The sequence below is a fragment of the Cibotium barometz genome, chromosome 59 (genome assembly GCF_041138505.1).
Source record: "Cibotium barometz isolate CiBa-2024 chromosome 59, ASM4113850v1, whole genome shotgun sequence".
NCBI classification, from domain to species: Eukaryota; Viridiplantae; Streptophyta; class Polypodiopsida; order Cyatheales; family Cibotiaceae; genus Cibotium; species Cibotium barometz.
The window spans coordinates 30,920,799-30,992,887 of NC_141104.1; the positions used below are offsets into that span (position 1 = coordinate 30,920,799).

Consider the following 72,089-nt stretch of genomic DNA (forward strand, 5'->3'; position numbering starts at 1 on the left):
GATTTTTTTTTTGCTCTCTGTTTGCGTGTATAAACGCGTCAGAACTGCAAATAGTCGCGTGTATATATGCGGATAATCTGTAAAACACGCGTGTATAAAAGCATCAAATCTGAGAAATACACGTGTATAAGTGCATCTAAAGTCACAAAACGCGTGTATAGAGGCTTGTATCAGCGCGTCTAAATGTAGCCGAACTAACAAAACGCATGTATATGCCCGTGTATCAGCGCGTCTGAACAGTCCTATACACGCGCTTTTACACGCATGTCTCTGGCCGCGATTATACACGCGTTGATACACGGGCCCGCTACTTTTTTTCACAAGTCATTTTTAGCAGCTAGGAGTGCGGGTATGAGCGCGATCCCTTGTAGTGTATACAATAAGGAGAACTTTAAAAATATATCTATTATGTGTATACCTTATGCATGTATAGAGCTTTATGCATAAGCTTAAATCTTGCATTAAGCTTTATGTATAAGATTTAAGCTTAAATCTTTATTTATGCATAAGATCTATGCTTTATGTAGTATAAGCTTAATCATGCATAAATCTTCACGCATAAGATCTAAGCTTAAAGTTTTATGCATACATAAGCTCTATACTTTATGTATAAGCTTAGGCATGCATGCACTAAGCTTAGGAATAAACTAGATGCATATAAAAATTTAAACCCCGGAACCCAAGGGTGCAATAAATATAAATCAAAAGAATTGGATTTTACCTCAAGAGATGGAATGATTCTCGGGGTACTCGAGTCACCGTATGTAGATAGGATATGTAGATAGGATGTAGACCTTTGTCACCTAAATAACACAAAAATGCTTAGAGCTTAAATAACATAAGGCTCTACGCTTTATGCATGCCTAAACCCGACACCCAAGGGTGCAATAAACAGAAATCTTTAATTAACAATTGCAAGAGAAAGAGGGCTTACCACTTTATTTTCAAGTCAAAGGAGAGGATTAGTGCAATATCTAAAAAACTTAATGAGCTCTATCTACCAAAAATAAGAGACATACAAAAGACCAACACACATTAAGAATTCTCACAAAAAGGAGAAGAAGCTAAAAGGAGATTAGTACTCTAAACTTTAACCCTAATCTCATTATATAGTCTATAAATCATTAGGATTAAGCATAATTTAAAAAAACCTTCATTAGGTCACACCATAGCCATAGAGTGATGAAGAGGAGGAGAAAGAGGAAGAGGAAGAGGAAGGAAGTACAAACGCATTAGGGTTCAGCATAATATAAGAATACCTTCATTAGCTCACATCGTAGCCATTTAGTGATGAATAAGGACAAAGAGAAAGAGGAAGAGGAAGAGTACAAACGCATGTCATAGAGTATTGATGGAGTAGAAGGAGGCGGTGTAGTCCTTTTAGGAGAAAGGAGAAAGGAGTGGAGGGATGGTTTTTGGGGGGGGAAATAGCATTAGTGGCGCTGTGGGTTTGAAAACTAATTTTCCCAGTGTCGCTGAAAGTGTCGATATAAACGACGACCAGAGGTACTTTAGTGACAATTATAGAGTTGCTAGGAAACATCTAGAGAGAAAACCATTCCATATACCATTGACACTGATAGATATAATTCATGTATTTATATGTAGTTTTAATTTTGCACACGGTGTTTTCCCTATACAAATGTCTTCTACTAGTTTGGATAGTGATGGGTCACCATCCATTGGGAGTCTAGATTGGTTGCGGCGAAGAAGAATCCCTTGTTCATGTGCAAGATGGAAGAATGCTTTTATGCATTAATGTCAAGTCACATTGGAGCATATTAGAAAATGGGGATCATTTGAACCAATGCCAGTCAACATGATTCCTCGAGCCAATTCATCAGCTACTAGTATACAGACTTATGAGATGATATATATACTCATGGTTTGACATATGTAATGTTGATTGCTATTTTTAAATATGGTTCATTAGAATGAGGAGGCTATGGACATTCATGCATAAATACTACACAATATGGCTCATTATTTTATCATTGGGGAAAAACTTGAGGAAGGAGTAAAAGCATCATAAGGTGCACTTGGAAAGTGGAGCATGTTTAGTACACTTGGAGGACCCAGGATTTTATCCACATAAGATAGAGGAAGAGGATGTCATGGAGAATATGATCACTAACGTTTTTCAAAAAAAGGGTGAGGAAGACACACCTAACTTTCAAACTTCTAATAGAGAGGATGTGTAAGAATAAATCATCTTTTGGATTCAATGCACATTTTTAATAATGTGGTATCAATGATTTGGGACCATATTATTGGTAAAAAAGACACCAATGCAATAAGGGATGACCTAAAGAATATCAGACGCATGGAAAGGGCATGGCCAAGGGTAGTCAATGAAAAGGTAGTTTTACCAAAGGTGCCATGGAGGTTGAGAAAGGAAGAGGAAAAGAATGTCAATTGCAAGAATTAGATTCCATATTTTTGTATACAACCGGTTTAATGCACTCATTAAAGGATGCATTTACAATAACAAAGAAGAAGGGTGAGCATTAATTTTATGGTCTCAAATCACATGATTGGCACAAGATGATACAGGTACGGCATAACTATATCTATTTTTTGGTCACTTTGATGTTTATATTGTGTGGACTCTATATTGATATTTTATTGTTTTCAGAAATTGATTATACTAGTTCTCATACTTTCAATATCACTTTTCGTATACATATTAAAATATTTGAAATAAAATTGATCCATATATCCCTAGATTCATGCATAATGAGATGAGGATGAACGAATGGTGTCACATTTGCCACATGGAAAAGGACCCATTCGAAAGATGGATGAGTCCATGCACAAAAACATCATTACATTTTATCTTCTTAACACTTCTGTGATGGAAAAGTGGATTGAGAAATATGAAGATTCAAGAAAGTGAACGATATAGGAGAAAAGAGCATTTAAGAGATCAACACAAAGTCACATGGCATACTTACCCAACTAAAAGGCTCTTGCAAAAAGGATTGCAATATTGAATGTCTTAGAGTTTACTTGGAGCAAGTGGAAAGGATGGGAGAGGAAATTACACGAATAGAATTAGAGTATGCAAGGAGATGCAACTACCATGTAAGTGAATATGTTTTAATATTTAACGAATTACAAGAGAAGAATGGGAGTATGCAAGGAGATGCAACTACCATGTAAGTGAATATGTTTTAATATTTAACAAACATATATTGTATTTTTCTAAGACATGTATGTTGACAATTAAATGTCTTACATATAAGCTATATTTAAGATTTTAAATTGGGTTTCGTTATAAAGTGCATAATGCAATGTGGTCAAAAGGTTGACATTTTTACACTCAATGTAGGGACTCGAAGAGAACCACATATGATTGTGGTGTAATTGGACGATGCAACTAACAATCAATATGATGAGCACCACGAGGACCAAAAAAAGGAACAAACCCATTCAGAATTTGAGGAATGCAATTCAAATGAAGATCTACTACCTTTGGTTTCATAAAATGAAATCAACGAGCCTATGTGTTATAACCATGATAATACCTCTACATCTTCTTCAAGTAGTGGAATAGGACTTTTGATATAGGAGCCATTTAAATGATGGATTTAGAGATATACAAATTAGCATGCATAGATTTATTAGAAGATGGAGTTGATGATAGTAGTAATTAAATATATATATCATCATAACATATGTAATAATTTCATGATTTTATTGTTTTATTTCAAAAATATTTGGATGTGTGTCAAGTTTTTTGGCCTTTAATTAATTTAAGGTTTTAATTGCCACTCAAGTTTAATATTTGGATGTGTGTCAAGTTTTTTGGCCTTTAATTAATTTAAGGTTTCAATTGCCACTCAAGTTTAATATTGTGTTTTAAAAACAAATCAGCGCTATTGAGCAATGTTTATATTGGTGTTTATCCTGGCGTTTATACAAAAATTTTATATTAGTGGTTATTCTAGTGTTTATATCGGTGGTTATATGGAAGTTTATATAGCACCGCTTAGTGGCGGTTACATTGCTGATTTTTGAGAGCCACTCAACGGCACTTAGAATGGCGCTTACAGTGGTGTAACGTAAAATGCCACAAATCAATGCCACTAGTGCTTGCTTCTCTTGTAGTGTAAAGAAGAATAGTATTCAATGAGTTAATCATCAAAAATGTACTCCAATTAAAGGAAGTAGAGGCTTAGTGAGAGTACACTTTTACTTACCCCACCATTGGTGGAAGCCTCACCATCGACACCTTCCAAGTATATCTCTGGATGGGGGGACTATAGCGGATGTATGCTTGACCCATATGGTATGATCCATCACTTGGAATTCCTTAAATTTGAGCCTCTAACCCTTTATAGTAAAAGGCACGATAACCTTGCAAGTCGACAAAATTCTTTCTATCTTCTAAATGTTCAAACTGCAATAGCTCTCACATGATTTTAAGGACTCACATTTTGTACTTCATTGTGTATTAGCGTGACCAATGGTCAAATGGAATCTAATTATTCTTAATTGTGATAAAAACTCACATGGGAAGTAAAGCAGGTTAGGTCACTACACAGTCATGTGATAGTCTGCAAAGGGACACATTAACCAAAAAGATGTGCTCATAGTGATTTCTTGTCAATTCTCCTCTAGACCTCCACCCCTGTTCTTCCATTTCCATAGAATCCCCACTAACCTCAATAAATATTGTAACCTTGCATGTGATTACCAAAAAATAAGAAGCAATCACATGCATTGGCATCAACCCCAAGTAGGATTTTATTTCCTATTAACATTTTCATTTACTAACAAGGTTCTTTATCCTTCTAAAGGATCAAAGAAATGTAATGTATGTACTTATCAACACCAAGCATACATCTACTCCTCATGATTGTTGATCATGATTGTTGATATTAAAAAGAGGGGATGTTAGCCCATTTTAGGGTTAACATGATTTGCCACCACACCCAATAATATGCTGAATGGTGAGTAATCATCTACATTGAATGTAGAGGATGGATACACTAAGCTCATATACAAATAAGACATAAAGAAATGGTGTCCAAATATCAAACCTGGACAACCATCGTGTCCATAAAGGTCTAATAGATAATTAACAATGTTTCCTACTCCAAGGGCATGTTGTAGTGAGCTAGGATGTTCTCCTTGTGTTGTAATGCATCAGTGTATTATGAGAGATGAAGCAATGTACAAGTAATAGGCCAAATAGAAGCTTTGGGAGGCCTATCACAATTTAAGCGTGCGTGAATACTTATTATAGCCATATATATAAGACAATTTCTCTTATAATGTAAGTGGACTCTCTCCATTGTGGCAATTGAGCTTTCCCTCTTTCTAAATCTCTCTCTAATCTTCTCTCGAATGCATGCTAGTTAATGTGTGTGAGTGATTTCAGGTGAGGAGGGAGTAGTGTCTGTACTATAACATGTGACAACACTCATGTGGGAGAAGATAAATGGTAAGATACCCATAGAGATGTTGATATAAGTGGACTCTCTCCATTGTGGCAATTGAGCTTTCCCTCTTTCTAAATCTCTCTCTAATCTTCTCTCGAATGCATGCTAGTTAATGTGTGTGAGTGATTTCAGGTGAGGAGGGAGTAGTGTCTGTACTATAACATGTGACAACACTCACATCAAGTGAGCTCAACAAAGCCTATGAATGAAGCATGGCTTAGGCTCAAGTCCCCATCTTTGGGCAAACCAATGTAGCTGCTAAGTTCTTCTTAAGGAAGAAACTTTATAGGATGGAAAAAGATGACAAAGTCAGTGTTTCTTCTATGTCAGTGACATTCATTGTATGATTGATCAACTCAGTGGTGTAGGTGTTACCATTGATGAATACAAAGCCATCTATGTGTTGCTCTCCATCATGCCTCCTTGTTATGAACAATGTGTCTCGATGATATCCAATCAACCCGCATGGAGGATTCCAAATCTTCACCTTCTTCAGCATTAGTTCCAGTGGAGCATTCCACTACAATCAAGGACAAGAAGACCAAGGCTCCTAGATTGATTCAAAAGGAATAATGATGAAGGGGATAAAGTGAAGGAAAAGGCAAAGCACCCAGAGAAGGAGGAGGAAAACTTCTCCAACTCATTATTCTAGCAGTTCTTATGTATGACATTCTATAGCCTGTGGGGCATTTATCATCTTAGTGGTAGATCTAATCCAAGAACACCCTACATGATGGTATGGATTCTTGATAAAGGGAGGGTGTTAGAAAATATTTGATTTAGCATCCATTCTTAGTGTGATTTCCTTAGTGATAACTTATAGTGTCTTGTTCTAAAGTTAGAAGGCTCATTTACTAGAGTAAGTAAGTGTAGGTCTAGTAGATATTTTCCTATGTGTTAATCCCATTTGGATTAACACCATGATCCTCAATTGAGGACATTAATAAGTGTTATGTAAAGGCACTATAAAGGTTGTAAATTATGAGACATTGGCCATCCAAGGCCTAGTTAGTAAGTTTTGGGTGCCCAAGTGTGAATAAGGGCCAATTGTATATAAGGTGTTTTCTCATAATGAAAGGACACAATCCCCTTTGTGCTATTGATAGCTCTTCCTTTGTACTTTTGGGAGAGTGAGGAGTGAGAGCATTCTAGCATTGGGACTCTCTCATGCTTGTGTGTTTATGCTTTTATGAGAGAGTGAGAGAGAGTGTGATTGGCCTATGTGATGGTGTGAGCAACTCCATGGTGAAAGTGAGGAGGTGGAGCTTGGAGTTTGGGGCATATATGCGAGCTTGGAGGCTTCAAGAGACACAAGATCAAAGCATTGGTAAGTACCCCATGATGGTTTTGTTTCATTGCTCATCCATTAGGTGAATGTGTAGAGTTCCCTCTTGGAGGTGTGGTTTAGCATAACATTTTTGGCACCGCTGACGGGAAAACACCTTTGTTTCTTCCATACTCTTTGAGATTCAGCTCCCATTGCATAGTATTCATTGTTGCCTTTGCATTTTGGTGATGCATTGTGTGGAAAATGGAAGGATAAGGTGTGTGTGGTTGAGAAAAAAAAAATATAGTTTTGATGCTGTGAATATTGTGGAAAGTAGTTTAGAAAGGATTCATTGGTTATTCTTGATAAGTTTGATGTTAGCACCACAAAAAAAATTGTGTGTTGTTTTCTTCTTTTTTTTAAAAATTCAACAAAATCAAAAACATAAGGGACCATTGATTGAGCCAAGAAACTTGCATTCCATTCCCTAGCATTGGCACAATCTAATTTTCATCAATTGGATAAGTATTATACACCCAAGACTACAAATTATCGACGTGAAAAACTTCACGTGAAAGTGCAGGAAATTGTTCACAACGTGAACCGTTTTCTTGCAATTTCACACCGTGAGTCGCTCACAAAATCAGCGCCAGAATTTTAGACAAAAATCACAGGATTACATTCCAAAAAAAGAAACCCTTATCCTAACACCTCTGACTTGACACGATTTAGTCCGCCAAAAATTGGATCACGTGAAAGTGCAGTAGACTTTCAGGATCTGAACCATTTTTGAAGTAGATCACGACATCGTGAAACACCTTCCAAGTAGTTCACGGTGTGAAACACTTTTTTTTCCTCACAATGTGAACTTAATCTTGCTGTTTCATGAGATAATCAAAACCAACAAATTGACAAAACTAAGGCTGTGAGGTTTGGATAAAGAAGGAATTTAATCTTAAAGGAGAAAGATTGGATCACGTGAAAGTGCAATGGACTTTCATGATGTGAAACACCTTTTGAGTAGTTCATGACGTGAAACACTTTCGAAGTAGTTCTCAGTCATGAAACACTTTTTGTTTCATGACGTGAACCATTTGTTCTGCAGTTTCACGATGTGAGCTAAGTCCTACTATTTCACGGTGTGAAATATTCTCTGTTAATTCACTCCTCCTGAATAGAGCAATAGAACAAGGAATTGAATTAATTGGGTTGGATACTATCTTATCAAATCATACATACATGCACTTAAGATCTAGAAAACTCATCGGAGACGATCTCACGCCTAACAATAGTGCATCAAATCATCCAAGAACTTCCTATCAAAGAAGTGTGGGATCAAGATAGTCTGCAAGCACACACACACTTAAGTGTCTTAAGAAACCTAACCACCGCAGAAACGAGTAGTGAGGAATCCATGGAAGAAGGGCTGAGATACACTGGGTTTGGGGAAGGTGACAAACCACACTCTCCAACTAAGTCTAGTGGGATCATTGATATAGCTCGGGGATTTTTTGGTCTCCAAACCATCTAAACATTGAATTCTAGGGTGTCAAATACTGGCACACCTTGAATTAGGCGAGATATGGAAAGTGCAGTTAGGATGGGTCAAATATTCTTTCCCACCACTGAGGAAATGTAATTGGACTTTCAACGAAGTGAGGTGGAATGACAACTTCGAGAATTGAGCTAAAGAAAACAAGAGCTTGATACTTGTAGAAAAAGAGTTGTAGAAGTTGAGGACCAGCTCTATACCAAGAAGAACATAGAGCTAATGATCAATCACCCTACACTCCTACAAGATATGGAGCTCTTAATTACACAAAGACGCACATAAGCTACTATTGGGGAATCCCACCAGGATACCAAAATCGGACAAGTCCATGAGCGTGAGATACCAAGAAGGGCCAATATGGGTAGGGGAGGAGATCTAGGAAGGGGGGGGGGGAATTCCGGAGAGAGCTAGAAACGATCCGGCCATGGACCTTAATGGAGCCACAAGGAAAGACTTGTTAAATATTGCTGCTGAGATGGGTAGGGGGATGGTCAGGGAGTTGGGTTCTACTTTAGAACCTCGACCTTCCTAGATGAAGCCCCATATCATCTTAAAACTTGTCCAAAAATTCTATGGGGATGGATATCCTATCTAGCATGTAGAGGTTTTTGAATTTACATGTGAAACCTGTGGACCAGTCAGTGATGTGACCATGATACATGCTTTTTTGCTGACCTTAGAAGGAAAAGCTCATTAGTGGTTCTCAGAACCCTTAAGCCTTCACTAGGTTAAAAAATATTTTTGTGCCTAGCTTTGCACGTAGTGGTGTATAGGTGGAGCCCAACTACATAACATCGAACAGAAGGAAGATGAGTCTATGATGAGAGACTATGTTTCTTGCCTCAAACACTTGAATTCAAGATGCAAAATTTAGGAAAGATTGATAGATGATCAATTGTTGCCTTGTTTCAGGAGAGGGGTTAGGGACCATAAAATTCATGATTACTTGGTACTAGCCCACCAACTACCCTTGATGCATGTTGCAAATTGGCAATCAAATACGAAGTTAACATGTTAGAATTGCCACAACCAGAGGATGTTAGAACATTGACAGCAACAACTGCTTCGCGTGTCTTGAGTCATCAAGAAATTGGAACTCGAAGGAAACAAGTCGGACATATGACTATGGATGAGCTCGGCAATGCTATATTTGAGAAACTAAAGGTAAGGGAAGGAAGAGTGATGTCTGGACATCGGCATAGTCACCTTTACCCCTGAAGGGAACTGGTGTGGTGCTCCATGTGCAAACTAAACCATACCACCACTGAATGTCCGCAATTAAGGGAAAGACATGACCAATTAGTGGCAATGGGTACTGCCCTGACCTCTTCTCAAATAGCTCCTCTCCTCCTCATCAGGCTTCCTGCAGATTATGACATGGTTTCCCGAGCTTTGTCTAGAGTTTGATGATCTGTGTACTCTTCTCTTGGAAGAGGAATCCATCTTGGTTTTACAGGGGAAATTGAAAGTTTCATCGTCTATTGGACTTGATCAGGCACTCGTGAGCGACACTGCAGAAGAAAGTCCAGAGCCCGTGTTACAAGTGTGGGAAGAAAGGCCACCTGAAGGATTGTCAGTAAAAGGACAAAGGCAAAGCCAAGGACAAGAGCAAGTCTTCAAAGAAGGGCAAAGACAAGTCCGAGGACACTAACACAAACTCGTCCAGTGATAACCCCAGCTCTCCCAAGGCCTTACAGACTGGAGAGAATATGACTTGTGTCTTGCTCTGATACTAAGGGCATCCCCCCCGCGTGCTATCTTCCAAAAATGGCTTGTGGGTGGGAGAGAGGGCTTTCAAAAGCTCTCTTATATTAAATCTGGAGCATGGTACCCGTATGTCGGAGTTCCAAGTATAAAGACAAGCAAGTTCACTTGATGGTCCGGATGAGTTCCAGGATCAACCAAGTTTCCTTCATGGTTCGGATGAGTTCCATAACTATTGGTCAGCGAGACTATGGACAAGATGTGTTCCATGTTCATTTGTTTGAGGAGGTTATTAGATGTGATGTGTTCAGAGTTCTACTTTGAGTTTGGAGCTAAGCAGATTTTCTTTTGCTCTTTATAGTGGCATTATGTTTTCTAAAGACAACAAGCTGACATGTGCATTTTCTGAGGTGTACTCCATGGTGACACCTTTGTCACATCAGTTTTCTCTAGACTTTTTTGCACACTTCAAGATGCAGAGGGGGTGTTAAAATATTGCATCTTCTTAATGCTATCGTGGAGGTCTTGTCGGCTTGTTTTCTACAGCCGACTTGCTTCATGCACAAGTATATAAGAGCTGCTCTCTTTTATTCATTCAATCATCTTACATTGCCCTATTTGCTTGCTCTTTTACTCTATAACCTCAAGCTAATAAAGCTCTTATTCTTGCTTGCAATCTTTCTCTCTCTCATGTTTATTTGCTTCCACTTGTGCATATTCTTTCACCAATGACATGCCAGTGCTAACTTTCACGACTAAGTGTGGAATTAATCATCTAATCGAAGATTGTCCTCAGCTTCTACTGCTATTCAGGCCACCATTCGTACCATTAGTGTATAGTTTGGGAAGATCACACCGCTCAATGTCCTAACACGAGCTCAAGCTCAGTTGGGTGACAAAGGGAGGAACGAGATGGATGTTACTATTTCCAAATCTGGTTGTAGGAGAAGAGTGAAGAAATTAGGAAAGGGGGACACAAGGGTTACAATCCAAGATGGAATCAAAGAAGACATAATTGATACCGGATCCACGCGATCAAAGGAAGAGGGGGGTCAAGGGATCAATCTGGAAGGGTTAGATCGACGAAAAACAAGGAGAACAACCAGCAATCCCAACGGGGGTTGCTGAATATCCTAATGCTAATGAAGAATTAAGGAAGTAAGAAGGTGCAAAGGCCCTAGTTGAAAAATACCAACAAGTTTATAAAGTTGAGTCTAGGGCGAGTTGACTAGGGCGAGTTGAGTAAGGGATACCATCTATGCACTGGATGTACCACCCCACAATAGGGCCTTGAACCTACCCACCCTGATTCCAGAAGAAACTGAAGCATACTCCCAAACAAACACAATGACTAGACTGTTCGAGGAAAATGAGTTGGGGGGATCCATTCATTCTTTCCCTGTGTGTGGAGGAATACAAGACACCTTGATGGGAAGAACACTCTATATCTAAGGAACCCAGGGATATAGGAAGCCTATCAATGGTGTTATCCATGCCTCTCTAGATGCCCTTGGGTCAGTTATTATGCAATTCACCCACCCTATGGACTGATGTAAAAGAATGGGTTGAAGGAGGTCTAAGGCCAGCGCACAATATGGATGAGGCACTGCCACCCTTGGAAGAAAGACCTTTGAGGTATGCAAAGGAAACGCAAGTGGTTAAGATACCAGTTAACCAATTGGGACGCTACTATGAGAGTGACGGCACGAATTCTTCCATTTCGATTTATCATAATGGATACCAGGCATTAGCCATCCTTGATGGTGGGGCAAGTGTCAGTATCATTACCAAACATTGATGGAAAAATTAGGGTAAGCCGGATCTAAAAAGAGAAGATCTAATCATTAAGATGGCTGATCGGACATCTTCAAGACCCATTGGGCTCTTGGAAAATGTAAAGTTCGTGCATGATTGGGCTTTAGATCATGTATATGTATGCAGGGACTCACAAACATTAAAGTTTGATCTAAGAGCATGGAAGGCAAACCCCATGGAAGGGCAATTGTTTGGTAACGACTCGGTCACAATGGAGAAAACCACATCCCTACAGATATGCCAGCTCACAGAGGGGGAAACCAAGGATGAGGAGGAAATGGAGATGTATGCATCACTCCCTCGGATTTCTATGAGAATTGCATACATGTGTTGGTCACAACAATTGATGTGATGCGACAACCTAAGGGAACCTAGTATTTGGATTCTGGAAACATCCCTATGACTTCCATCTGCATTGTTGATTGGCAAACCGTGGATGGAGAGTCAATGGAGGAGAAATAAAGTACAAAAGGTATCATGGCATGAGTTTGAACCAATAGTCAGCGCATCATGCAATGGCAGAAACAAAAATGGTACCTAGCCCGCCGAAATGCATTACTGCAAAGCAAACCAACGGGATGCCCAATGGTTGAAATATCTTGAGGCTACAAGGGTACATGAGGAATTCTCTAAGGATTGCGGTGAAGAGTTGAGTTTTAAGATTTCTCCCCAGCCTCTCAAGATGTCCAGTATCTTCCCCTGTAATCAAATCCCTCTTCAGAAATATAAAAGATCTTGTTTCTACCTATTTTAGCTTAGAGACAGAAAATATTCTAGAGAGAGGTTATTCAGATTTTAGATATTTTTGGATGGAAAAATATATTATCTTATTAAAATAAATCCCCCCGAAACAGAAGTTCAAAAAGATTTTCAGAAGGTGCATTAGAAATCAATTATAATCTGTTTAAAAGGCCTTATCCTAGGGGTCCAGATTTTTTAAAAAATTTAAATTAAGGTTTTGAGGGACCAAGAATCATCCAAATGTGTGGAGGAGATAATAGAAGAAATAAAGAAAATTCTCCCAAAAATGAGTAAATACTCACATAAGAAGAGTGGACTAAGGACCAAAGGAAATACTAAAAAAATGAATTTTTGACACCTCTAAGAGTGGGGATTCTAAGGAGGCACCTATTTCACGTGTGGTGGAGTTTTAAATTCCTAAAAATTGATATATTTCATCTCTCCTCTCTCCTAATTCAAGTCTAGTTCCAAAAAGTAAGCTAAACTGACCCAAAAATGAATTGACCAAACTGATCTAGAAAATTCTAGAATCAATTTTCTTGGTTAGAAGCTAACTTTTTCCTATAAATAGAAGCCTCCCCCTTTGTTGAAGCTTAATAGTGTTTCATGCACTGTTACTCTACTCCCCCCTAGAGCCAAAAACTATGAATTTATTAATAATTCATTAGTTTTTGACCATTCTCTCTTCTAAAGAATTGGTGGCCACTCTTGTTGCAAAAAAGAGTAGATTCTTCAAACCATCAAGCCAAAGGAAAGCTCCCAGAAATCCCTGTGAGTTAGAAATCCTACTTTTTCTTTACTGTTCTTTTTTAAAATGATAAATTGATGCTATGCCTTGTTGGAAAGGCTTTTCCCCTCTCTTCATTCTTAAATTCAGCCTTTCTTTATCCTAGTTAAGTAATCAAATTGTTAGAATTAAACTTTTAATATTGTTTCTCTTTTAAAAGTGGAATTTGATTAGTTTAGAATGCTTTAAACCATTTGGGGATAATTTTTAAGTAATTTAAGGTTAGGAAAATTTGAAAAATGGTTAGCCTCACAAAGGAGGTTATGGTAAATTTTTCTTAAATTTTGTGAAATAAGTTTTATCTTTTATTATTTAAAAAGTGTAATCCCCATCGTTTGTGTATTCTAAAAGTGTTATTTCATTCTAGGCATAGAAAAATGCATAGTATAAATATTTTTATTATAAAAGTGTTATTTTCATTAAAATTAAATTCTATGCATAGAAGGATGCATATTGATTATTTTTTAAATTATACAAGAGTGATTTTTCAATATTGATTTTTATGCATAAAATGATGTATAAAAGAAAATTTTTATTATAAAAGTGTTACTTTCATCAATATTGATTTTTATGCATAAATAGATGCATAAAATATTTTTTTATATAAAAAAGTTGCTTTCACCAATATTGATTTCTATGCATAAATGAATTTTTTATTATAAAAGTGTTACTTTCATCAAAATTGATTTTTTTATGCATAAAAGGATTTTTATTTCATATAAAAGTGTTATTTCCATAGAAGTTGGATTTTAGGCATAAAAAGATGCCTACAAAATTTTTTATATCAAAATAAGAGTTCTCTTTAATCCTATGTTTAAATCCCATGAATATTGGAAAATAATTAACGCTCCAAGTATTTTCAAACTCAAATTTTACCAAATGATGCATGCCTGCTATAAGATGAGTCCCCTTACTATTAGGCATTTTGGATTAACCACTTGACGTTCCTACACATCCTCTAATGGGGAATTGTATATAGATCTATTACTAACTTGGCTCTCTCAAATGTTATCAAAACCATCTTTAACATGTGTTTCTCCTTGTTCTTAATGCATATCAATTAACATTTGGTATAAATAAAGGTTTTTCATTTCTAGCATGTGTTTCCCTTGCACTTAATGCATATCAATCATCATTTGTTGTAAATAAAGGTTTTTTATTACCATGATTCTTTAACAATGACAGTTGTGATTTCTACAACCTATAAAATCAGAGAAGCTAAAACTTACTCAAATGCGCAAACACATGTCCATAGTGATTCTTCATCATATTTCCAATCCAAGAAACCATTATTTTGTTCATAAAAGTTCACCCCACCATGATTCACAAAATCATGCATGTGGTTGAGTCCTAACACTACAACAAAAGGAAGGGGTAGTGGATACTGTAAGTGTCGGGGTGTAAGCAATATTGTAAGTGCCGCTATAAGGGACACTATTTTTTCTATGCTATAAGCATCGTTGTATAACCGAGGCTATAAATGCTGGTATAATCCATGCTATAAGCACCGATGTAACCCATGCTATAATCACCGCTCAACGACACTGAGAACTTGTTTTTTTCGGCAAATTGACGTATTATCCCCAATCTACCCCATTTTAATTCAATATGTTGAAGACAGATCTAGATTATATACACAAACATATCAACATATCAAAATGCATGTGAAACATACATTTGAAATATATTAGCTCCTTAAAACTAGCTTGTATATTAAATCCAAAATTCCATAGAAGGTGAGTTACATCTTGTGCTAAAGCCAAAATGCCATGATAGGAAAGCTACATCGAGTCTCGAGTTACATAACATGGAATACACAAAGACAAAGGTAGAACATAGTAGGCTAGCGGTCTCTACTCATCCTCATAATCCTCCTCCTCCTCCTCGCCTATTGCCTCTTCTTCATCTTCCTATATCACATAAGATTAAGTAGTATTAAAATACAAATTAGTTAAATTTTTTAAAGCTTCTAAAACCAAAATAATTTAAACTTTTAAAACTTATTCAAACAAGTAACTTTCAACGGGCATAGCATCATAGTTCAAAGAGACACCGTACTATTGATGCAACCGTTCAAAACCTATCCGAGATTCCATTACAATAAGGATAGTCGTACTCCATGAGAAGGAGAGCGCCCCACTACATTTTTCTACATTAAACACATTAGAAAAGAAAAATTTATATAAGTTTAAATTCTATGTAAAACAAACTTTTTGAATACAAAATGGCTAGGTGAAACGTACCCATATTCTATTCCGTGATCTATGGAGAAAATTTCTCAAAACTCAAAGAAAAATCACATCATACTTCAGAAAACAAAGAGATTTCTCTCTCTCTCTCTCTCTCTCTCTCTCTCTTTCTCTGTCTCTCTCTCTCTCTATCTTGCAACTCAAGGCTCTAGAAGAAGCCCAAAAAAAAAGCCCACGAGCATTAGTAGATTATCATGCACGAAAAACAACAAAGATATAAATCCCTTCTAAAAACATGACCTTGAATCAAATTAGAGATGCTACATATAGAAATTAGAGATGTAAAACCCGATATGAGTTTCCTTTAGGCTAAACTACTCATTATGACCCTCTTATACATTATCTAACATGGTTAAGTATAGAATAGAAATTGCTTACAAATGACACCACAAAACATGCATTAAAAGCCCCAAAATTGACCAAAAATCGACATCTCTAAAATTACTAAATTTGTGACCAAACTTAATACTTTATGTTCTCTAAGTATTTTCCACTTTTCAAAATTAAATGTATATGCTAAAAAATCAGGGAGTCAAATGGACCCAAAACTACGTACATATGAGTATCTTACACAAGGTGAGAAATACTTACAAATTTGGCAAGGAAAGATGGCCTTCCACTCGATCCAAGATAAGAAGCCCTATCTTATGTTGTTGTACTCTGGCTACTTCTCTTTCTTACTTGAATACATCGAGGTTTTCTCGATATTTATTTTTTCCTTCTTTCAATCTTTATCTAATTCTCCTCACAACTTGAGGCCACAATGCTTGATGGACTTATCAATCAATGATTTCCTATGACTCATATGGCCTTGCATACAATCTAGCATCTTAAGGTCATGAAACTATACGTTAAGGTGTAGCGCAGGAAATTCTGTCTTCAATACACTTAGAATGTTTTGTTTTTTAGCAAATAACCCACATGACCCATAAACCTTTCCACACCTTTGTAGTTGGTGGGCAGTGGTAGTTCCAAGATTAACTTGACCTTACTATCATCAGGATATGCCCTTTTTTGAGACTATGTGTCCTAGTATCACACCATGCTTGACCCAAAACTGGCACTTCAAAGGGTTTAGTGATATCCGATATAATCGACAATGTTCAAACACCTTCCTCAAATAAAGGATCTTTCCATTGAGAATGTGCATGACCTTGTAAGCGAATGTTCCCCACATGGTATTGAAGGCAGTCTTATGATGGTCTTCTGGTGCTATGGACACCTGATTGTACCCTGAAAACCCATCCAAGAAGCTGTATGCTTCCCTTCTAGCCACTCTTTCCAAGACATGTTTGGTATACGGCAATGGGTAATGGTCCCTTCGAGCGGCTGCATTTACTTTCTTAAGATCGACACATACTCTCAATTTTCCATTCTTTTTCGGCACTATCACAATGGGTGATAACCAATCCGTATGTTTGATTTTGTAGATAAAGTTAGCAGCAATGAGCTTTTCAATTTCCTCCTTTATAATTGCTGCATACTTTGGATTCATTTGGTATGGTTTTTGCCTGGTAGGTTATGAACCTTCCATAATTGGAATCATATATGTCGTACAACCTTGAGCGGTACCCCTTTCATTTCCCTATAGTTCCAAGTGAGACAATCCTTGTATTCCTTGAGAAGAGCGATAAGCTCTACTTCTTCCTTAGAGGTCAAATCTTTGGCAATATATACGGCTCTTACTTCTTCCCCTGATTCCACAATATCAACCTCCTTGACTTCTGTCAGGCCATCATATGATGTTGACAGCCCTTCCTCTCTTAACCTAGTGGCTGTTAACACGGCCAGTCTTCGATCATCAATTATATAGTTCTTGAAATGGTTAGACACTGAGAGTACATTCGTTTTTTCCTCATTGTCTTTTTTTGTTTCTTCCATGATTTTCTTGGCCTCAGGTTCTGCCTCTGCCAAAGCTTTGTTACGTTTTCTACGTCTTGTTTTTGTAAGTTTGGGTATATTGGTTTTCTTAAGGGTGTTTTGATCTAGATTCCTCCCTTCCAACGATATTTTACTTGTGAGATCCCACTACCCCCTCCGCGCACCAAATTCCCGATTGTTGCTAGCAAACAACGAAAGTAGCTCTCTCTTGTGCAGGGCAGGGTTTCCCACTTGGGGCATTGCCCTCGAATGTCCGGGCACAAGACTAAGCTGGTAGTCATTCCGAAAACCGAAATCGAGAAAATTTCCCATGCCTGAAAAATGGGGACGATTCCACCATTTTGAATTTCTTAACGAATTTTTCTAACGAGGTCAAGATACTGAACTAACCTTCATCTAAATAAACCAGATAGAAGGGAAATTATTATAGACTTAACTTGAAGGAATCAACGCTTTTTTCCTAATTGAATTAGGCACAGCCGTTGATCTATTCATTTGAGAAGTCTTCAGGTTATTATTTAACTATTCGAGTTCTAAGCGTATTCCTATTAATCAATTTTATTATTAAAACTCTACTGATTCCAGCCTATCCGGTCCATGGGTTAGCCACCACTCGAATTGGTAGAACCAAACAAGTACTCACCCACCCATAATTGAATACCTTTCTTAACCAACCACTCGAATTGGTAGAACCAAACAAGTACTTACCCACCCATAATTGAATGCCTTTCTTAACTTTTTCTTTAGAATACAGATACGCACACACTCCTCTTTAAACTTTAACTTATAAAACATTCCATTGACAAACAATTATTGGTTACAGATATCATAACTCAAAATTTCCATCGAGTTCCTTGTTTCTCAAAAACAGGTATCACTCTGGACTCTCCGTCGAGACCAGTTAGCCGGCAACACATGGGTGTCCTAAGCACCACGAGCCCGTGCATCGCCTAGTCAAAACCCTCTAGGATCCTCCTTAGGTGTCCTGGCACTTCACTCAGGGACCGCTTCGTCGGCCCTCACCCATCCTACTAGAAGCACACCATTTTACACCATACCCAGGAGGCTGGTCAAGACTTGGGCAGGTTTTTGCCACCACGTGAGCCGTCCTTTGAACACTCCTCGCGAGCTGTTGCAACCGAACTTCCCTTAGAAAACACATATACCAAATGCTCCCTCTTCTGGCGTAAGACACTCCTTTAAGAAAACATGCAAGTTTTTAGTTTTGATTTTCTTTTGAATACAATGAGTATATCTTAATTCCGTATCCAAAGACTTCTAGATCACAGGTCTGGATTCCCAAGCAAAATTCTTCGAATTCTATAATCTTGATCCTCATATCAAAATCAAAGGTCTCAACTTAGTTTCAGATTCATTGGGTGATTTGAGTATAGATTACTGAACTGGTCACATCGTCTTTTCTTCAAACTGACGAAGGAGTTACGTCTTGGTCATAGTTTGATTCAAGGGTTGAGTCTGGAAAGGTTCTCCCTGAACTATCTTTCTCGAAGGGTAATATTTCAATTACTACTTTACTGAATTTGATTCATGGAGTATTTTGCTTAACTGAATTCAAAACGAATCACGAATTCTTATGAGGAATAAGTTAATCATTTATCTAAAATTCCGACTTCGATAGTTTTTTTGAATTTTCTTCATTACCATCCTAGAGAATATGAAACGGTATAATTTTCCTTCACTGAAATCAAGATGATGCAAAAAAACAATACATTCTAATTATATTCAAGATAGAATTTCCTATGCTACACCCTAACATATAGTTTAATGACCTGAAGATGTTGGAGCGTATTCAAAGACATGTGAGGCATATGAAATCATTGATTGATAAGGCCATCAAGTATTGTGGCCTCACGCTACAAGGATAATCAGATAAAGATTGAAGGAAGGAAAAAACACATATTGAGAAAACCTCGATCTATTCAATCAAGAAAGAGAAGCAACCGGAGTACGACAACATAGGATAGGGCTACTCATCTTGGATCAGGTGGAAGGCCATCTTTCCTTACTCAATTTGTAAGTATTTCTCACATTTCCATTTAGTATTCAAAATTTCGTTTTACATAGAATTTAAACTTATATAAATTTTTCTTTTGAATGTGTGTTTAATGTAGAAAAATGTGGTGAGCCACTCTCCTTCTCATGAGGAGTACGACTATTCTTATTACAATGGGATCTCAGATATGTTTGAATGGTTGTGTCAACAACATAGTGTCTCTTTGAACGTTGATGCTATTCCTATTGAAAGTTACTTGTTTGAATAAGTTTTAAAAGTTTAAATTATTTTGGTTTTAGAAGATTTTAGAAATTTACCTAGTTTGTATTTTAATATTACTTAATCTTATGTGATATAGGAACATGAAGAAGAGACAATAGGTGAGGAGGAGGAGGATGATGATGAGGATGAGTAGAGACCCCTTGCCTACTATGTTTTACCTTTGTCTTTTTGTATTCCCTGTTATGTAACTTGAAACTCGATGTAGCTTGCCTATCATGGCATTTCGATTTTACTACAAGCTGTAACTCGTCTTCTATGAAATTTTGGATTTATTACAAATAAGTTTTTAGGAGCTAATATATTTCAAATGTATGTTTCACATATATTTTGATATGTCAATATGTTTGTGTATACAAATTAGTTCTGTAGCCAATCTTTTAAAAAAAAGGTTCTTAGTGCCACTGAGAGCGACGATTATAGCATGGGTTACAAGGCGCTTATAGAGTGGATTATACCAACATTTATAGCCTCGGTTATAACGGTGCTTAAAGTGTGGGTAAAAACGGTGCTTATAGCATAGAAAAAATAGTGTCACTTATAGTGGAAATTATAGTATTGCTTACATCCTGACACTTTTCCATTTCTCTTTATAAAAGCCATATTATAAACTTCGCTACCCTCTCTTTTTGTTGTAGTGTTAGGTCTTAACCACCACAGGAAGTATTTAGAGAATCATGGTGGTGAACTTTTATGAAATTACAAAAGAATGGTTTCTTGGATTGGAAATATGATGAGGAAACACTATGGACATGTGGTTGCACATTTGAGTGAGTTTCAGCTTCCATGGTTTTGTAGGTGGTAGAAATCACAACCGTGATTGTTGAAGAATCATGGTGATAAAAAACTTTATTTACAACAAATGATGATTGATATGCATTAAGTGCAAGGGGAAAAACATGTTAGAGGTGAAAAACCTTTATATATACCAAATGTTGATTGATATGCATTAAGAACAAGGAGAAACACGTGCTATAGATGGTGTTGATAACATTTGAGATAGCCAAGTCAGCATGATTATGTAGCAGAGATAAGAGTCAGAGGAGTGCTTCTTGGAAGAATCAGAGTGATAATATCACATATAGACAAAGACGAGATGACTAGAGTAGTTCACACATGATGAGAGAATACCAAAATACCATGCACTTGAACACTTGGATGAAGATTTGTTGGCATGATTATGTGGAATCACGGGCATGATTCTTAGAAAAATCATGACCATGAGAATTAATGCAACATATGAAATGAATGTAAAGTATACATATGGAGTGCATTTTTCAAGTATTGTGGTGATGATTTAAGTGTATTTCCACATGTTTTTGCAGTCGTGATTTTTAGGTGAAGAAATCACGGGGATGATTTCTAGAGAATCACGGCAATGAAAGCTTATTGAAATGTAGTGAGAGTGATCATCTTTTTATTTTTGGAATCATGAGCAAAATTTTAGGAAAATCACGGCAAATGGTTTTGTGGTTTTCTTCATCCATAAGAAGATATGTTAAGCATGGGTAGCATCTTTATGATGGCAAATGATCAATTCTGATGACTTTCTTTAGGCGTGATTGGGGATCATGGCTGTGATTGGCATGATTGTAAAATAATGCATGATTGTAAAATAACCACCAACCAAACTTTTTGGGTAGTGTACTTTTGGCGAATTTACCTCCAGAACCCACTAAAAACAAGAGAATTTTGGGCGATTTAAAGCGCTCTTGGTGTAATAGCTCGACAATATGAAAGACCCCTCGAAAATAGCCCTTGGGCTAAAAATAGCCGTTTATTCACTACTACATGATAGCCTAATACCGGCGCTTATACCGACGTCATTAAACGGGGTCTAAAAAAGCCCCGCTCATCGGTATAAACGTCAGTATCTGCGCCGGAACGACGATGTCGGTATAAGCGTCGGGGATTAATATCGGCACTTATACCGGTGTCTATACCGACGTTACACCAACACCTATACCAACGAGTATACGGGCATCTATACCGACGCATATATCGACAACTATACCGGCCCCTTTACCGGGGAATTTACCGGTGTCTAAACCGACGTTACACCGGCGCTTATACCGATGAGCATACCGGCATCTATACCGGCACATATACCGGCAACTATACCGGCACCTGTACCGATGTCGGTATAAGCGTCGAGGATTAATATCGGCGCTTATACCCGTGTCTATACCGACGTTACACCAACACCTATACCAACGAGTATACGGGCATCTATACCGACGCATATATCGACAACTATATCGGCCCCTTTACCGGGGAATTTACCGGTGTCTAAACCGACGTTACACCGGCGCTTATACCGACGAGCATACTGGCATCTATACCGGCACATATACCGGCAACTATACCGGCGCCTGTACCGATATCTATACCGGGGAGTATACCGACGCTATAGCAGAATTTTTTTTAGACAGAATGGTGTTGCCTGGCTGCCTGCAATGAATAGGACTCACTACAAGACAATGCTGCCATACACGCGTTTCATACACGCGATAAATTACGAACGCGTGTATGGTCGCGCTTGTATTTGAATAGAATCGGGCGCGTGTATCTTTGCATTTAAATTCGCGTGTATATTTGCATTAATAAACGCGTGTATAAAAGCGTCTATATACACGCAGTAATACACGCACCTATACACGATAATATTTACGGGGTAATACTCGCTATTATACACGGATAAATACACGCAACTATACACGGATTAATACACGCATGGCAGAGAAAAACTGAAAAAAAACTGAATTCCTTTACAAAATTAAAAACTATTTTCCTTAAACCATCTCATAGTACATTACAGTATAGATCATTACACAATCCCACTACATGCATTTACAACAATGAAATATATTCAAGAATAAATCATATTGCATATGAGATGATGGAAATGTCATCAATTTAGAACATACAGTGACGGATTGGTTAGGGTTCGATCTCATCTTCAATAAGATCCATCCTTGCCAAACGATCAACATCAATATCCATTTGATCAATTGGTAAGGCTACGATTAAATTTATTCCACTATCGATATTCTGTACTCCATTGATAATGGTATCGATGTCCTGATCATCCTCATCAACATCACCATCATCCTCAATGGTAGGGTCATTCTCATGATCATGAGAAATGGCATGCTCATCCTCATTATCACGATCATCTCTTATTTCTTGATCATCGATCACAACATCTTCAATGGCATATGCATGTTCGACGTCATCTTCATTGCGGCTTGTTACATCCTCCATATGCTCCATATCAGTGAATGTATTATACATCACTTTGGAACGTGGTGCAATAGGGATGACGTACCACCATTTGATGTCATGCACCATTGGTAGATAGATAACCTACTCAAATACACACAGTACAGTAATTAATTAGCATATCAAAAGTCAAGGGGTACGCGAGCTTAGATATATATGTACATGAAACACATTAGTAAAAAAATGCATACCTGCTCACATTGTTGTGGCAATACGAGCCTATCTTTCTTTGTTTGCCAGAACTTTGTAGAGTCAATAGTTACATATCCACTTGCATGGCGTTTTATCGTTGCATCAGGCCCTTTTTCCACCACGTTCATTTGCCATTTGACATCCAAAACATACACAAAGAAGCGACGAAAGTCAAGCCTAAATATGTCTTGGATTATGCCACAATAATCATCCATTTTTCCATTAGCTCCCTCAAAGCTACTAATGACACCGCAATCTTGTGTATTTCTCTTTTCATCAATTCTTTGTGTTCGAAAATGCTTGCCTTCACACCATATAGCATTGAACATAGTGCACTGGACCAAAATAGAAACAATATTTGTGTAAGCAATGTGAATAAATATTAAAAGAAAATCACTTACAACTAATGCAAAACATTAGTTCTATGTACCTTTGACATGCATCCTCGTGCATACTCCCATTCTTCCGCCGTGATATGCAGCCCCTCGTCACTCTCTGCTCTCTCCATTTCCTCATGCAACCAATCAACATGGATATCATTCGGAAGTGTTGCTAGATGCTTAGGGTACGCCTTCCGAGAGCCATGTTGCCTCCGAAAGAGAGCTCTTTCTGCTTGCCTTTTTGTCCTTGCATCCTCATATCTTGTAACCCATCTGCTCATCACATCACTATTAAGGATACAAGTGAAATTGAGATCATCAATCAACGTTTTGTCAATTACTTTACTCTGTCCTTTTCCTTGAGGCACAATAGAGGTCATCCTCAAGTCCTCTTCATTGCTCCATAGTCGTGGCAAAGAGCTGTCCACCTGACCAAGAAATTCTGAAATATATACAAGCGACTCTTGTATCAACCAACCCTCGGCCATGCTTCCTTCAGGCCTTGCACTTTGCCTCACAAAGTCTTTTAAGGTCTTCATGAAGCGCTCTAGGAAGAACATCCAACGTGCATGCACAGTACCACATAAAGCAATTTCGTCCACTAAATGCACAATGAGATGTAGTTGACTTGTGAGAATGGTTCGCGGAAAAGTCTCCTCTACCAAACAAACCACCTCCACTGCCATAACACGCGCATCATCCAACGTGGCTGGATCAATTGCTTTGGAACTAACATATCTGAAAAATAAATAAATAGTACGTTATACCTCATGCACGTTCATTTTGCAAGGTATAATGAAGGGTGATCTGAGCATGGGTTTTACATACCTCACAAGCTCGCCCATCTTATAAATACATTTTTTCAAACTCTTATTCGCACAATGGTCGATGCTAGTAGGTAGTATGAACTGCGCACATAAGAGCACATTTATGGTTTATGGCATTACAAAATTTAATTTCAACGTACGTACAAAACTTGGAAAACGCTTACTTGAAGCATCTTGTGCCAATCGTGGGACTTCAACCCATATAGTTGCTCAACGCCTCTTTTCTTAGTGGTTGTAAAGGCTCCCTTCAATGATCTCATGCATCCAGTGGGAGTACGCAAAGTGGTGATGGCCTGCTTTACCTGCTTCTCCTCTTTCTTTGATATAATCCATGGTGCAGGCGGAAGACGAACGTGCCCACCCACCTCTCGTGGCCAAGCTTGACGCATACGTCCTGCGACCCGCAAGTCCTCACGTACGCTAACATTGTCTCGTTTACCAATAATATGTTCCCAAATACCAGATCCCACATTCTTGAAGATGTGCATGGGATCAAGAAGATGGTTGATCTTAAGATGGGTCCAATATGGCAGCCGGAAAAAAATGGAGTACCTGCACAAGGGATTGCTCTATGTGACCTTTAATCCAATTAGAGACTACACAAAACAAGATTGAAAAAACATCACTATACCTGTTCATGCCATCTGGAGGAAGAATAGTTGTAGACTCCCAAATACGCTTCCAATCTTTTGCACGAAGTGTTTGTGGAGGAATGTTACTCTTACTAGCAACATATTTAGGATGATCTGAGGGGAGAAATCGATGATGATTATCGAATATAGTCTTACACAAACCATCAGCATACTCATGTACTAACGAAGGGCCACAAATAAACAGGACATGCATGTTTACCCGATGTTTTCAAACCTGTTAAAATATAAATAAAAGTTAGAATAATAAAGTCAAACCGTCTAATTAATATATATAGCCAATAGTAATAGAGTAGGGAGGTAATTAGACGTCTTACCAGAACAATCGCTGTATCCAAGCTGTTTTAAAGCTGGGCCACTCATCTTCAATATGCTTCCAAGCAGGAGTGTCTGCGGGAATTCTCCACATGCCATCATCCGATCGATGTGAGGAATGCCATGACATGAGCTCTGCTATAGATTTGCACTTGAACATGTGTTTGATGCGAGGAATTATAGGAAAGTGTCGCAAGACTTTACGAGGTACATCAAAACTCTTCATATCTGTTCTGTACCTTGCTTCACCACAAGTGGGACATGTCAGAGCCTCCTTATGCGTCCCACGAAAGAGAATGCAATCATTGACGCATGCATGTATTTTATCATAATCCAGTCCTCCAAGAGATGTCACATAGCGCCTCGCTATGTCTCTTGAGGTGGGCAGTCTATTTTCCTTTGGAAGCATATTTGACAATAGCCTGCATCCAATATCATCAATTATAATTAGTCTTAAATCCTAAACCTTAAACCACTAATTCAAATTTATAAGTTAGAATGCTTACTTCAACAATGCGTCAAGACTTGCATTGCTCCATCCATAAACTGTTTGTATATTAAGTAGTTCAAGGGAAGCACGTAAAACTGAGAATGTGCACCCTTCAAACACCGGTGTCGATGAAGCTTTATAAAGATGCTCTTGTTCCATATCATCGTCGTCCATACCTTTGGGATCATCCTTAAAAAGATTTCGCACCATATCATCAAGCACCTCCTCTTCCACAACTTCGTGAGGTGCAGGGCTATTGTCGTCCCTTTCCCACTCATCTCTGACATTAGATCCCGAAGCTCCAGCATCATCTCGTCGACGCTTTACGTGCTCTCGTCGCGCGTAGGGTACCATGTTAGGGTGTGGTACTGCATCCTGCTTCAATTTATCAAATTATATGTTACAACTCTATTAATCTAATTTGGATACCATGAGTCATTTGAATACCATCAATTTACATCTACTCACCTCCAAACCTGTTTGATTCCATTCTCCATACATGGAGATATGATTCAAGGTAATTCGACGTGCTCGTACAATGCATCCTTGACATCGATTACACATACATTTGATCCGTTGTCCCAACCACACATCGCGATTACGATGACGCATTGTCTCATCTTCCTCAGAACTGCTTGAAGAGGTTGATGACATCCTGTGTACAAATCAGAAAACACAAACTCATTATATATTTTTAATGAAAGCACAAAAACGCGTGTATTCACGCGGCTATCTCCTACAATTTGCGTGTATAAACGCGGCTACTTCCTAAAAAACGCGTGTATTCACGCGGCTAATATCTGCAAAACACGTGTATAAACGCAGCTACAATCATGTACACGCGAATATACCTGCGTTTATATACGCGAATATAAACGCACACATAAACGCGGCGGCATATTTAAACTAAACATAGCCCGCCTTCCCCAAATATAGATTTTGAACTTAGAAATCAACAGTGCGCCTGTTTTCGCCTCTTCCAACAGCAAAGAGGGAGCAGAGAAAGGAGCACACACACGGGAGAAGGAGGGAGCAGAGAAGGAGCAGAGAGGACTCACTTTTTCAGAGGTGAGTCACTTTGTCCTGTGCCTTGTCTCTTTTGTCAGATTTGTTTACTTTGCTCTTTGCTCTTTGGGTTTGTCTTTTTGCACACGATTGGGTTGCTGCATCCTGACAGGGGCGACAATGGCTGGTCCTTTTGTAAGGACATTCTGTTTTTGTCGGGGGGTCGGTCTTTTCGAGAAATTTTTTTCGCAGGTCGCGTGTAAGAACGCGTGTAGGAACGCGTGTAACCTGTCTGCAGAGTTTTTCCACGCGCATATACACGCGTTTGTTGCCGGGTATATACACGCGTTTTTTGCCGGGTGTATACACGCGTTTCTGCAGACAGAAAGCTGCCGCGTTTCAGATTTCAGGGTTTGCAGGCATTTGACTTGTGTAATGACAATGTGTGAGTCAAGAGACAGCCCATGATGTACATGATGATGTTTGTTGCAGGTTCTTTATGGATATTCCAGGTTCTTCATCCGATCCATTTGCGTACAGCAATTGGTTGATGGAGATGATGAATCACTTTGGGCGCCAACCTGGTCCGGTTGAGTTTACAGAGTATATGTATGTCCATCCCCCTCCTTCCCTGCCTGGTGTCTATACCCCTGTCGCGAGTATCCAGGGCACTCCAGTGCCGTCTATTCCTCCGAGTCCGACGAGACGGCATGCAGCTTCTCCTCTTCCACGTCCACCGAGGAGACATACCTCGTCCCAGACACACTCACGTACACCCTCACAGCCACCATCACGTGCTCCCTCAGAGCCACTGTCACGTCAGGGCTCACAGCCACCGTCACGTAGACAATCCCCCAGTCGTGACTCCACCCGCAGCAGTAGGAAGAGTGGGAGTGGGGGAGGATGCGGCGGGTGCTTTGGTGGGGGAGGTGGGGGAGGTGGGGGAGGTAGTAGGGCACGGGGTGAGAACGCGTGTAGGAACGCGTGTAACCTGTCTGCAGAGTTTTTCCACGCGCATATACACGCGTTTGTTGCCGGGTATATACACGCGTTTTTTGCCGGGTGTATACACGCGTTTCTGCAGACAGAAAACTGCCGCGTTTCAGATTTCAGGGTTTGCAGGCATTTGACTTGTGTAATGACAATGTGTGAGTCAAGAGACAGCCCATGATGTACATGATGATGTTTGTTGCAGGTTCTTTATGGATATTCCAGGTTCTTCATCCGATCCATTTGCGTACAGCAATTGGTTGATGGAGATGATGAATCACTTTGGGCGCCAACCTGGTCCGGTTGAGCTTACAGAGTATATGTATGTCCATCCCCCTCCTTCCCTGCCTGGTGTCTATACCCCTGTCGCGAGTATCCAGGGCACTCCAGTGCCGTCTATTCCTCCGAGTCCGACGAGACGGCATGCAGCTTCTCCTCTTCCACGTCCACCGAGGAGACATACCTCGTCCCAGACACACTCACGTACACCCTCACAGCCACCATCACGTGCTCCCTCAGAGCCACCGTCACGTCAGGGCTCACAGCCACCGTCACGTAGACAATCCCCCAGTCGTGACTCCACCCGCAGCAGTAGGAAGAGTGGGAGTGGGGGAGGATGCGGCGGGTGCTTTGGTGGGGGAGGTGGGGGAGGTGGGGGAGGTAGTAGGGCACGGGGTGAGAGAGGAGATAGAGGGAGAAGAGTTAGAGGAGACAGTTCGGAAGAGGAGGAGATGAGAGAGATGGAGAGAGTGGTTTGCTATGATGTGACGGATAGGGGCGGGATAGTGATGGATGCGAGGGGGAGGGAGGTAATGGAATACATGCGTGGGGTAGTATCAAACTCATATAGAAATTGTTTTATTAAATTTAAAGATCAAAATAGCCGATTAGTTGGGGAGGTGATAGAGGCTGTACACAGTCGGTACCCCAATCCCCCACATGCTACATTCTCGGATGTATGGGGAAGGACGCGAATAAGGGAGATCTTAAGTAATAAAAGATCTCACCTTAAAAAACTCGCGTACGATGACCGGCTAAATGTAGCTGCGGGTGGCTATCCTGCCGAGAAACCTGCCACTGCGCACAAACGCGAGTGGAAGGAGGCAAAGAAACGAGCAGAGGGTGGCGTGAAGAGCAGGCAGCATGTGGAGGCACGACGGATCCAGATGGAGACCGTTGGATCTTCGCATTTCGGATCTGGCGGCGTCGAGTCATGGGAGGCAGAGTTCGTAAGTATCCTGTCACTTTATTTGATTGTTTACTTAATTCATTGATTCTATGAATTGTTTTAATCTTACAAATTGTGTTGATTATGATACAGCGACGGGTTACGGGGAGGAAGCCCACAACCCACGATACTGCGTATGCTCGCCGGCATAGCAGACGTGACACGTGGGCCATCTTCAGAGCCGAGGGACGTATTACGGACGCGCAGTTTGAGTTGGCCATGAGACCATACGGTCGACAGGTACTTGAAAATTCGTAACGAATGGTTTTGGTTTATTGAATTGCATATATATATATATATATATACTTATATACTATATATTACTTGAACAGGCACAAGCTGCTGATGATCCACCGGCCGCCGCTGCAGAGGGTGGACGTGAGCACTACTCCTCGGACATTCCGACCGATGCGAGCTCATCTGAGCATGAGGGGAGCACCGAGTCATCATCTGGGTCTGAGTAGTACTCAGATTTGTAGTATCACATTCCATATTTAGGATGTGATTGTATATATTTTTTTGTAAACTCAAGCCATGGGCTACTTCGAGATATGGACTCCCTTGTATACATGTATGAAATTTTGATAGTAATATTGAATTGATTGATCGATAGTATTACATTCATGGCTCTCTTGAATCGTGTAATGACAATGTATGCATTCATGTCGTTCTTGTCTTAATCTCCCTCGTGCATATGTTCTTCGTGGATGGTCTAATGCACCAAAAACCCTAAACCAGAGAGTGCTATTGGGTGCTGGAATGCTGGAACAGTATTCAGGCACCAAATAGCACTCTCTGGATTTTTTTTTTTGCTCTCTGTTCGCGTGTATAAACGCGTCAAAACTGCTAAAAATTGCGTGTATCTGCGCGGATACACTGGAAATAACGCGTGTATACACGCGTATAAACTGGCAGTAACGCGTGTATAAGCGCATCTAAATAAAATAAACGCGTGTACAGACGCAAGTAAAAACGCGGCTGGGACATTGGAACTGAACAGGATGCGGCTATACACCCGTGTATAACCGCGTCTAATAGTAGAAGACGCGTGTATACTGGCGTGTATTAATGCGTCTGCAAAAAAAAACGCGGCTACACACCCGTGTATACGCGCGTCTGAGAGGTACTTTACACGCGTTTTTACACGCATGTCTGTGGCCGCGAGAATACACGCGCTGATACACGGGCCCGCTACTTTTTTTCACAAGTCATTTTTAGCGGCTAAGAGCGCGGGTATGAGCCCAATCCCTTGTAGTGACTCAACAGCAGTAAACAGACAACACCATTTTGTCTAAAATAGAGCACAAAAGACAACCGTGCTCGTTTTTTTATTTTTCAGATAAACAAGAAATTAAATTAAACATTAATACTCAAGAATGTTTTGATCATATACCAATAGTTTGAAGGTCGTTTACATTATGGTAATGCCTCCCAATTGACATTCTCTCCTTCTTCTTCAAGCATCTCAAATAAGGCCACAAGGCCATGTTTGTGAGTGTACTTCTCTTCTCGTCTACTTGGTGGGCGATTCATGGCCAACTCCTACACAAACGATTAACAATTACAACTTTTAGAAATCAACATTTAGCCCACATACATACATTTAGATAAACAAAATTGCTACAAATACTTATGAATTCATGGCGCATGGTTTCATAACCACCACTCCCAAGATGAGAAGCCCCTACTGTTTGGAGTCTTGCCCTTGCCGCCTCTCTTTGTTGTTGAAACCTCTTTGGTGTCTCTGTGAGCTCCTGAGCAATGGCTTCCCACTCCCTGTCATCTAGCCAAACAAGTTTCTCTTTCCCCTCTCTAAATGCATCCCTCGCCTCTGACCTACGATGCCCCATCAAAATGCGAGCTGTATACTGTATCCACTCATTAGAGATGACATTCATAGGGTTAGATGGCTGAAACTCTTGCTTTATCTTTTTATTTATGTAATTTTTCTTCTCCTTATCTTGCTGATCCCATTTAGTCATGATAGAGTTGTGAAACTGTATAGTGCACAATTGTCGAATTCGTGTCTTCATTGCCTTCCCTGCACTATTCATTATTGGTGCCCCATCCCTAATTGTGTATATCTTGCTGTTTTCATGGTCATGTGTACTCCAGGGAGTGGAAGGTGAACCTATGGGTGTGCTGTCAATAGATGAGAGCGAAGGACGACGCTCACGTGGTGGTGGTGTCACAGGATCTATGGCACTACCACCACAACAACCTCCCCCTAAAGACCTAATACGTGAGCAATGTCTATGTGAAGAAGTGTTAGATCGAGCTGTAAGAGGAGTGGAAGGTTGTGTGGTATGAGGTGTGGGAGCTGCTATCGTACCTACGAGTGTGGGAACTGGCATCGTGAAGCCAGATGGTGAGGCAGATGTCCCTGCTCCAGAACCCCAATAACTCTGAGCCATGGCTCTCTGCTCTGGAGTCATGGACGAGAGAAAACCATATAACTGCTGGGGACTCATGCCCTGCGGTGTAGGGTTAAATGAGAAATTAGGACTGTAGTGTCGAGCGGCGGTGAGTCATCACCCATGGCGTGTTGGATAAAAAACCATATGACAAACTTGTGCGAAATGAAAATTACACGGTAAACAATGAAAGAACCATATGACAAACATTAACAATGATAAACAACAATGGTAAAACCATATCAATTTGCACCTACACTAGTGATTATGATGGTAAACATTAACAATGGTAAACAATGAAAGGACCATATGACAAACATTAACTTTCCTAAACAACAATGGTAAACCAGATCACTTTGCACCTTCAATGTCATAAAATCATTACAAATATGTCATAACTATTTGCATAATCATTAAGACACTACTACATGTTAGCCTAATATCGGCGCTTATACCGACGTCATTGAACAGGGTCTAAAAAAGCCCCGCCTCATCGGTATAAACGCCGGTATATGCGCCGGAACCACGACATCGGTATAAGCGTCGGGGAACAAAACCGGCGCCTATACCGGTGTCAATACCGATGTTTCACCGGCGCTAATATCGACGTCTATACCGGCGTCTAAACCGGCAACTATACCAGCACTTATACCGGGTTGTATACCTGCCCCTATACCGACGTTCACTGGCATCTATACCGACGGCAGTACCGGCACTTATACCGGCATATATACCGATGAATATACCGGTGTATATACCGGGGAATATACCGACGCAGTACCAAAAATTATTTTTTGGACAGAATAGTGTTGCCTGGCTGTTGCCTGGCTGCTTGCAATGAACAGGATCAACAACAGCGAACAGAGAGCACCATTCTATCTAAAATAGAGCACAAAAATAACCGTGCTCGTTTTTTTATTTTCCAGATCGATAAACAAGAAATTAAATTAAACATTAATACTCAAGAATGTTTTGATCATATACCATTAGTTTGAAGGTCATCTTACATCATGGTAATGCCTCCCAATTGACGGTCTCTCCTTCTTCTTCAAGCATCTCAAATAAGGCCACAAGGCCATGTTTGTGAGCGTACTTCTCCTCTCGCCTACTTGGTGGGCGACGATTCATGGCCAACTCCTACACAAACGATTAACAATTATAACTTTTAGAAATCAACATTTAGCCCACATACATACATTAACATAAATAAAATTGCTACAAATACTTACGAATTCATGGCGCATGGTTTCGTAACCACCACTCCCAAGATGAGAAGCCCCTACTGTTTGGAGTCTTGCCCTTGCCGCCTCTCTTTGTTGTTGAAACCTCTTTGGTGTCTCTGTGAGCTCCTGAGCAATGGCTGCCCACTCCCATCTAGCCAAACAGGTTTCTCTTTCCCCTCTCTAAATGCATCCCTCGCCTCTGACCTACGATGCCCCATCAAAATGCGAGCTGTATACTGTATCCACTCATTAGAGACGACATTCATAGGGTCAGATGGCTGAAACTCTTGCTTTATCTTTGTATTTATATAATTTTTCTTCCCCTTATCTTGCTGATCCCATTTAGTCATGACAGAGTCGTGAAACTGTATAGTGCACAATTGTCGAATGCGTGTCTTCACTCATTGCCTTCCCTGCACTATTCATTATTGGTGCCCCATCCCTAATTGTGTATATCTTGCTGTTGTCATGGTCATGTGTACCCCAGGGAGTGGAAGGTGACCCTATGGGTGTGCTATCAACAGATGAGAGCGAAGGACGACGCTCACGTGGTGGTGGTGTCACAGGATCTGTGGCACTACCACCACAACAACCTCCCCCTGAAGACCTACTACGTGAGCGACGTCTATGTGAAGAGGTGGTAGATCAAGCTGTAAGAGGAGTGGAAGGCTGTGTGGTATGAGGTGTGGGAGCTGCTGTCGTACCCACGGGTGTGGGAACTGGCGTCGGGAAGCCAGATGGTGAGGCAGATGTCCCTGCTCCAGAACCCCAATAACTCTGAGCCATGGCTCTCTGCTGTGGAGTCATGGACGAGAGAAAACCATATAACTGCTGGGGACTCATGCCCTACGGTGTAGGATTAAATGAGAAATCAGGACTGTAGTCGTAGGGCGGTGAGTCACCCATGGCTTGTTTGGACAAAAAACCATATGACAAACTTGTGCGAAATGAAAATTACACGGTAAACAATGAAAGAACCATATGACAAACATTAACAATGATAAACAACAATGGTAAAACTATATCAACTTGCACCTACAGTAGTGATTATGATGGTAAACATTAACAATGGTAAACAATGAAAGAACCTTCAATGTCATAAAATCATTACAAATATGTCATAACTATTTGCATAATCATTAAGATACATCATTTTAAAAATCATTATCTATTCTATCATCCTCATTAAGATCAGTAGCCCCAAAGAGATCTATGTCTATGTACATTTCAGCATCCTCATCATTAAAATTCCCTTGATGAAGGATGTCCTCATCATCTATGTCTTCTTCCTCATCAACATGTTTTTCAGCTTCCTTGGTTTGCACCTCTTCATTTGGATCTTGCTCTAGTTGCTCCTCTTCATTTGCTTGCTCCTCTTCATTGTTGATATCGGCTTGTTCTTGCTACTCTCCACCACCCTGTGCATCCACATCACCTTGTTGTAGCTCAAATTCTTCAAAAATTCGCTTACTGCGGGGGGCGACTTGAACCACAAATAGCCAGTGTGGATCTTTTGGATCCGCTTTAAAGACAACCTGCTCACAATGCGCTAGGCGCACAAAAGTATCTTGCTGATCGGTCCATACCTTGGTGGAGTCCACTTGGATGAGGCCACTCTTGTCTCTACGTACAGTTGCATGTGGCCCATTCGTGATTACCTTGAACCACTTCACATCAAAGATGAACAACTCAAAACTTTTGAAGCCAACCTTTAATATATCTTGAATGGTTCCAAAGTAATCAAGCATTCCAGTAATTGTGTTATCATCACTTGCACTTGCACGACTTTCTTGAACAAACTGTGCTGTGACACCACAATCAAAGGTTGCTCTTCTTTGGTCTATTCGTTCTACTCGAAAATGATGTCCATGTGACCAAAACGCCCCATATTTGTGATACTACAAATAGCACATAAAGATTGTTGATGGAGAAACAAACACTGAGACATGTAGAGAAAAAAAAGAGAGACATGTAGAACTTAAACACTTACATGCCAATCGCATCCTTTTGTAAGCTCCTCCTCCTCCTCTGTTATAGTTAAACCAGCACGTTTGGCTTCTAAAATTGTAGCTTCTAGCCATCTACCTGTGGGAAAGTCCGGAAGAGCTTGCATACCTTCTGGATATGGGAGACTTCTTGTAGTGCGATTCCTTCTGAAACTTAAACGATCTTGTACTCGCTGTCGCTTGAGAGCTTCATATGTCTCAATCCACTTCTCCATTACATGAGAGTTCAAGATGCAAAATTTATTGATTTTTTCCCTCAAATTGTTATCCATCTTTCTCTTAATGCCTTGGCCTTGAGGTTCCTCACCAATGACTCGCCTGTTAGACTCTTGAGACCATAGTCGAGGTATCTCTGGATCTGAGGAACTTAAATATTCAGTGATGTAAACAAGGGACTCTTGTATCTGCCACCCTTCTGACATACTACCCTCTGGGTGAGCCATTTGGCGAACAAATCCCTTTAATGTCTTCATAAACCTCTCCAAAAAGAACATCCATCTTGAATGGACTGTTCCAGCAACTGCAACCTCATCTACAACATGAACTAGCAGATGCATCTGGATTGTTAATAAACTTGTAGGGAAAAACTTCTCTACCATGCAGACTGCCTCTATGGAGTTTAAACGCGCTGTCTCCAAAGTGTCTCTCTTTATCTCTTTTGAAGAAATCCCGCGCACCAATGTGCCAATCTTATAGATAGTTGCTCTAATTTCTTCAGTGAGGCAATCTTTTATTGCTATGGGTAGCACAAATTGTAGAAACTTGTGCCAATCATGACTCTTGAGGCCACTAAGATCATCATCCTTTGTAAATGCACTTTTCAAGCAATGCATACAACCTGTAGGAGTCCGAAACTCTGAAATTGTCCTCTTGACTTGTTGTTCCTCCATCTTACTAAAAACCCATGGGGCTCTTGGAAGTAGCACCTTTCCGTTGGGTCTAGTGCGAGCCCACAACTCTTGCATGCAACCAATCTCTTCCAAGTCATCCCTTTGGCCTTTAGTCTCCTTTTTTCCTGTCATGGTCTTCCACAGAATGTCAGCTACATTCTTGAAAATATGCATCGGGTCAAGCAAATGGTTTATAAGGAGATCACCCCAATAGGGGAGTTGGTGAAAGATAGAGAGCCTCTTCATCCCAGGACATGCCAAGTTGCCACATTCCTCCCATTTGATCTTCCAATCGCTTGCCTTCAATGCACTTGGAGGAGGTCTTCCTAGATTACCATCCCGCAATTCATGATTTTCTGGAAGATACCTAACATGTCCTTGGTAGACATTCTTTCGTAATGCTTTTGAGTATCTTGAATCAAGTCGAGGACCACATACATGACATGCATTGTAACCCGATAAAGACAAACCTGAGCATTCTCCATAGCCAGGCCAATCATGCATTGTCCACATGAGAATACCTTGCACAGTTGTAAGTCTTTGGCCACTCTGCTGCTTTGACATGTCCTTCACTTCAATTCCGTTCCACAAGGTGCGTAACTCATCAATAAGTGGTGCCAAATATACATCCATGTTCTTCACCTTGTACTTTCCTGGAACTATTAATGAGAGCAACAAATGACCTTTCTTTATTGCTAACCATGGCGGAAGATTATAATTCACAAGGCAAACAGGCCATGTGCTCCATGAAGAGCTCCTTAAACCAAAAGGGTTTACACCATCCATTGCTAGGCCAAGACGGAGGTTTCGAGGTTCTTCCTTAAAAGCCAGCCATTTCTCTTCAATGTGTCTCCATGCGGGTGAATCAACAGGTACACGCATCACTTCATCTGTGGATCGAGTTGTGGCATGCCATGTCATCAAGCTTGCTATAGATTTGCATCTGAACATGCTTTTTATTTTTGGGATGATTGGAAAGTGCCTAAGAACCTTTACCGGGACAGCTTCCCCCTGAACATCTTCTCTATATCTGTTAGAGCCACAATGGGGACATTCTTGCAAATGCTCATATTCATGGCGGAAGAGGCAACAATCATTGCGACAAGCATGAATATTATTATTATCCATGCCTATGGATTTTAATAACTTCTTGGCATCTGCACGAGATGGAGGCATCTCGTTGCCAGGGGGCAATATCTGGTCTTTCAAAAGCCTGCAAGTATGGCAATATCTGATCGTTACTATTAAGATTTAGTCAAATACAAGTTGAAAATTTATCATTTCAACAGTAGGTGTAATCTCCAAAAAAAGTCGTTACTTGAATAGTTCAGTGACACTTGTATTAGACCATCCAAAAATTGACCGACTGCAAATTTAGCATCGTAAGAGATGCACGCAATACAGATATGTTGGCACCATTATATAATGGAAGGCGTGCAAGTTTACGCATGGCCTCTTCCTCTGGTTCATAATTTGACCGTTGAGAATGTCGTGGTTGATGATCTTCATGTTCATGCTCCTCGAAGAGAGCTTCTTGTTGCTCGATGAAGGCATCCAACATTTCTTCCATTGGACCTTCTTCCATTTCCTGACCTTCTTCCATTCCCTCGGGTGCTGTTAATTGAGCTTCATCTGTCACTCCCTCTTGCGATATCCTCATCCTTTGTTGGGGACGAGAATTCACAGGCGCAATGTTATCAAGATGCGGCTGCACACTTGCTTAGTTGTACGATTGAAACCGTAAATTTTGCAAGCGCTCCATTGGAAATATGCCAGCGTCATGAACATGCTGGTTGCAAATCCTTCATTTTCGAAAGATTTGGTACTTACATCGCATGCATGGACACGCTATTCTCTCTTCAAGATTGAGAGGCTCCATCTAGCAGGATAACATGTATATGTAGCTCATTAAATACAAATCATTATGCATTACACAAAGCATTATGTAAACCATAAAACAGGGCTTCTTTTCCCCAGCCGTGGGGGAGATTTTAAAAATAACATTTAAAGCGTCAAACGGGCTTCTTTTCCCCAGCCGCCGTTGAGGGAGACTTTAAAAATATTAAAAAAAACGTCAAACGGGCTTCTTTTCCCCAATCGTTGAGGGAGATTTTAAAAATAACTTATACATTAGCTTATCTTCTCTCCATACAAAATTAAGAAGGTAATTAGAACAAGGATGGAGAGAGAAGCTATCTCTATTCATAAATAGCTATTTATAAAGGCCTTATGCAAAAATCTATATGCATAGATTCTGTAAATAGAGCCTACACATTGAGCTCTATGCATAGAAGCCTACACCTAAAGCTGAACGCATAGAGCCTTATGCATAAAGCCTATGCATAATGATCTATACATAAGCTTATGTGTAATGCTCTATACGTAAGTCTTATGCAAGCTTTATGAATAAGGTTTATGGAATCGTATGCATAGTATGGCTTGCAAGGCTTAAGTATAAGCTTGCATAATAAGGCTGCAAGACTTATGCATAAGCTCTATGCATAAGCCATATGCATAAGTCTTATGCATAAGCTCTATGCATAAGTCTTATGCATAAGCTCTATGCAAGACTTATGCATAAGCTCTATGCAAGACTTATGCATACGCTCTATGCATAAGCCATATGCATATCTTATGCATAAGCTCTATGCATAAGTCTTATGCATAAGCTCTATGCAAGACTTATGCATAAGCTCTATGCATAAGCCATATGCATAAGTCTTATGTATAAGCTCTATGCTATAAGCCTTCTGCACTATGCTAACCCTTAATCCCATCACCCAATGGTGTAATAAACATGATCTTGTCTTACATGGATAAGAGATCTTACCTTGATAACACTCTATGAATAAAGAGAATACCTTATGCATAGAAAAACAGAGCATAAGAAATATATGTTATATGTATAAGAGAGTATAAACATTCAAAAAGCTTATGCTCTCCATCCATGCAAGGCACTCTACATCAAAAAAAGCTTTATGCATAAAAACATAACGCATGTGAAGCCTTATGCATAAAGCTCATCCATAAGATTTATACATAAAACATTATGTATTAAGCTTTATGCATAGATCTTAATTCATGCCTTCAGCTAGATTCATATAGCTCTATGCATAAACTCTATGTATAGAGCTTGCATAAGCTTACAAGCCCTATGTATAGAGCTTTCATAATCTTACAACCTCTATGTATAAAGCCTATACATAGAGCATATGCATTAAGCTTTTACAAGAAGGCTATGCATAGAGCTTTCAACAAGAAGGCTATGCAAGCTCTATGTACAATGTCCATGCAAGCTTTCAAGAAACCTATGCATAGAGATTTTATAAGCTTGCAAACTCTATGCATAAAGCCTATGCATAGAGCTTATGCATAGAGATTTCACAAGCTCGCAAGCTCTATGAATAGAGCTTATGCATAAAGCTTGCAAGAAGGCTATGCATAGAGATTGCAAGCTTATGATAGGTTTTATGCATAGATCTTGAATTAATCCTATGTATAATCTTGTAAGAACCCTAAACTAAACCTAAACCATAAAACAGGGATGCAATAATACGTAGAAAAAAGCATAAACAAGAAAAATCGAAAGAGGGTCTACCTCTTTTTTGCGAAGCTGAAGGAGAGGATTGGTGAAAGAGCTGCAAAACAGAATATTAAACAAAATAATTAGTAAATTAAACATAAGAATAAGAACTAATACAAAGTAATACAAAACCCTAAAATCTCTATGCATGCATTAGGAGATCTATGCATACATAGAGAGCTCTCAACATGCATAGAGAGCCAAAAAAAACACAAAACCCTAAACGTCCTATATCCTAAATTAAAAAGCAAAAGCAAGAGCATATTAGTAAAAGTGGAGAAGGAGAAGAGGAGAAAAGAGGAAAGAAGGAGAAAAGAGGAGAGAGGAGAAAAGAGGAGAAGAGGAGAAAAGAGGAAACGCATACCTTCTCTGCAACACCGCGGAAAACAGAGAACAATACGCTCTCGGTTGTAAAAAACTTACGAGCGTCGGTATGTCCTTCGGTATAAGCGCCGGTATATACTTCGGAATGTGCGTCGGTATCAGCAACGGTATATGCTTCGGTATGTGCTTCGGTATACGCGTCGGTATACGAAAATTTCAAATTAGCCCGCCCGACTTGTCTCCTCCAAGATTACGACGGGCATACTGACGTTCGACATTTGCGTCGGTATGCCCTCAAGCTCTAGTAGTGAGATACATCATTTTAAAAATCATTATCTATTCTATCATCCTCATTAAGATCAGTAGCCCCAAAGAGATCTATGTCTATGTACATTTCAGCATGATGAAGGATGTCCTCATCATCTATGTCTTCTTCCTCAACATGTTTTCCAGCTTCATTGGTTTGCACCTCTTCATTTGGATCTTGCTCTAGTTGCTCCTCTTCATTTGCTTGCTCCTCTTCATTGTTGATATCGGCTTGTTCTTGGCTGCTCCCCACCACCCTGTGAATCCACATCACCCTGTTGTAGCTCAAATTCTTCAAAAATTTGCTTACTGCGGGGGGAGCGACTTGAACCACAAATAGCCAGCATGGATCTTTTGGATCCGCTTTAAAGACAACCTGCTCACAATGCTCTGGGCGCACAAAAGTATCTTGCTGATCGGTCCATACCTTTGTGGAGTCCACTTGGATGAGGCCACTCTTGTCTCTACGTACAGTTGCATGTGGCCCATTTGTGATTACCTTGAACCACTTCACATCAAAGATAAACAACTCAAAACTTCTGAAGCCAACCTTTAATATGTCTTGAATGGTTCCAAAGTAATCAAGCATTCCAACAATTGTGTTATCATCACTTGCACTTGCACGACTTTCTTGAACAAACTGTGTTGTGACACCACAATCAAAGGTTGCTCTTCTTTGGTCTATTCGTTCTACTCGAAAATGACGTCCATGTGACCAAAACGCCCCATATTTGTGATACTACAAATAGCACATAAAGATTGTTGATGGACAAACAAAAACTGAGACATGTAGAGAAAAAAAAGAGAGACATGTAGAACTAATACACTTACATGCCAATCGCATCCTTTTGTAAGCTCCTCCTCCTCCTCTGTTATAGTTAAACCAGCACGTTTGGCTTCTAAAATTGTAGCTTCTAGCCATCTACCTATGGGAAAGTTCGGAAGAGCTTGCATACCTTCTGGATATGGGAGATTTCTTGTAGTGCGATTCCTTCGGAAACTTAAACGATCTTGTACTCGCTGTCGCTTGAGAGCTTCATATGTCTCAATCCACTTCTCCATTACATGAGAGTTCAAGATGCAAAATTTGTTGATTTTTTCCCTCAAAATGTTATCCATCTTTCTCTTAATGCCTTGGCCTTGAGCTTCCGCACCAATGACTCGCCTATTAGACTCTTGAGACCATAGTCGAGGTATCTCTGGATCTGAAGAACTTAAATATTCAGTGATGTAAACAAGGGACTCTTGTATCAGCCACCCTTCTAACATACTACCCTTCGGGCGAGCCATTTGGCGAACAAATCCCTTTAATGTCTTCATAAACCTCTCCAAAAAGAACATCATCTTGAATGGACTGTTCCAGCAACTGCAACCTCATCTACAACATGAACTAGCAGATGCATCTAGATTGTTAATTAACTTGTAGGAAAAAACTTCTCTACCATGCAGACTGCCTCTATGGAGTTTAAACGCGCTGTCTCCTGTAACATACCCATTGTAAATAACAATGTACTTGCTTCAGGGTTGAAAAATGTAACATACCCATTGTAAATAACAATGTACTAGCTTCAGAGTTAAAAAATATAACTTAGTTTGTCATTTTTACGATCAAAAAACTTCTATTTTTAGAAAATGAGCCATTTTTGCTTAGAAATTTATAATTTTGAATCCAAAATTGGAATCTACACGTAATTTCACGCTTAAAATAGTTTTTTTCTGAACAAAAAACGGGTACTCAGAATGGGTTTAATTAAGCTTTTAAGCCTTTAATCTGCGAAGTTCCAACCTAAAATAGTAACTATCCAGGCGTCTAATCAACGAACGGAACACGCCCCCATGGTCACGGGGCAAGGCCAGACATTTTCGTCAAAAAAAAATTTTGACCCCCCGGGACGACGGCGGGCGGCCGGCGTGGGCCCCACCACGGGCACCGCCCGTGAAACGACCGACAATCCACCCGGGACACCCAAGTGTGTACACGACCTAGACGCACCCTCCAGCACACCCCTACACGTACCCCCTCCTCCCAGAACCCTCTATCCACAGGTGTCGCGCTCTCTCTCTCTTGGGGACACCTCCACCCCCATGTGTCACACTTTCTCTCTCTTCGAGACACCTCCACCCCAAGGTGTCTCACGCCCACACTCTCTCCCGGACACCTACACCACCCAGGTGTCACCCTCCCGCACCCGGACGTCCACCCTCCAGCACCTATAAAAGGACCCTCCCAGCCCCCTTCTCCAAGCAAGCCCCCAGCAAGGTCCTACGCGCAAGCCCTCCCTCAAGTTCTAGGACATGTCCTACACTCTTCTCCCCCCCCGTGTGAATAGACTTAAAGTGTGCTTGTTCTCCAACCCTTGCCTTGCTCTTCCCTAGGCCTCCCTAGACGTACACTCTTCTCAAGAGCTCTCCAAGTTAAGGACACCCTCTCAATTTCCCCCCCCCATATGCGGCGACTTAAACTTAGGCTAAGAGGTCGTTCCTACGCATAAGCCCAACAAGCTTTTCCTACCCCAAACGGACTCCGTTTTGGAATCCGTTTGAACCAGTAGAATTCTCTCTTTTCTCTCCACGTTCCCAACCTCTTATATTCACCCCATTCTCTGTCTATCCTCTTAAAACTCTTGTGCTCCTATGGCGCCGAAACGCCGCCGAAATGAAGAACCACGCGCTGCCCAAGGAGGGAATGAAGCGAATCGTGTCCCTGCAATCGGCTTCGCCCCTCTTGAAGCGAATAGGCACGAAAACGATAACCAGGTTGGTCATTTAACAAGTTTAAGTAAAATTCTCGCTTATGAAGCTTAATGCAAGGATTCGAAATAATAGGAAAGGAACCAAGGTTAAACCCCTAGTATAGATGGCCTAAAGTACCTTATGGTTACTCTTAAGTAAAGTTATAAGATAATAATTTTGCTTTTGAATCATTGTCTTTCCGAAACGATGGTTTTTGTTAATGTGTGAATTCATTGAATAAAGGCTATGTCTCTTTTTATTGGATACACTGCTGGTTTATTGGTAACATGCAGGTATAGCTTCTCCCCCCCTTAGCTAACTCCGTGCTTGCCTGTGTAGCCGGGCGGAGGATATAGCGAGGCCGGGAGTCGGCCCAGGGCAATCCCCTCCTATGCCACTGGGAATTGGATTTCACCACCAGGGTGATGTATATATGCTGCCTAGTTCTGTGGGTCCAGGCTAGTGCGGTGACTTAACCCCCACCTCATGAGGAGACGTCCCCTCCGAAGGGCGAGAGGGTTTGGTACAAGCGGCAGTACCTGAGGGGGTGACAGGACGGCTTGGCCCTCATCGGCTAGCTGATGAGGGCCAAGCCGCCGTCCTGTCACCCCCTCAGGTACTGCCGCTTGTACCAAACCCTCATCGGCTGACTGACGACGAGGGGAGACGGTCCGTGAGGTTTATCCAGCTGGTTGAGGCTGGAAGATCGAATTCTAGAGCATCGGTATGGTTGTGGTTGTGGTTGTGATTGGATTGTGGTTATGGTTATGGTTATGGTTTGGACATGAAGTTTGGATTGGAATATCGGCCCGGTTCCAGGGTCTTTGTAAATATTTTTCACTGTAAGTATGTTTGTTGATTTCAATGTTGTGCTAAGGAAGATTTCTTTTAAGGAATCAAGTGTAATTAATTAACAAAGAAATTTGTTTTTAAGTGTTTCACAGTGTGGTAGGACTTAATTAGAAAACAATTGAACGGGTGAGTGTGTGGAAAGTGGGAGAATGGATGCCCTGACGGTACCATTCTAAGGATGGGTGGACCCGGTCAGTCGGGCTTTCTACTAGTCGTAACTTACGATACTTAGGGAATAGTAGAATCCCGAACAAGACTTGTTTTAGGGGACCGAGCCAGCGGCCGTGCCTCATGAATTAGGGGGGGAAAAAGGCGTTGGCTTCCTTGAACCAAGTGTGGGTCTTGTTCCATCTCCACGCACATTCCGTGTGCTGGGGATTAGAATTTCCTTTAGGATGACTACGCTTCCCCTACGAGATAGAGTTAGGTCCCTCTGTTTGCTCGTAACCTTGTATTTCTACAAGATCGAGGTATCGTCAATCGGAAAATAACACGAGACTTAACCGCCTATCAAAAGGATTCCCCCCCCTACGGGTTGGGGTCCTTACACGTGGTATCAGAGCAGGTTTAGACTTGGGAGATTATTCTCTTGTTGCTCTAGGAATTCTTGTTAAACTAATCTAGTTACGGCTGGATGCAGGAGGACAAGATGGATCCCTATTCTCGCTTCCTGGTATTCCAATGCATGTTCATGACTACTTGTCGCTCTTCCGAATTTGAGTTCCGTGACACTATGATGCACATTGTAGACAAGCTAACCCTTCCTCATTACACTCGCATCGAAAGGGGATGGAACAGAGCTGAGTATTGGCATCGTCGATCTACCTATTTCATCATTCGAGCTGAGCACGTCGGCAATCTCACCAACGACTTGAGGCGGATCCGATATCCCGAGATGTTGCGGATGGTTCGCCTGTTCTGGTTTATTGGCACTCCTCGTAACACCTATGTCACTATCGATGGGAATCGCATGTTGCAGAATCGATGGGTTTATGATAGTGTGACTCGAGTTGTATCCCCTGATAGAGTAGCCGTTACCCGTCTTTCTAGACGTGGTTTACCTCCCCTACCAGAGACTTATCGAGTTCTTGAAACCATGGGAGAACCCCCCTACTTTTTCAATGCTACCACCGCAGATCTTTATTAGGCTCCCTAGAGGACTACCATGTATATAAATAAGATTGGATTTAGTCCAATCCTTGTAAATGGCTTGGTTCACTTGTAAATATCAAAGCTTGGAATAAAAGGTTTTGATTTTCACACTCATTGTCTTATGTGTATTAAACCGCCTAAGTGATATGATTCTAAATTGAGCTTCATATTGATAACCAGGATCGTCAACTTCTTGCTCCCAATGCATAATATACAGATACACAGGAGAAGAAGCTTCTCCTCAAACAAATGCAACCTCCCTCATTTAATGGGGCAGGTTCAAAGATTGAAAGGGATGCAGAAGTTTGGATAGAAGCCATGGACGATTACTTTTCGGCTGCTGGTACACAGGAATCAAGAATCAATCCATGCTTGCCAGATTCCGTCTTATCGGGGACGCCAAACTTTGGTGGAGGCAATGGTGCCGAGATAAGGGCGTCACTGAAGATACCCAAACCTGGAGTGACATTAAGAAAGCTGTGAAGGGCCGTTATCTTCCCCCATCTCATGAATCTATTAAGATGAACGAGTTCTTCAGCCTCAAGCAGCTTAGCTTAACCTTGGAGGAATACTACTCAAAATTTGTCACACTTGGCAAATATGCTCCACCTATGTCGATCACTCAACAAGTGGCCCGATTTTGCCAAGGGCTGAATGAACCTTTGGATTCTCGCCTTGAAGCAATGAAGCCAACTACCTTGCAAGATGCTCTTACCCGAGCCAAACCTCTGGCTAAAGAAGTAAAGAGTGGTCAAGCAAAGAAAGAGTCTATCCTGAGTCTAACCCAAGGGGGCGCCTTCAGAGGAATTACCAATCGAATTTCCACCACAACACTATTGGTCAGTACCCCAATAATTTTATCCCCCGTAGTTATGCTAATTCCACTTCAGAATCCTATGGGGACCAAAGGTGCTTTTATTGCAATGAAGTTGGCCACTTCCGGAATGAATGCCCCAAACTTGCAAGACCCTCTCTCAATCCTAGTGTCATTGCTGCTCCACAAGGCGGCCGGGCAGTTCAAGGTCGTGGGACTCCTAATAACCGCCAAGCTAGACGAGGTAGTGGTGGACGAGGTAGTGGTGGACGTGGTAGTGCTGGACGAGGTAGTGCTGGACGTGGTAGAGGTCGTGGACTGACTGCCCGTGTCTGCTCTATGATTGGTGAACTGACTTTAGAGATGGAAGAAGAAGAGAAAGCCACCATTCATGCAACTGTAGAACATCAAGGACCTAATCACATCAGTTTTCTGTTATCCAAGCTCCGGCTACTTATCAAGGTAGATCTTTCCAGCTCTTGATTGATTGTGGTAGTACGCAAAGCAATGATTGTTGAGTTAGCTAGTGGAAAAGAAGAAGTATCCTGACATTGTGTGGGAGATCTGGAATTTGAATTGGGTGGTGAATCAACCCATGGGTATTTCAGAAGCTTACCATTAGGGATTTATGATGGAATCCTTGGTATGGACTGGTTAATTGCAAACAATGCTGACATTCACTGTGCTGAAGGAAGCATCACCTTTAAGAATAGTCAAGGACAGGTAGTATCAGCCCAGGGAAAAACAGGTAAACCCAAATTTCATTTGGTCAGAGCTAATCACCTTCTTAAGGGAGTGCGCAAGGGCCAACAGATCTTCCTTGTCAAACTCAACAAGGTAGATGAAAGCAACCCAGATTTAGAACCCTCTTGGCTCCAGGAGTTTTCAGATATCTTTCCGGAGGAACTTACAAAACTACCCCCATCTCGAGAAGTAGATCATGGGATTGAGTTAATCCCTGGTGGGGCTGAATCAGTTTCAAGGAGACCTTACAAAATGTCTCTTCCTGAAGCCATAGAGCTCAAGGAACAACTTAGGCAGCTCATTGAGCAAGGATTCATTCGCCCTAGTAATTCCCCATGGGGAGCGCCTGTTCTTTTCCAGAGAAAGAAGGATGGCACGCTTCGTCTTTGTATTGACTACCGAGGCCTAAACAAGGTCACTGTCAAAAACAAATACCCCATTCCTTGCATCGACGAACTTCTTGACAGACTTTATGGATCCAGAGTTTTCTCCAAGATGGATTTAAGGTCTGGCTACTATCAAATTAGGATCAAAGAATCAGATATCTCCAAAACCGCTTTCAATACCCGCAATGGCCACTATGAATTTACAGTCATGCCATTCGGATTAACCAATGCTCCCGCCACCTTCAACCGTCTTGGATGAATTTGTCCTTGTCTTCTTTGATGACATCTTGGTCTATTCTCAGTCAAAAGAGGAACATGAGGAGCATGTATGCAAAGTATTGCAAATACTGCGCGAACATAAGCTCTATGCCAAGAAAAGCAAATGTACCTTCTTCACTTCCCAAATTGAATATCTAGGGTTCATTGTCTCCTCAGAGGGCATCTCAATAGACCCTGCCAAAGTCAATGATATATTGGAATGGCCACCCCCTAGGACAGTCAAAGAAATCCGTGGGTTTCTAGGCATCACAGGATGGTATAGGATCTTCATCAAGGATTATGCCAAGATAGCCGCACCCTTAACTGATCTCCTCAAGAAGGAATGTAAGATAGTATGGTTACCAATCCACCAAATCAGTTTTTAGCCAACTTAAGACTATCCTCACCTCAGCACCAATTCTGAAGCTCCCTGACTTCACCAAAGAGTTTGAGGTTGTCACTGATGCTAGTGGTGTCTTAATTCAAGAAGGAAGGCCTGTGGCTTACACTTCTCGTAAGCTTAAACCCTATGAAGTTAATTATGCTACCCATGATTTGGAACTCCTTGCAGTTGTTCATTGTTTCAAGTTATGGAGACACTATCTCCTAGGCCGTAAGTTTCTACTTGTAACTGACCACTAGAGTTTAAAGTGGATCTTCACCCAGCCCAATCTCAACATGAGGCAAAGGAGGTGGATTGAGATTCTGCAAGAGTTTGATTTTGATATCAAATTTCGTCCTGGAAAGGATAATGTTGTAGCAGATGCCCTCAGTCACAAATCCTTCCTAAGTGCAATCTCTATGCTAAATAACCCCATCCTAGACAAGGTAAAGCAGGTTTCACCTCATGACCCTGATTAACAAAAGCTAGTAAGCCTAGTTCACAAGGAGGCACCCACAGAAAAGGAAAATGTATTGATCAAGGGATACACCCTCGATGATGAATGCCTCTACTTCATGCATAGGTTATGTATTCCCAAAAATCTTGCACTGAAGAAGATGATCTTGTATGAAGCTCATGATAGCCCCGTAGGAGGACACCCAGGTTATGCAAAAACCTTGAATGCCTTAAGGAGAAGTTACTTTTGGCCTGGAATGAAGAGAGATATCCTTCAATACATCAGACAATGCCTTTCATGTCAAAGGATTAAAGCTGAAAGAATCAAAATGCCCGGGAAACTCCAACCTCTGGACATTCCTCAGATGAAGTGGGAATGTATCAGTATGGATTTTGTCACAAGTCTTCCCACAACACAAGGAGGATATGATTCTATCTTAGTAGTTGTGGATATGCTTACCAAAGTGACCCATATTATCCCAATAAAGAAGACATTTAAATCTTCTGATATTTCCCACCTTTTCATCAAGGAAATCTTTAGGCTTCATGGATTGCCAAAAAGAATAGTCAGTGACCGGGACTCTGACTTCACTTCAAAGTTCTGGACATCATTATTCCAGGCTATTGGAACACAACTTTGTTTCAGTACAGCTTACCACCTAGAAACAGATGGTCAAACTGAGAGAGTTAATCAGGTTATAGAAGACATCCTGAGAGCCTATTGTGGGCGTGAACCAAAGAAGTGGATTCAGTATCTCCCTCTAGTGGAATTCTCTTACAATACATCCTATCACCACCCGAGTCACCACCAAAGCATAGGGATGTCACCATTCAAAGCTCTTTATGGTCAGGAATGTTTGTCCCCCTTAAATTTCTCTGACCCCACACTAAAGGTTGAAGCCTCTAGGATGATGCTTGAAGAAATGGAAGAACAAACCAAAGCTATTCGTAAGGATATTAAAGCCGCCCAGGATCGACAGAAGCATTATGCTGATACCAAAAGATCTGAAAGAATTTTCCAGCAAGGTGACAAAGTTTTTCTTCGAGTGTGGCCAAAGAGAAGTTCCTTATCTCTTGGAAAATTTAGGAAGCTGAGTCCAAGGTATTGTGGGCCTTATGAAGTCATCAAATGTTTGGGAAAACATGCCTACAAACTTCGCCTCTCCTGACCCACCTCAAAATCCATGATGTATTCCATGTAAGCTTGCTAAAGCCATATGTGCCTCATCCTGATCATGTTCTTGATGATGAACAAGTTGTAATGCCAACTCAGGGAGTCCTTGAAATGAGACCTAATAGAATCATCGACTCTAGAGAAAGAGTGCTTCGCAATAGAATCCTTAGGGAACATTTAGTGGAATGGAAAGATTACCCTGAGGAGGATGCCACTTGGGAGGAAGAGTCAACCCTCCAAAAGAATTACCCAGAGTTCGTGCCGAGATGCGGACATCTCGAGTTCTTTTAGTAGGGAAGGATGTAACATACCCATTGTAAATAACAATGTACTTGCTTCAGGGTTGAAAAATGTAACATACCCATTGTAAATAACAATGTACTAGCTTCAGAGTTGAAAAATATAACTTAGTTTGTCATTTTTACGATCAGAAAACTTCTATTTTTAGAAAATAAGCCATTTTTGCTTAGAAATTTGTAATTTTGAATCCAAAATTGGAAACTACGCGTAATGTTACGCTTAAAATAGTTTTTTTCTGAACAAAAAACGGGTACCCGGAATGGGTTTAATTAAGCTCTTAAGCCTTTAATCTACGAACTTCCGACCTAAAATAGTAACTATCTAGGCGTCTAATCAACGAACGGAACAAGCCCCCATGGTCACGGGGCAAGGCCGGACATTTTCGTCAAAAAAATTTTTTGACCCCCCCGGGGACGACGGCGGCGGCAGGCGGCCGGCGTGGGCCCCACCCCACGGGCGCCGCCCGTGAAACGACCGACAATCCACCCGAGACACCCAAGTGTGTACACGACCTAGACGCACCCTCTACACATACCTCCTCCTCCCAGAACCCTCTATCCACAGGTGTCGCGCTCTCTCTCTCTCTCTTGGGGACACCTCCACCCCCATGTGTCACACTTTCTCTCTCTTCGAGACACCTCCACCCCAAGGTGTCTCACACCCACACTCTCTCTCGGACACCTACACCACCCAGGTGTCACCCTCCCGCACCCGGACGTCCACCCTCCAGCACCTATAAAAGGACCCTCCCAGCCCCCTTCTCCAAGCAAGCCCCCAGCAAGGCCCTATGCGCAAGCCCAAGTTCTAGGACATGTCCTACACTCTTCTCCCCCCCCCCCCCCCCCCCCCGTGTGAATAGACTTAAAGTGTGCTTGTTATCCAACCCTTGCCTTGCTCTTCCCTAGGCCTCCCTAGACGTACACTCTTCTCAAGAGCTCTCCAAGTTAAGGACACCCTCTCAATTCCCCCCCCCACATATGCGGCGACTTAAACTTAGGCTAAGAGGTCGTTCCTACCCATAAGCCCAACAAGCTTTTCCTACCCCAAACGGACTCCGTTTTCGAATCCGTTTTTTGAACCAGTAGAATTCTCTCTTTTCTCTCCACGTTCCCAACCTCTTATATGCACCCCGTTCTCTCTCTATCCTCTTAAAACTCTAGTGCTCCTATGGCACCGAAATGCCACCGAAATGAAGAACCACACGCTGCCCAAGGAGGGAATGAAGCGAATCGCGTCCCTGCAAAATCGACTTCGCCCCTCTTGAAGCGAATAGGCACGAAAACGATAACCAGGTTGGTCATTTAACAAGTTTAAGTAAAATTCTCTCTTATGAAGCTTAATGCAAGGATTCGAAATAATAAGAAAGGAACCAAGGTTAAACCCCTAGTATAGATGGCCTAAAGTACCTTATGGTTACTCTTAAGTAAAGTTATAAGAAAATAATCTTGCTTTTAAATCATTGTCTTTCCGAAACGATGGTTTTTGTTAATGTGTGAATTCATTGAATAAAGGCTATGTCTCTTTTTATTGGATACACAGCTGGTTTATTGCTAACATGCAGGTACAGCTTCACCCCCCCTAGCTAACTCCGTGCTTGCCTGTGTAGCCGGGCGGAGGATATAGCGAGGCCGGGAGTCGGCCCAGGGCAATCCCCTCCTATGCCACTGGGAAGTGGATTTCACCACCAGGGTGATGTATATATGCTGCCTAGTTCTGTGGGTCCAGGCTAGTGCGGTGACTTAACCCCCACCTCATGAGGAGACGTCCCCTCCGAAGGGCGAGAGGATTTGGTACAAGCGGTAGTACCTGAGGGGGTGACAGGACGGCTTGGCCCTCATCGGCTGGCTGACGACGAGGGGAGACGGTCCGTGAGGTTTACCCAGCTGGTTGAGGCTGGAAGATCGAATTCTAGAGCATCGGTGTGGTTGTGGTTGTGGTTGTGATTGGATTGTGGCTATGGTTATGGTTATGGTTTGGACAGGAAGTTTGGATTGGAATATCGGCCCGGTTCCAGGGTCTTTGTAAATATTTTTCACTCTAAGTATGTTTGTTGATTTCAATGTTGTGCTAAGGAAGATTTCTTTTAAGGAATCAAGTGTAATTAATTAACAAAGGAATTTGTTTTTAAGTGTTTCACAGTGTGGTAGGACTTAATTAGAAAACAATTGAACGGGTGAGTGTGTGGAAAGTGGGAGAATGGATGCCCTGACGGTACCATTCTAAGGATGGGTGGACCCGGTCAGTCCGGTAGCTTTCTACTAGTCGTAACTTACGATACTTAGGGAATAGTAGAATCCCGAACAAGACTTGTTTTAGGGGACCGAGCCAGCGGCCGTGCCTCATGAAATAGGGGAGGAAAAAGGCGTTGGCTTCCTTGAACCAAGTGTGGGTCTTGTTCCATCTCCACGCACATTCCGTGCTGGGGATTAGAATTTCCTTCAGGATGACTATGCTTCCCCTGCGAGATAGAGTTAGGTCCCTCTGTTTGCTCGTAACCTCGTATTTCTATAAGATCGAGGTGTCCTCAATCAGAAAATAACACGAGACTTAACCGCCTATCAAAAGGATTCTCCCGCCCTACGGGTTGGGGTCCTTACATCTCCAAAGTGTCTCTCTTTATCTCTTTTGAAGAAATCCAGCGCACCAATGTGCTAATCTTATAGATAGTATCTCTAATGTCTTCAGTGAGGCAATCTTTTATTGCTATGGGTAGCACAAATTGTAGAAAGTTGTGCCAATCATGACTCTTGAGGCCACTAAGATCATCATCCTTTGTAAATGCACTTTTCAAGCAATGCATACAACCTGTAGGAGTCCAAAACTCTGAAATTGTCCTCTTCACTTGTTGTTCCTCCATCTTACTAAAATCCCATGGGGCTCTTGGAAGTAGCACCTTTCCATTGGGTCTAGTGCGAGCCCACATCTCTTGCATGCAACCTATCTCTTCCAAGTCGTCCCTTTGGCCTTTAGTCTCCTTTTTTCCTGTGATGGTCTTCCACAGAATGTCAGCTACATTCTTGAAAATATGCATCGGGTCAAGCAAATGGTTTATAAGGAGATCACCCCAATAGGGGAGTTGGTGAAAGATAGAGAGCCTCTTCATCCCAGGACATGCCAAGTTGCCACATTCCTCCCATTTGATCTTCCAATCGCTTGCCTTCAGTGCACTTGGAGGAGGTCTTTCTAGATTACCATCCCGCAATTCATGATTTTCTGGAAGATACCTAACATGTCCTCGGTAGACATTCTTTTGTAATGCTTTTGAGTATCTTGAATCAAGTCGAGGACCACATACAGGACATGCATTGTAACCCGATATAGACAAACCTGAGCATTCTCCATAGCCAGGCCAATCATGCATTGTCCACATGAGAATACCTTGCACAGTTGCAAGTCTTTGGCCACTCTGCTGCTTTGATATGTCCTTCACTTCAATTCCGTTCCACAAGGTGCGTAACTCATCAATAAGTGGTGCTCAATATACATCCATGTTCTTCACCTTGTACTTTCCTGGAACTATTAATGAGAGCAACAAATGACCTTTCTTTATTGCTAACCATGGCGGAAGATTATAATTCACAAGGCAAATAGGCCATGTGCTCCATGAAGAGCTCCTTAAACCAAAAGGGTTTACACCATCCATTGCTAGGCCAAGACCGAGGTTACGAGGATCTTCCCTAAAAGCCGGCCATTTCTCTTCAATGTGTCTCCATGCGGGTGAATCAGCAGGCACACGCATCACTTCATCTGTGGATCGAGTTGTGGCATGCCATGTCATCAAGCTTGCTATAGATTTGCACCTGAACATGCTTTTTATTCTTGTGAACATCTTCTCTGTATCTGTTAGAGCCACAATGGGGACATTCTTGCAAATGCTCATATTCATGGCGGAAGAGGCAACAATCATTGTGACAAGCATGAATATTATTGTAATCCATGCCTATGGATTTCAATAACTTCTTGGCATCTGCACGAGATGGAGGCATCTCGTTGCCGGGGGGCAATATCAAAGCCTGCAAGTATGGCAATATCTGATCGTTACTATTAAGATTTAGTCAAATACAAGTTGAAAACTTATCATTTCAACATTAGGTGTAATCTCCAAAAAATCCTTACTTGAAGAGTTCAATGACACTTGTATTAGACCATTCAAAAATTGACTGTAAATTTAGCATCGTAAGAGATGCACGCAATACAGATATCTTGGCACCATTGTATAGTGGAAGGTGTGCAAGTTTACGCATGGCCTCTTCCTCTGGTTCATAATTTGACCGTTGAGAATGTCGTGGTTGATGATCTTCATGTTCATGCTCCTCGAAGAGAGCTTCTTGTTGCTCGATGAAGGCATCCAACATTTCCTCCATTGGACCTTCTTCCATTTCTTGACCTTCTTCCATTCCCTCGGGTGCTGTTAATTGAGCTCCATCTGTCACTCCCTCCTTCGATATTCTCATCCTTTGTTGGGGACGAGAATTCATAGGCGCAATGTTATCAAGATGCGGCTGCACACTTGCTTGGTTGTACGATTGAAACCGTAAATTTTGCAACCGCTCCATTGGAAATATGCCAGCGTCATGAATATGCTGGTTGCAAATCCTTCGTTTTCGAAAGATTTGGTACTTACATCGCATGCATGGACACGCTATTCTCTCTTCAAGATTGAGAGGCTCCATCTAGCAGGATAACATGTATATGTAGCTCATTAAATGTAAATCATTATGCATTACACAAAGCATTATGTAAACCATAAAACAGGGCTTCTTTTTCCCAGCCGTGAGGGAGATTTTAAAAATAACATTTAAAGCGTCAAACGGGCTTCTTTTTCCCAGCCGTTGAGGGAGATTTTAAAAATATTTAAAAAAGTGCCAAACGGGCTTCTTTTCCCCAGCTGTTGAGGGAGATTTTAAAAATAACTTATACATTAGCTTATGAATATGTGCTTTAGGCAATTACATTAGAGTATATACATATAGACATAGCGTTTACATGCATGTCTTAGACATTAGATTTCAAGTCGAAAAAGAGACCGAAACGCCTTGGGTAAGCGCCAGGAAGAAAATCTCTCTCTCTCTCTCTCTCTCTCTCTCTCTCTCTCTCTCTCTCTCTCTTTCAAAGTGTGTATGTGTGTATAAAGACAAATAAGCACATACATTAATTTCGTATGCACTCACATCTATGCTAATATTAGCATAGATGTGCATAAAACAACAACCTTGCATACTCAATTTCAATTAAAAATTACAAATTGAGAACAAATTAAAAATAACATGCTTTCATACTCAATTTCTATTAAAAATTATAAATTGAGAACAAAAAGAGAAGTAATATTAATAAAACAACATAATTGGTAATATGCTTACCTCTCAAATGTGGATTGGATAGTGCGTGTTCGAAGCAGATCTGCAAGGTAGGACATACGTGGAAGAAACAAACCTACACACACATTGCATACATTAGTAATAGATTCACATACACAAGCTCTCTCACTCTCTACATCTCTCACAACACACATACAAATCTTCTCTCCATAAAAAATTAAGAAGGTAATTAGAAGAAGGATGGAGAGAGGGGATAGCTCTATTCATAAATAGCTATTTATAAAGGCCTTATGCATAAATCTCTATGCATAGATTCTGCAAATAGAGCCTACACATTGAGCTCTATGCATAGAAGCCTACACCTAAAGCTGAACGCATAGAGCCTTATGCATAAAGCCTATGCATAGTGATCTATACATAAGCTTATGTGTAATGCTCTATATGTAAGTCTTATGCAAGCTTTATGAATAAGGTTTATGCAATCGTATGCATAGTAAGGCTTGCAAGCCTTAAGTATAAGCTTGCATAATAAGGCTGCAAGACTTATGCATAAGCTCTATGCATAAGCCTTATGCATAAGTCTTATGCATAAGCTCTATGCTATAAGCCTTATGCACTATGCTAACCCTTAAACCCATCACCCAAGGGTGTAATAAACATGATCTTGTCTTACATGGATAAGAGATCTTACCTTGATAATGTCAAGCTGAAGGAGGGGATAACAATCTAAGACCTACAAAACATAACATGAAAAAAAGTGATTAGTAACACACTATGTCTATACATATATAAACTCTATGAATAAAGAGAATACCTTATGCATAGAAAAACAGAGCATAAGAAATATATGTTATATGTATAAGAGAGTATAAACATTCAAAAAGCTTATGCTCTCCATCCATGCAAGGCACTCTACATCAAAAAAAGCTTTATGCATAAAAACATAACGCATGAAGCCTTATGCATAAAAGCTCATCCATAAGATTTATACATAAAACATTATGTATTAAGCTTTATGCATAGATCTTAATTCATGCATTCAGCTAGATTCATATAGCTCTATGCATAAACTCTATGTATAGATCTTGCATAAGCTTACAAGCCCTATGTATAGAGCTTTCATAATCTTACAACCTCTATGTATAAAGCCTATACATAGAGCTTACAAGAAGGCTATGCATAGAGCTTTCAACAAGAAGGCTATGCAAAGATCTTGAAAGAAGGCTATGCAAGCTCTATGTATAATGTCCATGCAAGCTTTCAAGAAACCTATGCATAGAGATTTTATAAGCTTGCAAACTCTATGCATAAAGCCTATACATAGAGATTTTATAAGCTCGCAAGCTCTATGCATACAAGCCTATGCATAGAGCTTATGCATAAAGCTTGCAAGAAGGCTATGCATAGAGATTGCAAGCTTATAGACAGGTTTTATGCATAGATCTTGCAATAATCCTATGTATAAGCTTGCAAGAACCCTAAACTAACCCTAAACCTGGCACCCAAGGGTGCAATAATACGTAGAAAAAAGCATAAACAAGGAAAATCAAAAGAGGGACTACCTCTTTTTTGCGAAGCTGAAGGAGAGGATTGGTGAAAGATTGGTGAAAGACCTACAAAACAAAATATTAAACAAAGTAATTAGTAAATTAAACATAAGAATAAGAACTAATACACAAGTAATATAAAACCCTAAAATCTCTATGCATGCATTAGGAGATCTATGCATACATAGAGACTCGGGGGAGTCACTATATGTAAATCCTCTATATCACGTGCGTTCAAGGCCTATTTAAAAAGTCCCTTATCTGTGAATTTTTTAGTGAATATAATGTATCCTTTCCTATTCAAATCTGTAATTTTTTTTTAAAATACAATAAATAAATCCCCTCTGTAAATATATTTCTGTAAGTTTTAAATATTTAAAATGTCCTTCTGTTGAACCCACGTGATACTTACATATTTATACGAGTGACCCCCCCGAGCATAGAGAGCTCTCAACATGCATAGAGAGCCAAAAAAATCACAAAACCCTAAACGCCCTATATCCTAAAAAGCAAAAGCAAGAGCATATTAGTAAAAGCAAGAGGATAAGTTAAAGTGGAGAAGGAGAAGAGGAGAAAAACACCCAACAACAACAAGAGTGGGTTGAATGTAAAAAGACGAAAGCTTGAAGGAGATGGACGGACGCATACCTTCTCTGGATGCAATTCGACGCCGCGCAAAATAGAGAACAATAGGTTCTCGGCTGTAAAAAACTTACGAGCGTCGGTATATTCGACAGTATATTCATCGGTATATTCGTCGGTATACGCGTCGGTATTCGCGTCGATATACGCGTCGGTATATGAAATTTTGAAAATTGCCCACCCAACTTTTCGCCTCCAAGTTTACGACGGGCATACCGACGTTCGACATTTGCGTCGGTATTCTAACGTCGATATTCCCTAAACCTCTAGTAGTGATTTTTTCCTTCAATGAAACCTATTTGGGTGGGAATGGTTTGTAACGTGACAACCTATGGGCGTGAGTCTTGTACATATGAATTCATGTTTGGGCCAAAGGCCAAGGGGCATAATTGTAATGAGCCAATGGGTTGCATGGTCATGTGTGAAGGCCAGGAAGTAATTTAGTGTGAAATGGGGGATAGATATAAAGGAAAATGGGCCAAACCCCTAAGTACCCTTTATGAATGATAATCACACTTTGAGAGCTTTTTCTCGAGCTTCTATGGTGGTAGTGCCTTTTAGTGCAGGTGGTAGTCCATCATGACTGCAAACCTCTTCTCTCATTCCCTCCTCTCTTTCAAACTCCTCATGTTGAAACCTAGTGTGTGATATGTGACATAGCTTTATATTGTTTTGGTAAGCACACACACTTTATATTGCCTTGATGAGAATTTAATTAAGGACATGACAAAGGTGAGGTGATGTGCCATGAGTCGTGTGAGAAGGAAACTTTTTGACTATAGTTGACTTGTATGATCGCATTGAAACAAAAGAAATGGGACATGAACCCCCCATAATGGCCTCGTGCTATGCATAGAGAGTTGCATACACTTTCCTTTGTTTAATATAATTCTGTCGTGGGGGGGAAGGAGCACACATGGAGGTCGTGTTATCTATAAGATCGAGTACAAGCAATCAAGACTTAAGACAATAACATATCGTACCGCATGGCACAAACAACGAGTTAGGGGGGGGGAGAGAGAGAGAGAGAGAGAGATTAGATGAGAGTAAATCTATAAGAAATGGGAGAACATTATATACCCATGAGCATAACAATGTGTACTAGACCATTTCTCTTGGCTACCTCGTATTTTATTATATCTATAAGAAATGGGAGAACATTATACACCCATGGGCATAACAATGTCTACTAGACCATTTCCTTATACAGCCATATTTTATTTTATTCGAGGAAGCAATGCTCGGAAGAGGCTTGAGAGATGAATCGTACTCCAACATGGCCTGCGCATGTAGAAAACCAGAGGGAACATGTGATCAGAAGAGAAGAATTAGCCACACACAGAAACGTATTAGGAGGAGGATGAGGAGGCCCTTAATACACTTTCTACACACACTGCAGCTGTGTGAAGAATGATAAGGTGAGAGCATACTCACTTTGCTTCCTTTGCACGACGGTACACACCTAGTAGCAAATGCCAACAGGAGAAAGCAAGAACAAGCAACCCATTGAACCACAGCAGCTCATTGGATGGAAAGTGCAGATTCCTCCTCTTCCTATGCAATCGTCGTTTGGCTGCAAATTGTCTATGCTGCCTGCTGCCGCCATACGCATGTCATCGGGGCTGGTTGACACGCCCGACTGTTCGGCCACATGATTGTCTGCATCCGCCGATCATAGGTGGTTTGTAAGTGTATACATGTATATGAGGATTAATCTTATTATTACACGTTACCTAGGTGTCGGCCCGTTGATCCGGTGCAAAAAATGGCGATCACCAGCCATGTAACTATCACAAGCATCTTAGAAGCTTTACGTCCTCCTGCACCCATGTCTCGATGTGTGTGAGAGGCCGAGAAAGTGAGTGTGCGCGCGCGTGTACGTGACTGTGATGTGGGAAGGAAGAGAGGGCTGCCGCGGTTTTATAGAAGTCGTGGTGTTGCTGCTTCAAACATGCAGTTTGGTCCTACCACTTATAACGTAGAATTATATTGTATTTTCTAAGTGTTTGTAAATTTTTTTGTTTGGTTAATTGATCGTGGCATTACATATTTACCACTAATGTAGAATTATATTATATTTGCTAAGTGTTTGTAAAGAAAAATTGTTTAGTTAATTGATTGCGTCATTACCTTTTTATAATAGATATGAAGACTATAGTAGCTCAATGGTCCCTCCAATAGGCAAAAGATGTATATTCCCATGTAGATTTGTTTAGTACATTACTCCATATGTAGTCTATTAGAAGATTGTGTGCCATTGTGGGATCAGTAAATTAATTGTTAGATATTTTTCCTTGAATGCTTGTAAACTTCTAGTTGCTAATTTGTTTGTTTCATATGTGCCAAAACGGTTAAAGACTCTGAAAATGATGAGTTCATTTATTTTTTGTTGGCGAATTTATATTGAGTATGAGTGTGTGATATATGGCCCGAACACTTAGTGATGCCATGACGTTGTGGCTATTTTGCATGTCTTCATCATAATGTTTTTTCAATGAGCTCCTTATGTTATGTGAGTGGACTATGAGTTGGTATTTCATTTTTTAAATGCCAAGTGTTTGGATTTTGTATTTTGATCTTTTTTGAAGGGATAAACCTAAAAGATAGGTCGGGAGTTTTATATTTTCCCAAGTGGGTGTCAACTCAATGCTAAAGCATTAAATAAACAAAATGTAAAGCATAAAACAAAAGGATTCATATATTTTCGTTAGTGGTATAATATAAATAAAGCCCTATCTAATCACTATATCCTAAAGCATTAAGCACAAAAATCTAAAACATAAAACAACAAAAATATGAAGCAACAAATGACAACCACACACATCCACATATGACAATTTAACGTACTCATATGTACGTATTTTTGGGTCCATGTGACTCAGCAATTTTCATCATCTATATTTAATGTTGAAAAGTAGCAAATACTTAGAGGACATAAAATATTAAGTTTGGTCATAAATTTAGTAATTTTAGATATGTCAATTTGGTCAATTTTGGGACTTTTTATGCATGTTTTATGGTGTCATTTGTAAGCGATTTCTATTCTATACTTAACCATGTTAGATAATGTATAAGGGGGTCATAGGGAGTAGTTTCGCCTAAAGGAAGCTCCTATGGGGGTTTACATAGTGAATATACTTGCATGAGAGCCCGAATAAGGGCTTGGACACCAAATTGACCCTTCATTTTCAGTAATGGTCTCGCATGAGGTGTAGATAACTCTATTTGCTAGAGAGACGTATTAAAGAAAGTTAGTTCATCATAGGAATAACAAAGTCCGTGTTTAGATAATTGGGAGATTTCGCATGGGGTGGCCGGTATTCGCGAAACGAATCCGTCACCATTTTCCAATGTTATATATATATATATAATATCTTCTTCAATTTGGTTCGGGGTCATGTTTTTAGAAGGGATTTCTATCTTTAACATTTTCATGCATGATAATCTACTAATTCTCAGGGGTTGTTGTTTTTGGCTTCTTCCAGAGCCTTGAGGTGATTTCTGTGCAGGATAGAGAGAGGAGAGAGATTTTGAGATTCGGGCTGGCCGTCCTTAGAGAAGGAATACCACATAGAGAACATGATTTATATCCTCTGGGAGCCATTTGGTAGAACCCAGAGTGGACGAGATTTAGAAGAGGTATACCTGGGATAGTCGCGACGTCCAGCGTGGTGGTTGGGTGGATGGGCATCAGAGAAAGGCCCTATTGGCTAGATCTTTTGTTGGTGATTCTCTCTCTGATTTTGAGTTTTTGTATCGACCAATATTATTGTTACTTTGGATTGTAAACGATTATGGTTTATTGAAAATCTCTTTGTTTTCTGAAGTATGATGTGATTTTTTTTGTAAGTTTTGAGAAATTTTGTACTTAGATCATGGAACAGAATATGGGTACGTTTCAGACACAAGAATATACATCCAACAATCTTAAGTAGCTGCCAACATGTAAAGTTGAACTACACAATTAACATGAATGTAAGAACTCTTAAAACTTAAAATTCGTTGAAGGAATTAAAGATTAAACTTAGCAGTATTCATCACATATAGAACATGCTAAAATCCCAAAGTTTTACATTAGATGGATATGGCATAATACTTCCCAAAAATAAAATATAGTATAAGCCTACTTTAGAAGCCTATACTACATGAAAAAAATATGTTAAAACCCCAAAAAGAAAAATCTAAAGTAAAAAACATGGCAAGCTAAAACATCATATTAGGTACAATTTGGCCTTAAAAAGGGGCCCTCTAAAAAATACCGTCAACTTTCTCTTAAAAATGGGTTGATGGTTAAATTTTAACAAATCAAATCAAAATCTGTCAGAGATTATAGATTGGGAATCTACTCTTCAAGATCTTTCCAATGATATATAGCGTGATAGACAATTTTGTATATTCAAGAAGTTCCCAAATTGGAGATGATGTGGTGTAACATGTCATGTCATCATTGCCAAAGGCTAGGAGATATCTTCAAGGGAACCACTCACCTCTACTCCCCTCAATGTGGGATCATTCTGATGGTCGAGCTCATAACCCTTGAGGTCTCAAAGACCAATACCGCCATGGTTAGCTTACCATTCTCGTTCTCCTGCGATCGTTTCACACCGTCCGGTTGCACTATGGACACTTCTCTCACATCAAATCACTCACACACACTCACTATCATGCATTAGAGATATGATTAGAGAGAGGTTTAGCGAGAGGGAAAGCTCAAGTGTCCTTGCATTATAAGAGAAATTGCCTTATATACATGGCCATAACTCTTCACACACACTTAAACTCTGGCTGGGTATGTGCTCGAAGCTTCTATTTGTCTTGCTTCATCTTATAACACATTAATGAATTATAACACTAGGGAGCACATCCTAGGTCACTACCACACGCTCTTGGAGCAGGAAACATCATTAATTATCCATTGGACCCATAAGTGCCCGTCCAAGTTTGAGATTTGGACACCATTGCTTCATGGCTTCTTTGTACATGAGTTTAGTTTTTCCATCCTTGACATTTAATTTAGGTTACTCATGATTTAACATATATTTGGGTGTGGCAAACCTTGTTAATGCAAAAATGGGTTAGCATCCCCGCCTTTCTAATGTTGATCGTGTCGTCAGGATCGATTCAAGACTTTGTCGAGGGGTAGTTGTATACTTGGTGCTGATAAGTAGATGTTGCATGTCTTTGATCCTCTAGAGGAATGAAGAATATAGTTAGTAAATGAAAATATCAAGAGAATATGGGGTCCTAATGGTGGTGGGGGCCATTACATGTGATTCACACTTGGTCACTCTTTTTGGTTTTCCTTTTTTTGCACTCATATGCAAGGTAACAAGATTTTTTGAGGTTAGTGGGCATGCTATGGCTATTAATAATGATGAAAGAAGAGAGGTAGAGGTATGGAAGAGCATTCAGAAGAAATCCCTATGAGCTCATCTGCTTTGTTTAATGTATCCCTTTGCAAACTACTTTATTACCCATGTTCTTTTTTATCTAATAATAATAATTAGGTGCTCTTTAACCATTGGTAAAGCTAATACACAATGAAGTAAAAAAATGTGATTCTTTAAACTCTTATTGCAGCTATCGTACCAAAATATTTGGAGAGGATTGAAAAGATTTAGGCAACTTCCGAGGTTGTGGAGTCATTTTTTTTAAAGGGCCAGAGGCTATTTGAATGAGATCATTGGCTAATGGTGGAAAGGATAAATTTTAAGGAATTCAAGGTGATCGGTCTTACCATGGGTTATGCATACACCCATTATGGTCATCCCATCTAGAAATGTACTTGGAAGTTGTCAATGAAACAAGGTTTCCACTAGTGGTAGGTAAGTAAAGGTGTACTCACTAAGTAGATGCTTCCTTTGATTGTAGTAGACAAGGATGATTGGCTAGTTGTTTGAAGACTATTCTTCTTTATGAATGAACCACATGCATGATTTTGAGAATTAGGGTGGTGAAATATCTATGAAATTGCAGAAGAACGATTTCATATATTGGAAATATGATGAGAAAACAATGTGGCCATGTGATTACACATTTGGGTGAGAACATTTTCTTAGATTGGAAATATGTGGTTACACATTTGAGTGAGTTTTAGCCTCCATGATTTTGTAGGTGGTTGAAATCACATCGTGATTGTTGAAGAATCACAATGATGAAAAGACACAACTTTTACGTATTTGGAAGAAGATTTATTGGCGATTTTGAGAAATCAACGGGCGTGATTTCTGAGATAATCATGGTTTAACAAACTATAGTATTGATTTTATGAAACTTCTTATCTATTTTAAGGTGGACCCATTAGTTGAAACTTCTTGTACCACCTTATTTGTTTGTACACTGAGTTTTTGTTGATGTGATTTTTAGACTCATGGTAGTGGTTTTGGGAGAATCATGGTAGTGAATACTTTCATTATCTATTTTATTCCATCTAATCCTTGAAGAATTTGATGGCAATAATTTGTATACCCACTAGTACAATTTGACCTTGAAGTATTTGATGGCAAGGAGTTGTACACATAATAGCCCAATTCAACCTTGGTAGCATCCACATGGGTATTGATGAATTCTTTGACCTTTTCACTCCTTCCAATGATGATTCACCAGATTGTGCTTATGGGAGGTTCTTGTGGCATTCTACCCTTACAAGTAGTGGTTCTTGTGGCTTCATGGCATTTGTTTTACCACCATAAGATCAAAAGTTTCTTGTGTTTATTTACCTTTTTAGGAGAGTAGGTTCTTGTTTCTGCTACACCATTAAGCTTCTGCAACTTCTTCTCTACTCGTTCAAAGAGCGCATTTATGTAGATGATCTATGGGGACATCTCTGATTGTATCCCGTTAATGGATGAAGTGATGGTGGGAAATTCTTCTTGGTGTCTAGAAGTAGAGTTTTCCATGTGGTTAGCCTATTTTTGTTTTGTTCTCCATACCATAGAATTATTTTGTGCTCGTTGAGTTGAAATTGATGATGAAACCTAATTAATCTTAACAGCTTTCGGCACCCATATGATGGTATTACTTTACAGAGTATCCTTGAGCTTGAAGTAGTTTTGTAGGTACCCATATTTGATGAATTCTTGGGTATCTAGCATGATATCTTTTGTGTTGGGTTCTTTGTTTTGGTGCAAACTTCTTTCTAGGTGTATACCTCTTCTTATTTGGGAGAATGGTTTGCCTTTTTGGGATCTAAACTTGGGTTTCACCTTTATGATATCCTTTGGTTTGTAGTATTACCTTTGGAATCCATATTTCCTTTACTTGACCATTCTCTTGTGTGTTTGCCTTTGATACCATGGTTGAAATTGCCTTATTTTTGTCTTCTTGTCAGGCCTTTGAATTTATACATGTGAACGTTTTTTGGTCTAACTACGTAGCTAAATAGGACTAGTACCCTCTCATATAACCCTTGTACTTGGAGAAGACCCTTTTTCACCCATCTTTGGATGATTTGGAAATGCCTTGATAATCTTCTTGGTGGAGAAGAATGGCTTTCCTTGCTATAATTGAAGCTTTTGTACCTATCTTGATATGACTTGGTGATGCTTTAATGTTAGGTTGTTGCAGCATTGATGAGTGATGAGGCTAGGGTCTTCAATAAATAAGGGCTATCGATGTTGAGGCTATGTCTTGGATTTTACCAAATCCAAATGTGGATTCGGTGTCTTTTGTGATTCTAGACTTAGGGACTTTAGCAAGAAGGATTGTCATTTTGACAAGCTCACCATGATAGCTTTCAATGATGATAACCTTGGTTGTCATGGTCAAGGATTGTGCAATTGGAAATAAAGGGATTATTGATGATGAGGATACCCTGTGTTGTGATTCTTTTCTTTTGTTGTGCTGATGTTTCTTGGGATTTTTTCTTTTATTATAGGAACTTCAACACCGGGTTCTTTGTTACATAGGGTTTTGACCATTGGTGTTTGGGAATTGTTTTCTAGGAGTGGCTATTGTAGATGAGGTTTTGTGGTTTAGATCTTGCTTCTTCCTTGGTGACACTAGAGGTTCTTGAGACATGGTGGTTGTATCTTGGGCAGCTCTTTATATAAAAAAATGTTGCCCTTATTCTGAGCCTAAGTGAAAAATAATGGTCAAGCTCATCATGGAGATCTGCATTTGAGGGTTTTAAATATGTAGATCTGGGGTTGGGTCCTTTTTAGGGATGGTTGATTTAGAGAGTCCATCACAAATAATCTTCCATGGAGAGGGTGGGTATTCACCAAGTGTTGTTTCTAATGTACATACTAATCGATGCCTTTGGATAGGGTTATAAGTGTTAAGAATCCTAAGTATCTAGAGCATGCAACAACAGAAGCAATGTAAACAGGAGGAGAGAAAGAATGAAAGAAACATAAACAACTTACTAAATCATCATAAAGACACCTGGATAGGGTTGTTGCAAGATCAGGGTGTCCAGTTTTATCCAGTTTATGCTCGACTGGGACAATGTTGCTTGGAGAGCAAATTTTGGGGGGCAAGATACTTAAATCGAGATCAAGCAAATAATAGAAAATATGCTTGTCCTTAAATTAACCGAGTATAACTTAAATTAATATAAATTAGTCTAATTAATCAAAATTAATAAAAATATGATGAAATGATAAACAAATAATCTTTCCGTACTTAGAGTGATCCAATTTATTTTTCCATAGATGCACCATTACAAGTACACTAGTCCCTATAGGTTTTAGATGATTCACATCAAAAATTTAATTTTACTAATTAGATTATTAATATTTGCAGGCCTTCTAATAGTGTGGAAGAAATTTAAAAAAGAGATCATAAAAAATCCAACCATTGGATTTGCAATTTTTACTAACCACCACATTCTACTAATGTCTCAGTATCTATCCACTCTTTTGATCTACAAGATTGAGGATTTTAAGTGGTAGCTATTGTGGGTACAAAAAGTGGCGTATATTATAACACTTTAAAGACCTTGAAATATTTAAAGAAAATAGACAAATATCTTAAAATTTTCTCAAAAAATCAAGTTAAGCTCTATATTATGTGAATATCTAAGATACAAAGTGGGAATCTCATATGAGTTTATATGTAAAAGATATTAGCATTTTATGGAATCACTTCAAATTCGGGACAGGTGTATACATTGACTTTGTATCTAAGAAAATGAGGACTTTTGACTATCTAATGCTTAATCAAATTATGCAACTATATTTACAACTTTGAATATGATGTTCCAACAAAAGAACTTGAAACGAAATTCCTTCCTTTACTAGGAGAGATTAGCCACTAAAGGTAAACAAATGCCTATTTTTTTACTGTTTATAGGGTGCCTGAGTGGACAAAACTGGGCACCCTGATCTTGCAACCACCCGATAGCTTGAGAGAATACAAGATGTATAGAAATCTTCTTGTATTACTTTCTACTTCAGCCACTCCAAAGTTGGCTTACCCTTCTCCTTCATGTGTTACTTGTCTTCCTACAAAAACTAGAGTCTCTTGCCCTTTATATACAGTCCACCAAGGGCTAGAATTGGGCCAATCATAGATCCCTCTTCCACCCACATGCCCACTTTAGTTGAGTGTGTTCCCACCTTCATTACCTCTTCTGCTCATCCTTAACCTTGTACATCAAATATTTCAACACCCCCCTGTCAATGCCACCATGGGACAAGCTGAGCATTGTATATACAAGTTCAAAAAAGACCTCCTCTCAACCATAGGATAGAAGATAAGCTAGGTATCCTTTATATCATAGGATTTTACAAAAGAGATGAGTTATAGAATAATGTGGTTCACTCCCAATTCTAGTAAGCATGCTTCACTCCTCAACTAGAAGAGTTGCTCGGAATGTGAGGAACTTACAAAATTCCCCTCAACTTTAGTGATATTTTTGGTACAATCTCTTCCAAAATGACCCTTCTTCTTGCAAAAAGTACATTTCAAGGTGGCTTTGGACGTACCGTGTTTCATCATAAAGGCTTGAGTTTCTCTTTAACTGATCTTTCTTGAAGCATTGAGCTTCAACATGCTTCTTCTTCTTGCAAAAAATGCATTTCAAGTTGGATTTGGAGTTATGCAAAAATACTATTATATCTTGTTTAAGAATTGTTGCAAAAATAACTTTAAATGTTGGATCTAGAAGGTTATTCCAATGTGGTCAAAAGGCTATGAAACGATGGAGGCATTCTCTTCTTCAAGAGCACAACAATAGCATCATCTTCTTCAACTTTAGCATCAATGCCTCTGCAAGTTGTCCCATGATTCTATTCATCTCACTAATGAAGTCTCCAAGAGAGCCACCCTCCTGCATATCAAGGCCATAAAAGTTCACCTTAAGTGCAATCTTTGAGTGCTTTCCTTTGACTCCATAAAGCTTCTCAAGATCATCCCAAACCTCTTTTGCTGATTTCATACTTGCCACAAGATGGATTAGTTTTTTATGCATATGAAGTGAAATGATATCATGAGCCCACTCATCATCTTCTACCACCTTCAAATCTTCAAGGTCCAACTTCTTTGTGCCTTTTACCAAAGGCCATAAACCTTTTAGCATCAGCGTATATCTTACTTGAAGTTGCCAACTATGGAAACCCTCGATCAAACTTCTCAATCGGGGCTCCAATCTCCTTTTACATGATTGATAGGGGTAGGAGAGGTCTTACCACTTGCAAAAACAAGGATAGTGTCTAACTCCATTTACAAGGTAAAAAATAATTCATGTTTTGAAGAGTGCTGTGCTTGAAGCGGGTTCAAGGATCTACAAAATCACCTTACACTTTGATGTGCAAGAGTGAGTGGAAAACACATTGGCAATCCTTTGAGAGAAAGGGTTGAAAACTTTAAAAGAAAAACGTTTGAAACCTTAGATAAGGTTTTAAAAGAAACCTTAAAAGAGAGAGGTTTAAGAAAAACCTTAGAAAAAAAGGTTTAAAAGCAACCTTAAAAAAACCTTTGAAATTATTTGATGATGATTTTCTTTTCTAAGAAGAAAAACGGAGAATGTATGCATTGTGCTCCTCTTGCCCTGCGTTGTCGGATGTCGCGTTGTTTTCTGCCCTAGTCGCCTACTGCTATAGGTGAAGATGGTTGTGTTTGTTGTGCATAAGGAGCTTATGTTAGCCTACTTGCAATATCGTTGGTGTCTGACGGACGACATAGCCGCCGTCGGACGGACTGCACCTCCGTCACCATCGACGAATGGTGCTGCAGATACCACCAGCCCAGCAGAGGCTGCCCTTTAGATGGCTACTTCCTTTGAAAAGGGGCTAAGAGGATGCACCCAACACCACTTTAGAAGCACATTCGGTGACCCACGTCTTCACAACTGCAGGACTTCAAAGATGATTGATGACTAAAAATGCTCACGGAATTCTTTGATGGAAAATCAGACGAAACTTCTTCTTGGCGATGAGACTTCTTCATCTTATTCCAAGCTTCAAGAGCTTGTTGGTGATGAAGTCTTCTTCTTGATTAAGCTCTTCAACACTCCATTTCCCCTACACTTCTTCTTGGAGTGTCTCTCCTTCTTCTACCACCTCTTTCTTGATTGGGAATGGTTTATGAGAGAGACAGAGAGATAAACAAGGGGATCTTAACCTTAACAAGGCTCTGATACCGTGTTACGAATCATGGGTATCTAGAGCATGCAACAACGGAAGTAATGTAAACAAGAGAAAAGAAAGAATGAAAGAAGCATAAACAACTTACTAAATCATCATGAAGACACCATAGCTTGAGAGAACACAAGATGTATAGAAAGCTTCTTATATTACTTTCTCTTTCAGCCACTCCAAAGTTGGTTTACCCTTCTCCTTCATGTGTTACTTGTCTTGTTACAAAACATAGGGTATCCTTCCCTTTATATAGGGTCCACCAAGGGCTAGGGTTGGCCCCTTTTTCACCCACATGCTAACTTTATTTGAGTCATGTGTTCACACTTCCATTAGCTCTTCCTCTCATCATTAACCTTGTACATCATATATTTCAACAATAAAGAACATTGAGTGTTATTTCATCCTTGTCACAAAATGGAACCACCACTTCATTGTTAGAAATCTTCATGGAACATGTTCGGCTTATGAAGTTTAGTATAGCTTGCACCAAGGTAGCCCGATCCCTTCCTAGGATAAAATGCTCTTCTAGGACATAATATAACACACAAATATTACAATTAAAGGGGTTATAATCCACATAAACAATCCATTCAAAATATCCTAGACATGGCATGCCTTGAGTGCTAGTCTACAAAATCCATTCATGAGCTTGCAAGCTCGGATCGCCTATACAACACCATAGCTCATATGTCATGAGATTACTTTGCTTGTAGGGATAGTTTTGAGATTGAATGGTTTGGACTCCCAAGCTTGTTTAAAATCCAATTTTTATTCTAGGAATCCATTGGAATGGTTCATGTTTTGGAGTCTTAGGTTCTAAAGCTTCAAGTTCTTGAGCTTCCAATTGTTTTTTCCTTTGCAAGTAGTGTTCAGGCTATACAACCTCACTTTCAAGAAAGTCTCACTTTTAGGAAAGGGTTCTCGTGAGATAAGAGAAATGTGAAGAATTTTTCATGGAACTCTTAGAAGATATTTTTCTTTCTCTCATCAATGGAGTACTAGGTGTTGTCTGTTGGCCAAGCCGCCAAATAACCGTCGCCAACCGTTGAGTCGAAGTGGCACTGCCGAATGTCAGAAATAGCACCCATTATTACTATTTAATAGGTTTCTACTTTGTAAATCCATCGTGGTTAGAACACGATGATATCTCTGTACTTCATTATGACTACAAATGAGTAGTATAAAAGGATGTGCCGAACATTATAATTAAGGTTATTGTTAATAAGGCTTTATAAGACTACTATCTCTATATATTTTTGACTCTTTGCAATAGAGGAAGATCACTTTATTTTGTATCATTCTCTCCATATCTCCTGGGTTCATATGTCTGTTTTGTTGTCTTGTCTTTTATCATTATGAGTGATTCTATCTGTTCAGTCTTTCAATATTTCTGTTGTGCAACGATTGGGATCTTTCGCACGAGTCGAGTAGTCTTAGTAGTCAGTTTTGTTTGCATAGTTGCCTATAGCCGATCGATTGTGACTATTTGTCTTGTCCCCAATTCGTATCCTTGTGTATGTTGCGTGCATAACCAAAGCCACTCAGGAGGTTTCTCGGGACAATGGTCAGTACCCAACAACACTTTGGAAACCACGATGCATCTTGCTACCTCTTTCTTATGTTGTTTTGCTTACTGCTTGATTGTTTTTATGTTTGAATCAATATCCCTTTTGTTCGAATCAATCATTCATGTCTACACATGAACTGCACTACTTGACCCGACGTGAAGCTCGGGAACTCTAGTTCGCCACACCCAATGAAACCCCCACAACACTTGAACCCGAAGACTTGGAATCCGAATCCAAAGAAGAACCGGTAGCCCCGCCTCCACCATTGTTCATACCACCACCCCCACCTTCAACACCACAACCTTGCTTAACCCCACCCCCACCGCTGTTCATACCCCCACCATAACCCCCAAAACCCCAACCCCGCCTTCTCAACTACAACATGCTTCTGTGACCAACTGTCACCATGAAGTATCCCAGGTTCTCTGAGAAATCCTTGAAGGATGCGGATGCTCACATTCTTCTATTTGACAATGATTGGTGCATGAATGTACCCGGCCTTGTGGACCAAAATCTAAAGAAATCCACCTTCGTTGTCCCGACTCTCCAGAAGAGTGACACTCTTTTGGGTTGCTCAGTATGAGTACACCCACTTTCCCACCTATGATACCATCATAGATGCATTCTTTCAAAGATTCAGGCGGTAGGACAAGACTTCCGTGCAGGTTCTTGAATAAGTTATGCTTGATGAATCAAAAAAACCTGACAGTGGACGATTATGCTGCCAAATTTTGAAAGCTTCTCCATATATTGGATGCAGCCAATCGGCCTGCACAGAGGAGATCCTCAACTTGTACTTCATGAAGGGCAGCCTCATTAAACAATTAAAACGGGCAGTAGAGCCGGTGTAGATCTTACCACCATGACTCTGGAGCACCTGGTAGAATCAGATCTGAGGGCTGAGCGTGTGCTGGTAGGATCTGTCAAAAGCAAGGGAAAAAGCAATAGCAAAAAGAAGTCCAAAATGTTCGCTTCTAAATCTTAGGATGAGGAAGATGATTCTGATAACTCATCAAAATTAGAGGAGGAGGAGGAAGATTCCCAGCAAGTTAAAGAGCAAGAAGGCAAGAAAGACACCCAAGGAACTGGCTACAGCCATGGCGCCAAATCCCCTCTCCTAGGTCCAGTCAGGTACTTGGTGTGCGAGGTGTCGCAATCATGGACATGAGTTAAAGAGTGCGGCTTAAATGAGCTTTGGTGTTCCGTTTTCTGAACCGCCATTGATACCACAGAAACATGCCGACACAATGGGAGGAGAGCACCTCCACAGTAGCCACTAATCCAAGCCCCTATAGTGGCAGTCGTCCAACCTGCCCACCACCAATGGCTATGCTTGATCCCGCAGACCCCCCAATTCTATCCCTGTGGACATTTGCCTCCAAGGGATGTTTCTGGTGCACCACTCCCCATTTTCACATGTTTTTATTGCCATTCCCCAGGCCATCCACAAGTTGAAATGTGACATTTGAAGGAAGCACAAGGTTGAGGTGGAAGGAGCCCAGGCTTCAACATGTGGACCCCCGGTAGTGAATGACATTGAAATCCAAGATCTAGAGGAGCCAAAAGAAGTCAAGCCAACCAAAAAGGTGGCTGAATCATCAACCATGGCAGTGACATGGTCAATGAAACTCGCGTCTCTAGCGGCGATGGCCAAAGATTCGATCTTAGATAAGAGGGGAAAGAAAAAGGTTATCACTTAGCAAGAGAAGAACTAGGTCCAAATGGAAGTGTCCAACTCGCTGGATAAGTAGCAGGCCAGAGAGGCACTGAAAAAAAAGGACCTAGAAAGGCAGAAGCCACTTTGCTTCTGCTGCTGTGACCAGAACCCGAAGTCAGTTTACCAAAGATCAACTCGAAGAAGGAAGGCAAAGTATCCTCACCAGTAGAGCTACTAAGGCCAAAGCAAGGTGCAGATCAAAGTGAAATTCGACCCAAAAATTGAGACAAGCCAACTTCAACTGGTCAGAGAACTGCAACATTGCATTCTGAGATGGCTCAAGTTGACGCTCTCTGAAAGAAGCACCCATAGTTTAAGCCCTGAATTGGGAGTTTCCAATGGTGCCTCTCAAATGCCAAGCAGAATTATTCCACCACTCATAGGAAAGCCCTTGGCATGATTTATTCAGTGAGTAAGTTTTGCCACTACTTGCTAGGTAACAAATTTACCTTCCATGTGGATCATTCCACCCTTCTCTATCTTGTGAATAAGCAGAGTTTGGCAGGCAATATGGCATGGTGGATGCTGATCTTCGAGGAATTCTAGTTCACCATATACTGCACACCCCGGCGGGTGCGTATCATATAGTAGTTGATTACCTATCCAAACTAGAATCTGGTAAA

The 72,089-nt window shown here is 40.3% G+C and overlaps 3 long non-coding RNA genes across 3 annotated transcripts; all 3 read right to left on the reverse strand.

Annotated features, from left to right (window-relative positions):
• Positions 1-24,714: 24,714 nt before the first annotated feature.
• Positions 24,715-25,618, reverse strand: LOC147605698 (uncharacterized). The gene is made up of 3 exons (XR_015265125.1): positions 25,385-25,618; positions 25,049-25,284; positions 24,715-24,969 (listed from the first exon to the last, which is right to left on the reverse strand). It is a non-coding gene; the product is annotated as an uncharacterized LOC147605698 (long non-coding RNA).
• A 517-nt stretch (positions 25,619-26,135) lies between these two features.
• On the reverse strand, positions 26,136-33,112 carry LOC147605699 (uncharacterized). The gene is made up of 4 exons (XR_015265131.1): positions 32,517-33,112; positions 30,489-30,637; positions 26,341-26,527; positions 26,136-26,247 (listed from the first exon to the last, which is right to left on the reverse strand). It is a non-coding gene; the product is annotated as an uncharacterized LOC147605699 (long non-coding RNA).
• Positions 33,113-53,342: 20,230 nt separating this feature from the next.
• Positions 53,343-56,499, reverse strand: LOC147605700 (uncharacterized). The gene is made up of 5 exons (XR_015265129.1): positions 56,370-56,499; positions 55,973-56,023; positions 55,102-55,143; positions 54,453-54,525; positions 53,343-53,765 (listed from the first exon to the last, which is right to left on the reverse strand). It is a non-coding gene; the product is annotated as an uncharacterized LOC147605700 (long non-coding RNA).
• Between the last annotated feature and the right edge of the window lie 15,590 nt (positions 56,500-72,089).